This window comes from Prionailurus viverrinus, chromosome C1 (assembly GCF_022837055.1).
Source record: "Prionailurus viverrinus isolate Anna chromosome C1, UM_Priviv_1.0, whole genome shotgun sequence".
In the NCBI taxonomy this organism is placed as follows: domain Eukaryota; kingdom Metazoa; phylum Chordata; class Mammalia; order Carnivora; family Felidae; genus Prionailurus; species Prionailurus viverrinus.
Genome location: NC_062568.1, coordinates 141,381,475 through 141,446,648, shown reverse-complemented (window position 1 = coordinate 141,446,648; position 65,174 = coordinate 141,381,475). Strand labels below are relative to the sequence as shown.

Here is a 65,174-nt window from a genome sequence, read left to right as displayed (position 1 = left end):
GAAACACCATATGATCCAGTAATTCTACTACTGGGCATTTACCCAGAGAAAATGAAAACACTAATTCAAAAAGAAACATGCATCTCTATGTTTATTGTAGCATTCTTTGCAATTGCCAAGATATGGAAGCAGCCCAAATGTTCATCAATAGATGAAGGTACAAAGAAGGACACACACACACACACACACACACACACACAATGGAATATCACACAGCCATAAAAATAATGCAATCTTGCCATTGGTGACAATATGGATGGACTTAGAGAGTATTATCTTAATGAAATAAGTCAGATAAAGAAAGACAAATACCATATGATTTCACTTATGTGCAAAATCTAAAAAAACAAAACAAATAAACAAACAAAGGCAAAACAGAATAAACTTGTGGTTGCCTGAGAGGTAGTGGGTGGGGGATCAGTGAAATAGGTAAAGGGGATAAAATGGTTCAAATTTTCAGTTATAAAATAAATAAGCCACAGGGATTAAAAGTACAGCATAGTCAATAATATTATAATAATGTATGGTGACAGTTACAACGCTTAGGAACGTTGAGTAACTTATAGAACTGTCAAATAAATATGTTGTACACCTGAAACTGACATAATATTGTATGTGAGTTATACTTCAACAATAAAACAGGAAAACAAAAACAAAAAAATAAACAACACTCTGAAAATGATGAACTCCTAGGTGTCAAATATGAAGAAAAACATTCATAAGGAAATAAAATGTGGTCCTTTGGAAACAGAAGATTAATAATGCAGGGATACAATATGAAATTGGCATAGTTAGCACATTTGGTCTAGTATACATTTTAAGAAAAACTTCAGAAAGCTGAAGGATTAGTCCTGTTGTTTGCTTTTTTAAAAATAGTTTTCTTTTAGGCCCGTTTACTTTGGATGGGCTTTTGTCAGTAGGTCTTCTTCCCCTAGTTTATTGAAGTTCAGCATGATCCTTTTGTATGGAAGAGAAAATTGCTTGGTCAAAATTCTACCTAGAAGATGAAAATAATATTAATTTTTTATCAAAATATCATATAGTCCACATATTAAACCACTTATGTACATGTTTCCAAACACTGATTGGCACTTTTTAGAAAGATCAATGCTATTTTTTTAAGTGCCTTTATCAGTTGTAACAGTTTGGGTTGGAAGTAACAGAATACCTGACTAATGTTGGCTTAAAGAACCGGAGCGTTTGTTACCTCACACAATAAGATGCCTGGAGTTAGGCACTCTCCAGATTGGCACAGCTGTCACCAGTGTCATCAGAGACACAGGCTCTTTCTAAAACCTTTCAGCTCTACTACCCTTTACTTTTTGGTTGTCCTCTTCACCTTCCGCCTAAGGGCCACAGAGGCTCCCTCAGCTAAGTGCCTTCTTTGGAAAGAAAGGTGGGATTTTCCTAGACATTTTTCATTTATTTCAGGGAAGAAAATATTATCTATAAACGATCTCACCATCACCATCTCCTTCTCCTCCACCTCCCTCCTGCTAACAGACTAATCCTTAGATTACCGGCTTGAGTCAGGTCACAGAGTTGTGCCCCAATATGAGGGAGGCTTGGAAAAATGAGCCTCAGACATTTTTGACCTCCATCTTGGAAGACAGCTTCTGCCAGCAAGAAAGTGAAGGAGGCAAGCTATTGTCCAGGCAACTAATTGTGCCCATGAAGGTGCCACACACACCAGAGAAAGGCCATAAATTAATATAGTTTAATATTTATTTTCTTAAGTTTATCTGTTTTGAGAGAGAGAGAGAGCGAGAGAGAGAGCAGAGAAGGGGCAGAGAGAGAGAGGGAGAGAGAGAGACAGAGAGAGAGAGAGAGAATCCTAAGCAGGCTCTGCACTATCAGCACAGAGCCCCATGCAGGGCTCCATCCCATGAACCATAAGATCATGACCTAAGCCAAAATCAAGAGTAGAGGCTTAACCAAGTGAGCCATCCAGGTGCCCCTGTATTAATATTTATTAAACTTTTATTGTGACCTAAATACAGTTTTAATCACTACATGTACTCTTTTTTTTTAATGTTTATTTATTTTTGAGAGAGAGAGAAACAGAGCACGAGCGGGGTAGGGGCAGAGAGAGAGGGAGATACAATATCTGAAGCAGGCTCCAGACTCTCAGCTGTCAGCACAGAGCCTGACATGGGGCTCAAACTCGTGAACTGCAAGATCATAATCTGAGCTGAAATCAGACGCTTAACTGACTGAGCCACTCAGGCGCCCCACTCCATGTACTATTTAAATTTTACAACAATTGGGGCGCCTGGGTGGCGCAGTCGGTTAAGCGTCCGACTTCAGCCAGGTCACGATCTCGTGGTCCGTGAGTTCGAGCCCCGCGTCAGGCTCTGGGCTGATGTCTCAGAGCCTGGAGCCTGCTTCCGATTCTGTGTCTCCCTCTCTCTCTGCCCCTCCCCCATTCATGCTCTGTCTCTCTCTGTCCCAAAAATAAATAAACATTGGAAAAAAAAATTAAATTTTACAACAATTTTACAAATGTGGAAAGTGAGGCATGGCGATATTGAATAACTTACCTAAGGCCACACAGTCAGTAAAAGGCAGAGCTGGAATTTCAATCCAGTTAGTCTAATGTCAAAGCGAAACTCTTAACCATTTAATTGCTGTTTCCACATGATCATTACAAACAGGATTAAAGGTGAATGCCAATAAAAATTTATGAAATTGAAAACAGAAGTGGCAGACATTTTTAACATATTCTTAGACTCTGGAATTTTACTATTTTCCTTTATCCCCTGCTTAGTAAGTAATTTACAAAGTATGACTCATTGCTATTATCTATATTATAACTCATCCAAGTGGAGATAAAACATGTATATGATATAATGACATTTAGGATAAATTATGACACTAAAAAATTCATTCCTTTATTCTTCGTTGAAAAATACAAAATGCTTCCCAAAAAGTTTCTGTTAAAAATCTGTCACTTGCTCACAACCACTGGTTTTAAAATACCCTCGGGGAGAGGGAGGTAAGATGGCAGAGCAGCCTGGAGACCCTGAGCTTGTCTTGTCCGTGAAACACAGTCAGCACCAAACCATTTTGCACACCTAGAAAACTGATCTGAGGATAAACACAATAATCTGCATAATTTGAGCCACATAGCTGGGCAGTTAGGCAGTTACGTGCTGTGGAGACATGAACTGGGGGAAAGAAAAGCCACAGAGGGTAGGGAGCTGTTTTTGTGGATGGAGGACAGAGGAAGGGGAAGAATGCAACACATCGGGAGAGTGCAAGAAAAACACTCCCCTAAAAGTAGCTGGAGTGAAAACACGCAGGGGACTGAACGAGAAATCTGTTCCCCAAAACCACTGACGGGAAGAAAGGAGAGGGTTTCAATACTACCAGGATTCAATAAACAGTGGAGTGCAGAATCTGAAGTTCTGGAGCTCAGTACCTGGTGGTGCTCTGGTGAGGAAGTAGGATGAATCCCCAGAGCAGGCAGCAGGGTCCTTGTGCCACACGGAGAGAAGTGGTTCCCCTGCTTAGAGAGCGTTTGGTAGAGGTCATACGGCCTCCCCACAGGCAAAGGTCACAGTGGACCTGGAGAGTAGCCACGTTTGCTGGTGTTGGGACAAAGACACCAGAGTGTAGTGAAACCTGGCACTGGCTATGTTGTGATTTGCCATAATCTCTGACCCTCTGCCACTGTGCGATTGCACAAGCGTTTTCTGGGGCAAGCCAGCACCCAGACATTGCTCAGCGAGACCCTCCCCCAGAGACTGAAGGCTGGACCAAGCCACAGGGGTCCCTGAAATGCAAGATTTTGAAACATAACCCCATCTGAAATAAAACTCTGGAGGGAGGTGCTGCCTGGTAGGTGGGACGGCTTAGACATGAACAGGGCAGAGGCCAGGGGTGGACAGAGGGCTGAAACAAAGGAGAGGTGCTTGATTGTGGGTCGGTGAGAGCAGAAGCTCCTGTGCCAGAGGCTAGGGACCTAAGTGAAGCCATTTCCACCTCTCCCACGCATGTGCCTATGTGCCACCTTGATTCACCCCACTAAGCTAAGCAGCGCCCCATAGTGGAGAACGGAGCCATTACACCAAGCCCTACTCAACTGTGCCCTCCAAGCACATTCCACAAGACCAGCACAAGTCCCTCCACCTGCTTAGTATATGGACTATAGAGGGCTCCACAGTCTCAGTTCTAGGGGAAATGATGTAACTTCATTTGGTTTTTATTTGGTTTGCTGGTTCATTTATTAGTCTGGGGTTTTTTTGGTTTGTTTTTTGGCTTCTGCTTTTGTCTAAGTTGGTTTTTTTTTTTTTCCTTTCTTGGATACAGAAAGAAAATTTTTTGTTTTTTTATTTTAATTTTATTTTTATTAATTTTTTACTTTATTTTTAATTTTTAATTTTTTATTCTATTTAATTCTCTTTATTTCATTTTATTCTATTTTATTATATAATTTTTAAAATTTTTTAACATTTTCTTACCTTTTTTCTTTTCTTTCCCTTTTTTCTCTATCCTATCAAGCTTCTTGCAACGAGCAGACCAAAACACACCTAGAATCTAGCTTCCTTTATTTGAGTTTTTGTTTTGTTTTTAATTTTTTTCCTCCTAAATGACACACTGAAGCAATTCACCCCAAAAGAAAGAACAGGAAGAAAAGACAGCCAGGGGCTTAATCAATACAGATACAAGCAAGATGTCTGAACTAGAATGTAGAGCCATAATATTAAGAATACTAGCTGGGGTTGAAAAAAGCACAGAATCCTCTTCTGTGGAGATAAAAGTAAAAATCTAGCCAGGACAAAATTAAAAATGCTATAACCAAGATGCAGTTTCAAGTGGATGCCATGACAGCGAGGATGGATAAAGCAGAGCAGACAATTGGCAATATAGAAGATAAAATTATGGAGAATAATAAAGCAGGAAAAAAGAGGGAAACAAGGCAAAAGAGTGCGATACAAGACTTAGAGAACTCAGTGACTTATTAAAAAGGAATAACATCCAAATCATAGGAGTCCCAGAATATGAAGAAAGAGAAAAAGGTCAGAAGGTTTATGTGAGCAAATTATAGCAGAAAACTTTCCTAATCTGGGGAAGGACACAGACATCAAAATCCAAGAAGCAGAGAGAGTTCCCATTAGATTCAACAAAACCAACCATCACCAAGGCATATCATAGTCAAATTCACAAAATACACAGACGAGGAAAGAATTACGAAAGCAACCAGGGGAAAAAAAGGTCCTTAACCTATAAGGATTACATTCGCAGCAGACCTATCCACAGAAACTTTGCAGGCCAGAAAGGAATGGCCGTATATATTCAACGTGCTGAATCAGAAAAATATGCAGCAAGTATTCTTCATCCAGCAAGGCTGTCATTCAAAATAGAAAAAGAGGGCCACCTGCATGGCTCAGTTGATTAAGCGTCCAACTTAAGCTGAGGTCATGATCTTGTGGTTTGTGAGTTTGAGCCTCATATTGGGCTCTGCCCTGACAGTTCAGAGCTTGGAGGCTGCTTCGCATTCTGTATTTCTGTCTCTTTCTGCTCCTCCCCCACTCGTATTGTCTCTCTCTCTCTTTCTCTCTCTCTCTCAAATAAAAAAAAATTTTAAAAATCTAAAAAAATAGAAGGAGAGATAGAGTTTCCCAGACAAACAAAAACTAAAGGAGTTCATGACCACTAAACCAGCCCTACAAGAAATTCTAAGGGGGACTCTTTGAGTGGAGAAAAGATGAAATAAAACAAAAAAGACCAAAAGCAACAAAGACTAGAAAGGACAAGAGAATATCACCAGAAAAAACTCTACAGGCAACACAGTGGCACTAAATTCATATCTTTCAGTACTGACTCTAAATGTCAATGGACTAAACAGTGCAGTATCAGAATAGATTAGAAAACAAGACCCATCTATATGCTGCTTACAAGAGACCATTTTAGACTAAAGACACCTGCAGATTGAAAGTAAAAGGATGGAGGGGCATGTGGGTGGCTCAGTCGGTTGAGCATCCGACTTCAGCTCAGGTCATGATCTCGCGGTTTGTGAGTTCGAGCCCCGCGTCGGGCTCTGTGCTGACAGCTCAGAGCCTGGAGCCTGCTTCAGATTCTGTGTCTCCCTCTCTCTCTGCCCATCCCCTGCTTGTGCTCTGTCTCTCAAAAATAAATAAATAAATGTTAAAAAAAAAACTTAAAAATAAAAAATAAAAAGAAAGTAACGGAATGGAGAAAAATCTATCATGCTAATAGTCATCAAAAGAAAGCTGGAGTAGCTGTACTTATATCAGACAAACTATATTTTAAAATAAAGACTGTAACAAGAGATGAAGAGCATTATATCATAATTAAGTGTCTATCCACCAAGAAGCTCTAACAATTATAAATATTTATGCCCCAAACATGAGAGTATACAATTATATAAATAAGTTCATTACAAACATACAGAAACTCATTGATGATAACACCATAAGAGTAGTGGACTTCAACACTCCACTTACAGAAATGGACAGATCATCTAAGCAGAAAATCAACAAGGAAATAATGGCTTTGAATGACACACTGGACTAGATGGACTAATTATATATTCAGAACATTTCATCCTAAAGCACAATACACATTCTTCACAAGTGCACATGGAACATTCTCCAGAATAGATCACATGCTGGGACACAAATCATCCCTCAACAAGTACAAAAAGATTGAGATCATGCTTTGCATATCTTCACACCACAATGCTATGAAACTCAAAATCAACCACAAGAAAAAATTTGGAAACACCATGAATACTTGGAGATTAAAGAACACCCTATTAAAGAATGAATGGGTTAACCAAAAAATTAAAGAGGAAATTTAAAAGAACATGGAAATCAATGAAAATGAAAACATGACAACCCAAAACCTCTGGGATGAAGCAAAGGCAATCATAAGAGGGAAGTAAATAGCAGTCCAGGCTTTCCTAAAGAAGGAAGAAAGGTCTCAAATATACAACCTGATCTTACCCTAAAAGAGCTGGGGAAAATAAAACCTAAAACTAAAACTAAAACTAAAGCCAAAAACTAGCAGAAGAAGGTAAATAATAAGATTAGGACAGAAATCAATGATATTGAAATCAAACAGTAGAACAGATCAATGAAACCAGGAGCTGAGTCTTTGAAAGAATTAACAAAATTGATAAACCCCTAGCCAGATTGATCAAAAAGAAAAGGACCCAAATAAATAAAATCAAGAATGAAAGAGGAGAGATCACAACCAATACCGCAGAAATACAAACAATAATAAGAGAATATTATGAGCAATTATATGCCAACAAATTGTGCAATCTGGAATAAATGGTCAAATTCCAAGAAACACATAAACTACTAAAACTGAAACAGGAAGAAATATGAAATTTGAACAGACCCATAGCCAGTGAAGAAATTGAATCAGTAATCAAAAATCTCCCAACAGGAGTCCAGGGCCAGATGGCTCTCCAGGGGGAATTCTACCAAACATTTAAAGAAGAGTTAACACCTATTCTTTTGAAGATGATCCAAAAAATAGAAGTAGAAGGAAAACTTCCAAACTCATTTTGCAAGATTAGCATTATCTTGATTCCAAAACCAGGCAAAGACCCTACTAAAAAGGACAACTACAGACCAATTTCACTGATGAACATGGATGCAAAAATTCTTGACAAGATACTAGCAAACCGGACCCAACAATACATTAAAAGAATTATTCACCATGATCAAGTAGGATTTATTCCTGGGATGCTGGGCTGGTTCAATATCTGCAAATCAATCAATGTGATACATCACATTACTAAAAGAAAGGATAAGAACCACGTGATCCTCTCAGTAGATGCAGAGAAAGCACTTGACAAAACACAGCATCTTTTCTTGTTAAAAATCCTCAAGAAAGTAGGGATAGAAGGATCATACCTTAAGATCATAAAAGCCATCTTTCATAAAAGATATGATAGAGAAAAGATATGAAAGATCCACCGGTAATATCATCCTCAATGGGGAAAAATTGAGAGCTTTCCCCCTAAGGTCAGGAACATGACAAGTGTGTCCACTCTCACCACTGTTTTTCAACATAGTGTTGGAAGTCCTAGCCTCAGCAATCAGACAACACAAAGAAATAAAAGGCATCCAAATCAGCCAGGAGGAAGTCAAACTTTCACTCTTCACAGATGACATGATACTCTATGTGGAAAACCCAAAAGGCTCCACCAAAAAAGTGCTAGAATTGATCCATGAATTCAGCAAAGTCACAGGATATAAAATCAATATACAGAAATCAGTTGCATTTCTATACACCAGTACTGAAGCAGGAGAAAGAGAAATCAAGGAACTGATCCCATTTACAATTGCACCAAAACCCACAAAATACCTAGGAATAAACCTAACTAAAGAGATGAAAAATCTATATACTTGTAAACTATTGGAAGCTTATGAAAGAAACTGAAGAAGACACAAAGAAATGGAAAAATATTCCATGCTCATGGATTGGAAGAATAAATATTGTTAAAATGTCGACACTACCCAAAACAATCTACATATTCAATGCAATCCCTACCAAAATAACACCAGCAGTATTCACAGAGCTAGAACAAATAATCCTAAAATGTGTATGGAATCAAAAAGACCCTGAATAGTTAAAGCAATCCTGAAAAAGAAAACCAAAGCAGAAAGCATCACAATTCTGGACTTTAAGCTGTATTACAAAGCTGTAATCATCAAGACAGTATGGTACTGGCACAAAAACAGACACAGAGATCAGTGGAACAGCATAGAGAACCCAGAAATGGACCCACAAACATATGGCCAACCAATCTTTGACAAAGAAGGAAAGATTATCTAATGGAATAAAGACACTCTCTTCGTAAATGATGTTGAGAAAACTGGATAGCCACATGCAGAAGAATGAACTTAGACCACTTTCTTACACCATACATGAAAATAAACTCAAAATGGATGAAAGACCTAAGTGTAAGACAGGAAGCCATCAAAATCCTAGAAGAGAAAACAGGCAACAACTTCTTTGACTTTGGCCACAGCAACTTCTTTCTTGACATGTCTCCAGAGGCAAGGGAAACAAAAACAAAAATGAACTATTGGGACCTCATCAAGATAAAAAGCTTCTGCACTGCAGAGGAAACTATCAGCAAAACTAAAAGGCAACCGACGGAATGGGAAAAGATATTTGCAAATGACACATTAGATAAAGGGTTAGTATCCAAAATCTATACAGAATTTATCAAACTTAAGACCCATGAGACAAATAATCCAGTGAAGAAACGGGCAAAAGACACGAACAGACATTTTTCCAAAGAAGACATCCAGATGGCTAACAGACACATGACAAAATGCTCAAAATCACTCATCATCGGGGAAATGAAAATCAAAACCACACTGAGATATCTATCACTGCACACCGGTCAGAATGGCTAAAATTAACAACTCAGGCAACAACAGATGTTGGCGAGGACATGGAGAAAGAGGAACCCTTTTGCACCGCTGGTGGGAGTATAAACTGGTGCAGACACTCTTGAAAACAGTACGGAGTTTCCTCCAAAAATTAAAAACAGAACTACCCTATGACCCAGCAATTGCACTACTAGGTATTTGCCCAAGGGATACAGGTGTGCTGTTTCAAAAGGGCACATGCACCCCAATGTTTATAGCAGCACTATCAACAATTATTACTCAGCAATCAAGAAGAATGAAACCTTGCCATTTGCAACAATGTGGATGAAACTAGAGTGTATTATGCTAAGTGAAATAAGACAAATATATATGATTTCACTCAGATGTGGAATTTAATATACAAAACAGATGAATATAAGGGAAGGGAACCAAAATAATAAAAAACAGAGAGGGAGACAAACCATAAGAGACTCTTAAATACAGAGAACACCCTTACTGGAAGGGTATTGGGCTAAATGGGCAAGTGGCATTAAGGAGGACACTTATTAGGATGAGCACTGGGTGTTATATGTAAGTGATGAATCACTAAATTCTTTTCCTGAAATCGTTATTACACTATATTGTAACTAACTTGGATTTAAATTTAAAATAAAATAAAATACTCTTAATATTTTTATATTGTGAACATCTGATCTTAGAAGATCATCCATTGTACATTTTTAGTTTGTAAGATGACTCTATTTCTAGTAGCCAATTATATTAAATTTATGTTTAATTATATTAAGGAACTGATAGATTTTTCCTTTTTCCTAGTTACGTGCCTCTAAAGAGACCCTACTCAAAAAAATTCCTATTACTTTCTAATGGAGAAAAAAAATAAAAACAGCTGTGTAGTGAAAGACATACACTGTACTAACCATGTTTTTAAGTTTCTCCCTATTTTTTTTGTAGGAGAATAGAAAAAGGCAGAAGAGAAAATACTCATATGGGAGACACAAAAAGAATTGATGAGTAGTAACCAAAAAGAAAGGAAATCCAAGATGATCTCAGTTTAAGCAGAGCATTTATTGGAATTTTCAAGCAAGCCACAGTCAAATGTGGAGGTTATTCAAGAAAACTGGGATCAAAGTAAGGGGCTAGGTACTGCAGATAGGGGAAGAACTCAGAGACCATAGCTATGCCCAAACTAGCCAAATGGAAAATAGCAACTTTAGGGAATAGAAGTGACATATCACAAGAAAAAGAATGTTAGCAGAATAAATACCTTAACATCTAATTTAGAGGAGAAGAAATAGAAATGAGTTGAAGTGGCTTTTGAAGCCATTCAGGAAGATCAGTGACTAAGCCAGAAGAGTCTTTAAAAACCCTCCTTGGCCAGAATCCCTCCTGGGGAGCACACTTTATAACCTTCTGAGGTTGAAAGGGATCCCTTCTAGCCCTCCCAGGCTGCCTGGTTTCTAAGTGGTGCTAAGGACTCTGAGGGGCAGGGCATTGGCTCTGCATGAGACCAGGCAGGGGTTTTGTGGGTGGTGGTTAGTTAGTTGTTAGCTTTTGCTGTTGAAAGTAAGGAAAAGAGAGAAAGGAGGAGAGATTAGATCCCTCGGGATAGAAAGAGACGGAGGCGAATGGGGGGCCAAGGGCACTCCACATTTGTGGAAAATTACTTAAGGAATGCCGATGCCCTCAGTGATTGGGAAGTGTTTTATTTTATTTTTCTGTGACATAAATACCTCTCTAGGTCCACCTATAAACTAATAAAGTCTCAATTGTTCACAACCTATGTACATGTTTCTTTGGAAAACTCAAAACATTATATTTGGAACAAAATAGCAAAGCACAGGGACAGCTCCTGTGGCTCCAGGAAACAGGAATTTTAAGAAGTTGTGGAAATCTAGGAGGGGGACCTGTCTTCCTCAGGTATTGAATTGACATGGATAAAAACCAATTACCCATAAGTCTCTGAGGAAGAGGGGACCCCAGCTGACAACAGCAGATAATTAAATTAATAATAACTGTATCTACCACTTACCAAACACCTATGGACAAAGCATCAAGAACCACAGCTTTATGTTATAAACTTGGACTATACTTTTTATTTAATTCGACTACAGATAACCTCACATCATTTTCATGTCATTTCTCCTCATTTTATCTCTTCTGTTGTCAGTCAGCATTATGTGAGGCATTTCTGGGCAAAGTATTCTTTGATTCCTCTCTTAATAATCCTACAAACTGAACGACTTTTATTTCACCTTAACAGCAAAAAGTATTCCCTGTAGAAAAGAAAGGAAACTCCTAGAAAGCTGAAGGAAGGCTAAAGAACGACAAGCAAGACCATTGTCTGAGGTCCGTCCACTCCATTGCCTCACATGTGGTCAGCGATAAACCCCTCACTGGCCCCTGCTACCACCCTTGGCCTCCTCACAGAACGGAAATCTGGAAGGCAGATTGTGTCACTGGTCCACATCCATCACTGATGGCCCATTTCACAGGTAAACTCCAGTCTTTCCCATGAGCTGCCAGCCTATGTGGTATGTGCACTGGACCCGGCCTCCGTGTCACAGCCCCTCCAAGCTCAGGGCCCCGTTCATGGCCTCTTGTGCCTGGCTCCACTCCAGGCAGCTTCCGGCCTCAGGGGCTTCCCACTCGCCCTTCTCTTTGCCTGTGCCACTTCTCGCTCAGATATTTGCCTGTTTCCTTCCTCACTCCCGATAATCTTATCTGTGAGGCCTCCTGCTCCACCTGATACGAAACAGCAGATTTCAACTTCTACCCTCTCATTTTTTCCTCCCCTTACCTGATTCCTTATTTTCCATAACACTTTCACTAGATATCCCATCACATTTGTGTGTTGTCTCTCTCCCTTTTCCATTAGGACAGAACGTAAACTCTATTTCGTTCACACACATCCAGCAGTTAGAATGGTGCCTGGCACCTAAAACATGATTTTATGTTTTTAGCACCTTTATTGAGGTGTATTTGACACAATTTTGTTTTTGAATGAATAACTGACTGAGGGAGGAGAAATAACAGTGAAGGAAACAGTCCCCTGTTTAAATAAGGTACATCCTTGGCAATTACTTGTTTGAAACTACATTTTGGAGATCGTTGAAACAATCTTATCATGGCTCATATAATGATCAATAAGAAAATAGACTAAATTTGAGGCAGGGGCTCTTATCATAGAAAGGTGATTGTGACTTTCAAGAATCTAAATTCTGTGCTGTTGGTTTATATTTAAACTTTAACTCTGTACTCTATAGCTGTTTCTTTACAAAGAATATTTAAACAATGGTGTCACCATAAAAAAATGCATAATTAATGCAATGTTTTTCTCTTGAGGTCTGAAGAAAGCACAGGCTTTTCCCATAAGAAGGTAAAAAATATTTTTAATGACTACATAGACTGCCTCTTTGCCCTGTAAGAGCTACAGTCACAAAGCAAATCCTTGGATATCCCCCAAGAGCTTTTCTGAGGCCAGCTACTCCAGGTGTGGCCCAAGGACCAGCAGCCTCAGTATCATCTGGGAGGTGGCCTCACCTTGCAGAATGTTGGTCTCACCTTGACCTACAGAGTCGGAATTGAATTTGAACAGGTGATTGTTAGGTACATTAAAGTTTGAAAAGTACTACTCTGAATAGCTTTTGGTGTACTCTGGGAGGGAGGTCTGTGCAGGTCGATTCTGTTTGCTGCAAGTTTTGTCTGGAGATTCAGAGCCCCAGGTAGCTGCCCCCTGAGAACAGAAGGGGGAGCCCTACTCCCCCAATTGCCAGATCTTTCAGCTGGTTGGAACTGCTTCTGTTCTTTGCAGGGCTGGTGGGGTGAAGTGGAGTAATAGAAACAGCAAAAGGAGAGGAAGGAAAACGCAAGGACGTGCTGCCCCATGGTGGGATTGGGGGCAGCGGGGGAATCTGGCAGAGCCTTGGAGCTTCACAGATGGACAGAATCAGAGCAGAAAGAAAACAGGACCGGAGGCTCGGGAAGAACTATGTAGTGTTTGTGCTTCTCATTTCATTTATTGTTCTCTGAGTCTCCATGTTTATGTTTCATCTCTTTAAACACTTTCCTTTACATGTCTGCTTTCTCTTTGTGTTCTTCCCTGGAAAATAATGATAATAATGAAGATAATATCTTACATCCACATGATGCCATATGCAATCTGGTACATAATACACATGAGTGTTTTATACAAGGCGCTTTTATGCCTATTTTGCAAATGAGAAATATTCCATACCCTTTTCTCCATGTTTTTTTTAACTGAGTTATCAGTAAAAGTAGTTGCTGTTTCCCATTCATTTTGGCAAATTTTAGTGGTGGTTTTTTTTCATGCACAAACTCATCTGCAGAGTTCTTGTCACAGTGAGGGTGGGGAGGAGGCTTAATAGCAAAAGTCTGGCGGTGAAAGACCACATAGGGAGAATGAAAACAACGAGAAGTATAAGAGTCTCATGCTCTGACATGGTGGTAACTCAACAAAACACAAATGACTTCCCAGACCCTATCTGTACCATCCACTTCACTCCTTTACTTGAAAATGAGTCTAAGTTTGAAGAAAATGGGATAAGGGAGGTATGCAACGTGCCATCTGAGTCGCTAGCAAACTATGTTTTATTCAAAGTCTTACTTCTTTTTTGATTTATTGCACAAATGTTGCAAAACCAAAGTGGTCCATAAGCTTTGTAGCCCGGCCACATAGTGAACTTTCCTGCTTTAAATGCAATTGCTAAGGAGTTGAAACAAAAGCCTGAGAGGAAATAATCCAAAACTTCCTTGGACTCCTCACAATGCCAGATGTCCTGACTTCTCTGACACCATTTGCATGTTTTAGTCACTTTGACTGTGGGTCTCTACCTGCAGACTCCATGAAAATGGATAGAGAGGCCTTCCGGGGCCAGGATGAACTGCAAATTCAGACAACGAACAAAGATGTGCTTTAGATTCTTCAGTTACTGAAAGTGAATAACTCTTATTTTCTTGAAAGCAGATAAAAGCAGAGCAGGTTCTTAGAATTTATTTATAGCTTGAAATAAATGTCTGAACCTTGTATTCCCACTTTTCTTCACTTTAGGTATATTTCATTTTTCAGATATCATAAAATCTATAGACATGAGAAATGAATATTTCTTGAATGCAAGGATAAATTGTGGGGTTTTTTTTGTTGTTGTTGCTGACAAAGTCACACTTTATCAGAAGTGGACACTCCGCTCAGGAATGACATTTAAGTTTAAGTCATTTAGACGTTTAAGACGTTCAGAAGACAGTTTTTGAGAGCTTTTTACTTTTGTTTCCTGTGCGGTCAGCCTGGTCAGAGCAGAAGGCGGTAAGAAGAGACCTTTAGTTGGCCTTGCCCCAGGCCTAGTTGCTGATAGCAAAAGGGTGTCGAGAGTACGATGGAACAGAAGTGGGGGAAAGGCTTTCAAGAGTGAATGGGTCAATGACCGGGAGTCTTGTAGGGACAGATGATGAAAGTAGATGCCAGTCGAGTGGCCAGACCTGGTAATCAGGTCCCAAAAGCAATGGAGCAAAAAGCAGGTAGACAAGAATGGATGTCATATCTAGGTCCTCAAGCTGGGAAGAGCAAAGCCTGAGTGTCCTTGTTCAGGTGAACTGGACAAGACCGTTCACATACAGCTGTTCTTTATAAAGCTGCCCGCAGTCACTAGCCAGCATTCCACCTCACATGCTGTGGCAGCTATTGTAGCTGTTGTTAAGGACAGACAGAGAGAGAGCCCTCACTGGTCCCCTCAGCCAGAGAACAATTCACACAAGTGTGGACAGTGGCGAGAAGAAACTCTTACCCGATTGTTGGTGGAAAGCTACTCTTAGTATGGCTTACGATTTTAATTTTTGAGCATATTGGGTTTTTTGTTTTAGTTTTTTTGTGTGTGTTTGTTTATTTTTAAGAGTGAGAGAGACAGAGTGTGAGCAGGGGAGGGGCAGAGAGAGAGGGTGACACAGAATCCAAAGCAGGCTCCAGGCTCTGAGCTGTCAGCACAGACTCGGGGCTCGAACTCACAGACCGTGAGATCATGACCTGAGTCAAATTTGGATGGTTCACCGACTGAGCCGCCCAGGTTCCCCGAGCATATTGTTTTACTGATGCCAATAATCTCAGCACAAGAGATTGGCACAAGAAAATAAACTGCCAAGAAAAGTTGAAAATAAATTTCACTGTTGATCGATGAGTCACAGTTACAGGCAAATCCTTCAGAGTCACCACACCTCTGGGCTTCCACTCTGTAACACAGGGAGAGGTGTGGGGGAAAAATCCACAGCTGGGCATTAGCCTGGGAAGACAAGACAGCTAAGCTGACCTCTAGCTGTACAGTGAGCAACTCTGACAGCTGTGCGGTTACCAGAGACATTCCCTTCTCCTACATACCCTGGGGAGCACCAATACCCGAGCCCCTTCTGACAAGAGGGAGCAAGAGGAAAACTGCTTCAGAGAAGAGGTACCTTCTAGAAGAGATACTTATAGAAGAGATACTTCTAGAAGAGATAAAGTTGCAGGGGGGAGCATTTCCACACTATAATCCAGGGCTCTTTTGCAATCAAGCTTTTATTTTCTTCTCCTGACTCCATTTATTCCTTCATTCAACAAATATTTATTGAGGGTTTACTGAGGTAGGTGCTCAGGAGGTAGTGATAATAACAGGGCACGATACCTTCTCTCATATGCCTTTCATGGAAAGCAGACAACTATGCAAATTACACAAAATGAATGTGACACTGTAACTATAATCACACCTCAAAGGAGAGGCATTTGATGCTGTGAAAGCATGAAACAGGGGATTTGACTTAGGAAGCTCAGCTCAGGCTTCCAGGCCAGGACTGGAAACAAGAGTTTCCAAATAGAGAGATAGCAGGAGAAAAATTTCCTTTACTATCCCTCAATGTCACAGCTCTGGTCACTTTATTTCCAGTTCCTTGAGAATGCAAGAAAACATAATATAGTGAAAAACAATGGAATTTGGAGCCAGTCAGTCTCATTCTAGCACTATGACAATGCTTGTACAACCTTGAACAAATTAGATTTTCTGAGCTTTAGTTTTGTCACCCATAAAATAGACACGGTAGGGGCGCCTGAGTGGCTCAGTCAGTTAAGCGTCTGACTTCGGCTCGGGTCATGATCTCACGGTTCGTGGGTTCGAGCCCCACATTGGGCTCTGTGCTGACAGCTCGGAGCCTGGAGCCTGCTTCAGATTCCATGTCTCCCTCTCTCCCTGCCCCTCCCCTGCTTGCGCTTTATCTCTTTCTCTCTCTCTCAAAAATAAATAAACATTAAGAAATTTTTTTTTGAAAAAATAGGCATCGTAAAACCTATCACACAATAAAAGTTAGTTCCTTCCCCCATTGGCTAATTTTCAATCCTTCTGAGACTCAGTGTCTTCACCAAAAAAAAAAAAAAAAAAAAAGGAAAATAGAAATAAGAATCATGCTTGCATCAGGGAATAGATATTTAAATGGTTTCATTTGTAAACTCTAAAGCATTATTTGGTAGTTATCAGGTACTATTAATCACTCGCAAAATAGGTATGATGCTTACTATGTGCAGACCCTGTGATTGGTCCTGGAAAAATGGAAGGTTAGACTGAATCACAGCCTTGTCCTCAGGAGAGGGTTGCTGAAGGAAAAATTTATTCTCTTCCCTGGTCCAAAGAGAAAAGGCAGCAAGGGCGGAGGAAAAGGCCTCTGTGGCCCACACAGGCATCCGGGTTCCTGGCACTTGGCCCTCCCTGGGGGATATCTGATACCTTCCCCTCAGCCATCAGCTGAGAGATTGCCCAGACGACCTATTCCAAGGGCCCCAGGGACAGGGCTGCAGGATGAATTTCTAAATATTCAAAATAAGCAGACAAGGGAATCTTACAACAATCAAAAAATGACTTGAGTGCAAAAGAAAAGTTGTTGTGCTGATGGAAGGGATTGTCAAGGATGAGGAGAGAAAAGTCACTACGGATTTCTGTGTGTCTGCTGAAAGTGGACTGAACAATCCAATTCTCTGATTTTCAGCCCAACCAGGCCTCCCTCTTTCAAGCGCCTTTTGTCCTATTTCCCCTCTTTCTTCTGAGAAGATCTACAATGAATAAGGAGTAATTTCTTGCCCAACCATGATTCAAAAGGAAGTTCAGCCACAGAACAGGTAAGTGTGGCTTTGCCTAGAGAAAAAAGACATGCAGAGGCAGGTCTCAGGGAGATCCACCCAGGTTTTGCAAAAAAGGCACCTCCTTCATTGCAAGTTCTGGGACCTTCCAAGTTCAGGAAGAGACTATCCACTTCCCCACTGACAACCTGGTGCAATGAACCCAGGAAGACCAGTGTGAGTAAACTGGACACTTCTCTACAACATGACCCGTCGGGACAATGTGGGTCCTGTTTGCAGCCTGAAGTTTGTGACTCTCCTGGTGGCCCTAATTCCAGAGCTCCTATTCCTGGGAGCTGGAGTGCAGCTTCAAGACAATGGGTATGACGGATTACTCATTGCAATCAATCCTCAGGTATCTGAAGATCAGAACCTCATCCCAAACATTAAGGTGAGTGGCAAGCATGAAGTCAATACCATTATCCTATTAGAACAGGACTGTAGCCTTCTTTAAAAAGCTAACAACCTTCCCTGATTTGTATTTGAGTAGTAAAGAGACCAGCATTTCTTTTAAGTACCCAAAATTATAATTACGGCCAAACCAGTCTGTTCATCTAATTCTGCACAGTCTCGGCTCAGAGTGTTGATCTAGCCCTTCTTGATTTGTTCTTGTTGGTTACTACTAATTTTAGCCTTTTTGTTTTCCTAACATGACTGCTTTTGGGGTAGCAGCTTAAAAAATAACCCATTGTGGTAACAAAGACCAGATGTTTGACTGATGAATAAGCATGATTGTGCTTATTAAAATCAAATTGTTGGATTTCATCCTGAGACAGAGAATTCTCAGACAAAAAGGGAATCTGAGAGCAAAATTCTTTTCACCTGAATGTTCTGTAAAGTAATTGACTATTTTCACCTTAATGTGGTGCAGAAGGATCGTAGCTCCATGACTTTAGAGCTTCCGTTGGTATTGCTTAAGAGAAATTGGCATCATCATAAGGTGTGGTCTTGAACATGCCCATAGGAGTGACATGAAAGGGATTTGTCTGGTAAAAGCTTGAAAGCCTTTCACAAAACTGGGAAAAATTATTTAGGCAAGCCCAGACTCACTATTAGTGTCCTAAAAATCTCTTCCAGTTAACTATTTGAGGTTTATTTATTTTGCTCCCAAGGTTTCCCAAAGTCTAAAGGCTGTCTCTAAAAGAAATGGGCTCCTTTAAAATCTTTTCATTATGCTTTACTATTACTCACTCAAGTATAATCAGGAAACCAAAACATGAAAGATTTACCTGTGCCAAGGTAAGCTTTTCTTTTCTTTGGTTATAGGAAATGATAACTGAAGCTTCTTTTTATCTATTCAATGCTACCAAGAGAAGAGTGTTTTTCAGAAATATAAAGATTTTAATACCCACCACATGGAAAGCTAATAATTACAGCAAAGTAAAACAAGAATTATATGAAAAGGTAAGAATTCAGGATTTTCTTAAATGAACTTAACTTGGGAAAAAGCAACCAATATACATGGTGTTCAAATGTTAAAAGTGAGAACTTAAGCAAAAAACAAATAACTGATGTTAATATACAAGTAATATTATTAGGAAGATTGTTGTTCACAAAATACATGGAAATACAACAAATGAGTGCAAATTATGGAACAAAAAATAAGCAAAATACCATTGCCCAAGTAGCTTCTCAGAAGGTCTCTGCTTTGTAATTTACAGGTTGCTTTCTGAAATTTCTGCTTAAGGCCCAAAAGCAGGTTTTATCCTCCTGACTATGAGCTGTGCAGGGAACAGTTCCAGTTACGACTACCTTCTTTTCCCATCCTGTCTGGGGCAGTAGACGCGCATGTCCAGACAGAAACATAAGCCATAAAAATATGACTGACTTCTCCTGCCCTGGAGAAGGATTGATTGCAGCGAGTAATCCGTCACACCCATTGTCTTGAAGCTGCACTCCAGCTCCCAGGAATAGGAGCTCTGGAAATTCACAGAATTTCACATGAGCCCAAGTCCAGGACACTTTTTAGGAGTATGGTGATAAGGAGGAAGGAAGAAAGGGGGGAGGAGAGGAGTGGCTACCTTTTCTTTTGCAACCTAAAAGAACTTAACCTTTGAAGGACTCTCACAGGCTGTCGATCAGAGTCAGGCATCCATGATTATGTCTGCACGCTGTAAACAAATGTTAAACACATTTGGCAACTGGCCGAAGTTACTGTGAACAGCAGCCCTGGCAGCCACGAGAAGGGGCAGGAACAGAGACAGTGAGCACTTATTTAGCTGAGGTCTTCAGCAACGGAGTGGATTCCAGATCCACAACCACAGCGCAGACAGAAGGGCTGGGACATGTGGTGTAGCTTTGCCTTTTCCTCATGTGTGCCATTTGGCATGAAATTTCCTGAGATTATTTTAATTCTCCATTCTTCTTTGAAGTCACTCAGTAACCAAATGGACTAGCAATCTAGATAGCATGCTGGTGTCCTGAAGAAGTTAAAGAGGCTCTTCAGACACTCGATTTATGGCCAGATGAAAGCTTTTGACAATTTGCTTGGCCATGGAGCTAGGAGAAAGAGAGGAACTGGGATAAACTGGAAAGAAAGCTAGTGTTTTGAAGCTTCAACTAAGCACCAGGCATGCTATGTATATTGTTTTGTCCTCACACACCCTAAAATTAGTTGCTATCCCAAATTATTATCACAAGTTAGGAAACAGACGCTCAAATAAGGGAAGGATTTTATCCCAAGTCAAACATTAAATTACAAAGCCAGAATTTCGATCCACGTCTATTTGCTTCCCAAACCTGTGCTCTCTGCACCAAGCCATGCTGTCTCCAGCTATCTATACAGATGGCATTAATCAATTTGACTTTCCGTGAAACAAAGAAGCATTGGAGACAACTAACATCAAAACCAGATCATACTCCTGATCCTAATGGAGGGCTGAGAAATAAAGAATTAAAACAAAATGAGAATAATACTGGACCAAAACATTAAAGGAAAGAATAATCATTGAATGCTGTTCATATGTCTATTGGATGCCAATTCCTTTAGCCTCATCATGTCAATTAAGCAAACAGTGAATGATCATCATATACAGGACCATGCTACGCCCTATAGAGGACACAAGGACAAGCAAGGTAGTTCCTGTCCCTGTGAATCCATAGTCTAATATAGATGGGGGGGGGGGGGCGGTTAGAAAAAGGTAGGTAAGAACTGTATTACTATGGTCTATAGTAGAATGGACCCCCAAACAGCCTCTGAGTATTTCATCCCTAGTGGAGCACCCCTTCCTTTTAGCTTCAGGACAAATTTTGAGACACAGGAATGAGGTTTTGTCCATATGAAAACTATCCAAGGGCATAAGGGCATGACATCTGTGGCCCTTTTTGCAGGTTCTGTCTTACAAAGGCCCTGGCTTTAATTCTTATCTTTCTAAAAATAAATGTTGATTATTTTAAAATAATCATGCTCGTTGCAAAAAACCTCAAACACTGTAGAAATAATGCAAAATAAAATTGAAAATATTACCTTCTTCTACTCAGTGGCATGCACACACACACATAAAACATTACACATATGGTACACATAGTGACAGTGTGATTTATATTTATAGGATCATATTAGATCTATAGTTCTAAAATCAGCTTTAAAAAAAAGTTAACAACATACTTCTAAGGGAAAGTGTTGGGACAACATGTTATCTTTCTTCCTAAAAATAAAAGAAACAATTTTGTCTGTAAAATTATATTCTCTAGATGGTTATTTGAATAGATATTCACTTTAGTTTTGGACTTAACATACTGTGTTTTAGCAATAATAACTGAAATTGTCAGGGTACAAGATGAAATGCAACCTCATGACAGTGACTGTTTTGCTGATCTAATGGGAATGGGAATGAAAGGGAAAGGCTTAAAACAAACACATCTTATTGTCTCCTACTGATGAAGTAACCCACAGAAAGCTGTTCACAAAAGGCTATAACACTTTACAGTGCAATTATGAATGACATTTGTTGTTTCTAAACATTTGTGCAACTTTTTGTTACATTTTATAGTGTCTTATAATGTCAGAATTTTACAGTGTTGACTTTTCAGAAAATTTTAATCTGGAAAATGGGAAGGTCAAATGGAAATAATAAAGCTCCATGGGCATTTGCAAACCTTTGAAAATACGGATGTTTTTGAAAGTGCCAAGTAATTTTATTGACATTTAGTTGTGCGTGCATTTTAAACTCCATCTATAAGACATACAATTTTCTAAATCCGTTATCAAATTAGAACACAATTCATACAATAAAATGCACAGATCATAGGAGTGCAGTTCAAAGTGTTTTAACAAATGTATACGTTCATGTCACCAACATCACTGGTAGGATACAGAGTACTATAAAACATTTCTTTTAATATAGGCAAATGTCATCGTGACTGACTGGTATGGGGCACATGGAGATGACCCCTACACACTGCAATACAGAGGGTGTGGAAAAGAGGGAAAATACATTCATTTCACATCTAACTTTCTACTAAATGATGACTTAACAGCTGGCTATGGACCACGAGGTAAGTGCGACCTATCCAGCAATAGACATTGGGCAGTACTGTTTGCAATATTTTGTGCTTGATGCTGAAAAGCAACTCAGAGAACCTGAAACCTTCTAAGGTCTTACCATTTGGATGGGGAGATAGGCAACATACCCATGAAAAGATAAGAGACAAAGTGAGCCAGAAACACTTGGACACCAGATTCATAGCCCAGACAGTGAGTGCTATGAGAATTCAGTGAAAGGAGAGAATAGTTTGCACTAAGGGCCCTCAGGAAAGGCCTCACAATGGAGGGGATCTTCAAGGTTAATATCATGTTGATAAATGGAAAGATGGCAGAGAACAGTGCCAAGAGTATGAATAAAACAGTGGCATCAGAAGAATCTAGAGCATATTTAAGAGATGGGAGCAGTCATGGCCCTGATAGTGCAGAAACCATGGGGAGTGAAGTAGTGGAAGAAAATGCTGAAATGCACATGGGGATAGGTGACGTGGAGCCTCAAACGCCCAAATTAGCAAGTCACTGCTGAAGGTTTAAGAGCACAGGAGTGAAATCAGTAAAAAAGTGTTTGTATAAGATGAACCTGGCTGTATGGATGATCTGACTCCTTCAAATCAATGAGAGGGAAAGTGAGTATCAGGAGAATAACTAGAAGTCCAGGCAAAAAGCAATAAGACTTGAAAAGAGTGGGGGCTGTGAGATGAGGACACGAAAGGGTATTAAGAATGAAAAAAATATACAGATATATAATAAATGATAAATATGTGATATATATAATGGAATATTACTCAGCAATCAAAAAGAATGAAATCTTGCCATTTGCAACAGCGTGGAATGGAACTAGAATGTGTATCATGATAAGCAAAATAGAGAAAGATAAATATATTATTTCAATCATATAGAATTTAAGAAACACAACAGATGAACATAGGGAAAGTGAAGGAAAAATAGTAATAAAAACAGAGAGGGAGGCAAACCATAAGAGACTCTTAAATACAGAGAACAAACTGAGGGTTGCTGGAGGGGTGTTATGTAGCAGGGGGGCCACTAAATGGGTGTGGGCATTAAGGAAGGCACTTACTGGGATGAGAACTGGGTGTTATATGTAAGTGATGAATCACTAAATTCTACTCCAGAAACCATTATTACACTATATGTTAACTAACTTAGGTTAAAATAAAAAATTTAAAAAAAAAGAACAATGAGAATTTTCTATGTGCCAGGTGCTGTGCTGTTTGCTTCTCTTGTTATTTAATCCTAACAACTTTAAGTGATGGGAGATATTCCAGGGTGGGGGTGGGGGAGCGGAAAGAAATAGAGGTCTGACTGCTACAGAGTGAAAGGCCAGGGATGGGGTTGGGGGGGGGGGTGTATAGCAGCATTAAGGAACACACCAGGTTTATGACAGAAGTAGGAGGGACCTGTTTAAAGGGGAAATTCACAACTCTGGATCTAGGAAAGTTGATTGTGGGGAGCAGTGGACTGTTGTGATAGGCTCAACCTGTGGTGATTGTAGACGGCTGGAGTTTGGGAGAGAAGTCAGGGTCATAGGTTTGGAGACTGGCATTTAGTGGATGAGATCTAAGGGAGAAACCGTACAGAGAACAGATCAGCAAGTCAAGGGCTAACTATCCCATGCTTATTTTTTGTTTTTGATTTTAACATACAGTAGTGCCTTTCAAATTATGTTTTCACTTTACCCCCATTTAAATCTAAATAGATTTTATTATCCTCTGTAAAGCGAACAGGAGCTGGAGCGACACACTGTATAAAATACACTTTGTAAAACAATTTATAAAAATGTCTTTGGGGCACCTGGATGGCTTGATGGGTTAAGCGTCCGACTTCAGCTCAGGTCATGATCTCACGGTCCGTGAGTTCGAGCCCCGCATCGGGCTTTGTGCTGACAGCTCAGAGCCTGGAGCCTGTTTCAGATTCTGTGTCTCCCTCCCCTGTTCATGCTCTGTCTCTCTCTGTCTCAAAAATAAATAAACATTAAAACATTTTTTTTAAATAAATAAATAAATGTCTTTTCCCCAGTAACTATGAGGTGCTGATAATCTCTGCACAAATAGATGATGACTTCATCAACACTTCTAAATTCCATGACTAGGCACAAACTTTTCCCTAATACTTTCAGCTTAGATGGTTCCCCTCCCTTCCTTTGTCCCACAGTCCAGAAATTGCACAATATGCTGCAGCCTCAGTCAACTCTGTAAACAATTCCTGGGTTCCCAGAACTTAAAAGAATTCAGAATAAAAGAAAGGGCTTTGGGAGGGAGTTAATCTGGAAAGCTTTTATTGGGGAGTGGTTTTGATTGGGAACAATGAAGGAAATGCAAGATTTAGAGAAGTGGAGGTTAAGATATAAAGAATTTGATGCTGAGGATGGGGGTTTCCCTGGGCCAAGAGCTGGAGACAAATATAAACATGGAGGATCAGAGATAAAATAAAAGATAAAGGACCATCCAAGCTGGAGAGGACATTTAGGATCTTTTTTACTCCTTCATCCCTCCCTGGCCCCAGAGTTTCAATCACTGCTCTAGAGAGAATTACTTACAAGAAAAAAATAGGCATGCTTGGCTAACCCAGACTAAAGAATAGGAAATCTTTATTTGCTTGTTTGGTATCTTAGTCTGTTTGGGCTGCTCTAACAGAATACCAAAAACTGAGGGCCTTCTACACAACAGAGACTTATTTCTCACAGTTCTGGGGGCTGGGAAGTCCAGAATCAAGGCCCTGGAAAATTTAGCGTCTGGTACCCACTTCCTGGTACATAGACAACCATCTCCTCTCTGTGTCCTAACATGGAAGGCAGAGAAGGGAGCTCTCTGGGGTCTCTTTTATAAGGGCACTAATCCCATTCATGAGGGCTCCACCCTTGTAATCTAATCACCTCCCAAAGGCCCCACTTTCTAATACCATCACATGAGGCAGTAGTATTTCAACATATGAATTTTAGGGGGGACGTAAACATTCAGTCCACTGTACTTACATATGCTTCTTTCCCTTTCCCCTAAATCCTGAAACTGTAGGCCTGTATGAAGCTAAATATAAACATGTTAGGCAGCTTCACTTGGGGAAATGAGAGAATGTGGGACTCATCACAAGTATCAAATAGATGTGCACAAAGTAAATCACTGGTTTGCATCTACAAAGACTAAGCATAATTTCAGACTGCCTCTTTTATGGCAGGGGTAAAGGAGGAGATGGAAATAGGTGAGGAAGAGAAAAGCGGGAGGCAATTGCACTCCAACCTTTCGTAGTAAGTGTATATGGTCAAGTGATGTTACGTGTTCACTAGTTAGCAAAGCCCACTGCTGAGATTTTAGGAACTTAAAACAAAAGCTCTCTCTTCCACAGGTAGGGTGTTTGTCCACGAATGGGCCCATCTCCGTTGGGGTGTGTTTGATGAATACAACAATGAGAAACCTTTCTATATAAATGGGCAAAATCAAATTAAAGTAACAAGGTTGGTACTTTTTCTCATGTTTAAAATTCATTGTTTATTTTTTTTACTCTAAAATGAAGTTGATGATGGCAGCCAAAACCTAAATGACAAGAAAGAGATCCTCTTATTTTTAAATTTTATTTCATTTTTTAAAATTTGGTAAATATTTATGTGGTTCAGATATGAGAACAATATAAAAAGTTATACTCTAAGATATCTTGTTACCACCACTGTCTCCACCCTGCTCCCTCTCATCCCCTCCAGTAACCATTTTTATTAGTTTCTGGTTTATTTTTTAGTATTTCTTTAAGCAAATCCAAATAAATATGAATATATATTTCTCTTCATTAATTTTTTAATTAAAAATAAGTGCTTAATGTTCCATTGTATGGATATACTATATCTTTTCAACCAGTCTCCTATTGCTGGACAAGTGGGTTGCTCCCAATTTTTTGTTATTACCAACAGTACTGCAGGTCATAATGCCATATATATATATAATTTCCCATGTATGCAGGCAGAGCTATATGTCTGTTGAGTAGCTTCCAAGAATTACTGGGTCAAAATGTACCCTCTTCTGTAATTTTGCTGGATATTGACCAATTATCATTTGATCATCAATTGGAAGATATTTCTCTTTTGAAGGTTGTGCTGTTTTTCATTCCCTTTGGTAGAATTTGAGATTGCTCATTTAGGAAAGAATCCTTTTAAAATATCCTCATTCCATGTTCATTCTCTTCTGCCCTCTTGTCCAATGGCAATGAGCTCAAAGACACTGTGATTCAGGATACTATTGGTCATGCTGTCTCCTGGGCCTCTAAAAGTTCACGTCCATTTCCTGGTATCTTTTCCTTTGACCCTGTTTAGTTGGTTAAAGCCTTTGGTGATGCAGAATTTCTTATGCAGCTCAAATGCTTTAAAACAAAGTGGAGTGTATTTCTAAATTAATGACCTTTCTTAACAGAATAGTTTTTAAAATGTTTTATGTGTAGCTTGTTGCAAGCTACAAGCTTTGCAACAAATTATTATATGAACCAAATGAAGAAGAAACAGAAGTATTTCTAAAATAGACCAATTTCTCTTTCTATTTTAAGGTGTTCATCAGACATCACAGGCATTTTTGTGTGTGAAAAAGGCCCTTGCCCCCAAGAAAACTGTATTATTAGTAAACTTTTTAAAGAAGGATGTATGTTTATATACAATAGCACCCAAAATGCAACTGCATCGATAATGTTCATGCAAAGTTTATCTTCTGTAAGTATGGCCTTGGAATGAAAATCTCCTACAGCATTCATCTCTTCCCAAGATGGCCTGAAATGTTTAAAGTGTTTAAACAAAAAGACATTAAGATTCACTATGTTTTAGAGCTTGAGGGCCTTAGAGTTCATCTAGTTTTTGTTTCACAGATAAAACAAAAAACACTGAGGCCCCAAAGATGATCTTCAAAAAATATATTCCTTTAGAAAAGTGATTATTTGCTTTCTGGGGAAGGTGATTTAACAAGGGTACTCTGGAAACCTCAAAATAAACTGCTCATATGGTGGTGCTTTCACAGGAAGGTGTATGAGTAATAGTAATAAAACACACAATTATATTTCTCTCACTTGAAGTAGCAAACGACTCTTATTTTGTTTCCTAGTTCTTTCCCTTGTTTTGCATAGTACAGAAATTAAAAAAGGACTCTTTCACCCTCTCTCTCTGCCCCTCCTCCACTCATGTGCACTCTCTCTTTCAAAATAAGTACATAAACATCTAAAAAAAAAAAAGAAATTAAAAAGGAAAACCAGGTATTACCAAGAGAAGTCAACTAACCCTTAGTTTTGCAGGTTCAGAAACTTACCTTGTCAGTATTCCGCACTGATAAGAACCTAGTGTATGAATCCAGAACACTATTTTTAAATAATAATTTATTATTAATAATTTATTATTGATAATTTATTATTATTATTAAATAATTTATTGTTTAAAAATAGTACTCTGTCATGGGGATCCAATACTTGCATCCTCTAGCCAATTCATTCTCTCTCTAGAGGAAGCAGCATGAAACAGCCAAATTGTCCCCAGAAGCCTCTCTGAGAGAATGGAATCAGAAAGGAGGAAGACTGGTGGTACAGAGGTTTAATGGCATCAGCCTTCATGACTGGATATATCCATCCATCTTCACAAAGACCTGAAACTCACGTCTGTGTGTCATCTCCCTTCCATGGTACTGGGAGCACATGGGCACATGCCCCTGTGAAGTTTTCTGTTTCCACGGCTGACCAGTGTCCCTTAGATGGACACATTCTTTTCTTTAGAAAACTTTTTTTTTTCTTCAGTCTGGTTTTAGTCAAGGCTAGGAGTCCTTCTGTAACTTTAAGGTGATTTTTCACTTTTCTTGTCTGATCCATTATATTTTTAATTTATAGCCTTAATATCTGAACCCAACTTGATTCCATGTATTCATCCACATTGTTTGTGACTAGGCATTATCTTTGTGAACCTTTGAAAGACCTAATCATTACTATCCAATCCAAGAAGTTTCATAGTCATGAAATAAACAGAAAGGAGTTAAAAACAAAGAAATTATGACAGCAAAAATGCGTTCTACTCCTGTCTCCCCATGCTACTGAGAATATCTCTTTAAGCAATTATTAACCTTCTGAAGCTTCAGCTTCCTCTTCTATGAAAATAGAGATAGAACGGGAAAGTCTATTAGGCATTTTCTAGTTCTAAGCTCCCATGTTTCTGTTAGCACGAAGTAGCTACTCTACAGGAATATAGCCACTGGGAGTAGGTGGTAACACATCATTTTGCAATGTGAAACATACCTTTAAAAGGGGTGACATATGTTCAGTATTATTAAATAGACCATATCTATATTTAAAAATGGGGAGAAAGACCAGGAAGTAAGTTTAAGTTGTTTTTTTTCCTCATCCTATTGTTACCGAGATCAATATTTGAACTAGATCGATTTATGTTGACTGATCAATAAATAAAGGTGCAGGTGGGTCATAAAATACAATTTCAAGGAATAGGCTGACCAAGACAATATCTTCTGGGGTGTTTTCTTTAACACGTTATCATACTAAAAAAAGGCGGGAGATTGTTTTGTTTTCCTAAGACTGAGATATATATACATGGTCTGCTCTCTGTTATCCAAGTGCAAATAGATGATAATAGAGACTGATTGCAAGTACCACGAGGTGCCAGTATTTCAAGCAAAGGATGCCAAGGTTTATTTGTAAACTCAAAGTCATTCTTGAAGTAATAAAGGACGGCTATGGCACTTCTAATTTCTCATCTTTCAGCTCACCTTTCCTTTTACCTTTAGTTGCTTGAGAATGAGAAGTATGTCTAATATGGGAAGAGTCCCTTCATTTTCTGATAGGCATTGTTCTATTTCTAGGTGGTTGAATTCTGCAATGCACGTACCCACAATCAAGAAGCTCCAAACCTACAGAACCAAATGTGCAGCCTCAGAAGTGCATGGGATGTAATCACAGACTCTGCTGACTTCAATCATAGCTTTCCCATGAATGGGACTGGGCTTCCACCTCCTCCTGTATTCTCCCTTATTCAGGCTGGTGACAAAGTGGTCTGTTTAGTGCTGGATGTGTCCAGTAAAATGGAAGAGGTAACATTTTGGTAATTAATGGCTGTAAACCATTCACCATTTTTTCTATCAGTTTTTAATTCTTTTTATTTCCAGAGGGTAAGGGCAGAGGAGGGGAGGCCAAAGGTTTGGAATCTTCATGCATTTCGTCTTTCCTTAGGGACTAGAAGAACAAATTCACACTGTAGGCCAGAAATTGAGATAAAGCAGATAAATGAAAGCCACAGGTAATTCCTAGCCCTGAGTTTTGCTACTAATTGCAACTTTTTTCCAACCAAGACCTTTTTCTAAAACTCTGACATGTAACAAAATCTCCTTTGGCCACATTTCACTCACTGGTACATATCCCTAGCGGAGGCAAGAGACTACGGGTTTGCAGAGAGTGTGCATAGCCATTGTGTTTATGTTTCCCATGTCACCATGGATGGTAAACCATACCTCAGTCATGCAGTAATCGAGGAGCCTTGCAGAAATCCTCTTTTGAAAATCTCATAGCTCTCAGATAGTGGTTAAAATCTTAATCTCTGGAACCAGGCAGATGTGCTTTAATTCCTGGCTTCTTCACTTACTGTCTCTATAGTCAAGACCAAAATAACTTTCTTGAGCTATTTTATCATCTGTAAAATAGGGATTATAATAGCTACTTTTAGTGTGGTGACAGGAGCAGCTGATACTGGTTTCTTAAAGTCAATAGTTAAATTTTTAGGAAATTTGCAAGCAGTAGTTAAATACAGCCATTAATAAAAATTAAACCATGTAGATTTATAATTAAATAAGATTGTTAACATATAATAAATGCTCAAAAGTCATCACTTCCTAAATATTCTTCTACTATTTTTTACTATTATCTATGCCCAGAGTCAGTAAACAACAGCTCATGGGCCAAATTTGGCTCACTACCTGTTTTTGCATAGCCCACAAGCTAAAAATGGATTTTACGATTTAAATGGTTTAGAAAAAAGTCAAGAGAGTAATATTTCATGATATGTGAAAATTACATGAAATTCAAATTTCAGTCTCCATAAAGTTTATTGGAACACAGCAACACTCATTTATTTATATCTTGTCTATGGCCACTTTAGTGCTAAAACAGCAGAATCGAGTGCTTGCAACAGAGAATATATGGCCCATCAAGCCTGAAATAACTTAACTTCTAGCCCTTTTCTGAAAATGTCTGCTGACCCCCAATCTGTGCTCTTAAGATTATTTCTGGTCACCTGTATCTGGTCAACATCTCTTCCCAACTCTGCTTTTAGTGACATCACATTGACAACTTGAAATCAACCATGGTGGGAGTAGTTAATCCCACAGAGATTTTCAATTGCAACAGATCAGGGTGTCTCTCCCTCTTTTGCCAGAAAGCCAGTTTTTGAAAAACATTTACCAGCCCACCACCATCTATTGCATAAAGTTGTTGAGGGGGAATAAGTGAAAAAATGAATATGAAGCTTTTGGTTCAAAAGTGGCAGTATTATTTAATCATAGAACTTGTCCTAAGGAAGAGTTTATCCTCTTATGTTCTCTGGATCAGTAGTCCTGGAAAATTTGCCTTTTTCAATTTGTCTCTGAAATATTAGGAACACCACGAATACATTCAGCATCTGGATAATTTTGTAATCTTGCCCACCTACAGTTGACTAGGCCATGATCTTCTAAAGGTGGTCTCAGGGTAATTTATATTGGCTAGCTACCTCTATTGAGCAAGAATAGGTAGAATGAAAGGGATAGTTGTACTTGAGAGAAGATGTGAAGTTAGTAGAAGGGAAATAAACTTAGAGTAACACACTCACAGCAAAGCAAACTCCCTTCCCTTTTCTTGCCAATATTGTCCTTGAACCATCATAGCCATTCTTCCATTAGGTGCCTGGACTGTGCTTGCTTGGTGGACACAGAGATGACAGAACATAGTCTCTACTTCACAATGCTCACAATCTAATGATGCTGGGGGAGCAGCAAGCTGATCTTCAATGACCCCCTGTTCAGTGATGACTGTGGTCTCTTTCTCCAACTCAGACACCTCCCTTGATATCTGGACCTACATTTCGCATTGCTTCGGAAGCATCATTTCCCATTTGGAAAGGGAGCCAATGAACTCAAAGTGTGTAGAGTTTGAGATACCTGTGGGACATTAAATTTGCGATGCTTCTGAAGCAATGTGAAATGTAGATCCAGATATTAAGGGAGATGTCTAAGTTGGAGAAAGAGAACACAGTCCTCACTGAACGGGGGGTCATTGAAGCTCAGCTTGCTGCTCCCACAGCCTAGTGAACCTAGTGAACATCAGTAACATCACATGCCCAAACCTGGTCACTAATACTACTTTTCAACTGGTTAACACTCAGGTTTATCTCTACTGTCACGTATGTATCTCATACAATCCTATTTTAATAAGTAGGAAAAATATTATGTTTCCTCTTACCCAGACTGGATTTTAAAAGAAGCAGTTACAAATCTAGTTTAAACTGCTTTCATAGATCTCGAATTCTGAGTTGGAGAGAAATAGTGGGAATATGTGTTCTTAGAGAGCGGTAAATATGAACAGCTTGTTGGAGGTAGGGTTCTCAACCCCTCTGTCCTCCTTGAAAAACATTTATTTTTGAGCCTGCAACTAATAAAACAAGATTCCAGCATAGTGTCACTCTATAAAGCTCAAAAAGTTACAATGTGACATTGCTAAATGATTGGCAGAGATATTTGCCAGGTTGCTGAGTCATATTTTTGTCTACCAACCAAAGGTTGTTATTTTTATTTTTTCCTTTTTGGGACACAGGCTGACAGACTCCTTCGACTGCAACAGGCAGCAGAGTTTTACTTGATGCAGATTGTTGAAATTCATACCTTTGTGGGCATTGTCAGTTTCAACAGCAAAGGGGAGATCAGAGCCCAGCTACACCAAATTAACAGTGATGATGACCGAAAGCTGTTGGTTTCACATCTGCCTTCGACTGTGTCAGCAGAAGCACAAACCAGCGTCTGCTCAGGGCTTAAGAAGGGATTTGAGGTACAGTTGGGTACGCGATGCCCAAATCACCATCACTTTCCTTTCCTTCATTTTATAGCTAAGGTTCCTTCTGATATGGAGCAATCTGTTACAGTGTGGTCATGACACTGATAGGAAAGTAACGATGGGTTATTTTTAAGGTCAGGAACCATGTCTTGTTTACCATTAAACCCCATGTGCCTAGCAAAGTACCTGGCACATATTAGCTGTTCGATAAATGCTAGTTGAAGGAATGAGTAAATAAATAAATACACTGGCCAAGGCTGGGGAACTTCAGCATCATCTGGACAATTTCTAACACTGACCCTCTGCATTCGGTGATTGGCCCAACTGTAGCCATTTTTATGCTTGGGTTTTCCAGTCAAAATCAGTAATGTCTGGCTTTTGCCTATAGTAATTCTAGACCCATCTAACTCTAATGTGTAGCCAAGGTTGAGAACCACTTCTCTAAGGCCTCTTATTGGTCATTCACCAGATGTCAGAGGCAGAGATAACATACAAGAATGTGCCCCATATTCTCTATCATGGACCCTCTTCTAAATTAGGGGCATATTGTGATGATTCAAACAGAAAGAGTCTCTCTGTACAAGCAATCCAGCAATGGCATGTACAGTGACAAGTCCTTTGATGAGGTGAGTTGAGGATGGAATGGGGATGGGCCTGGAGTGCAGCAAGCCACAGAGGATCTCAAAGAGGCATATATATGCCTTACTGATGGGAATTTGGAATGAGTGAATTCTTCCATTCAATGGCAACTTGAATTACATTTCCTTCCAAATGACTGATACTCTACGTTCAGGTGGTTGAAAAACTGAATGGAAAAGCCCATGGCTCTGTGATGATATTAGTGACCAGTGGAGGTGATGAGCACATTGGCAATTGCTTACTTACTGTGCTCAGCAGTGGTTCAACCATTCATTCCATTGCCCTGGGCTCATCTGTGGTCGAAAACCTGGAGGAATTATCACATCATACAGGTAAATATATTTGTAAACACTTATGTTTTAGAGCATTTCCTTTTAAATTGAATATTCAAAGCCTTTTAACTTGAATACTCCCAACCATGAAGCTCATATTATGACAATAGAATGTGTGGCTTAATTGGAAAAAGACAAATAGAAACAGCTATCTTAAGGAAAACAACACAAAAATCATTGCTAAAATCTGCCAACATTTTGTTGACCTTTAAAGATTTTCCTTAGAAGGTGTCAATCATATACATCCAATGGAAATATAATTTTTATAATTTTTTTGTTAAACTAATCTGAGCATGTATAATCACAGAGCTAAAAATATATTTAAGATTAAACGCACTAACTTTCATGATAAGGACACATACCAAATTGTAAGATCCATATCTTTTTTCGTTCTAAATGAGGCATGGAATAATTTTATCTTATATTCCTTATAGCCAATAAAAATGAGTATTGCTGACTTACAAATTAAAAGTTAGGTTTTTATTGAATTATTTTTGAAAACAATGTTTTCAGAATGTAAGCGTAAGTGTCAACATATAGCACTGCAGATAGCAATGAACCTAGAGTGTCTAGGAATCACCTTCATTACAAGACTATTCAAACAATATTCATTGAGTTTCTATCAAGCACCAGACAGAGGTGTAGACCTTGACATTACAGCCGTGAACAGAACACACAAAACTACTCACCTCTGCTGTTCACCATGTGGCTGGCAGGATGCCATGCACTGCCAGCCAAGTGCTACACCTCCTTCCCCAAAACTAAGCCTCTTACATGGGGAAGGTTGTTGGAAAAGACCTCACATATTATTTTTTGTTTTATTTTATACATTTTAATGGTTAACATCCCAATCATGTATTTCAGGAGGTGTAAAGTTCTTTGTTCCAGATAAATCAAACTCCAATAGCATGATTGATGCTTTCAGTAGAATCCCCTCTGGAACCGGAGACATTTTTCAACAACGTATTCAGGTCAGAATTTCCTCAATGGGGCTGGGGGGGCAGGGAGAAGGAAGCAAGGAAAACAAATGAACTGTTTAACTCACTCATTAACCTTACTAGAATATGTAACAATTCTTGCACAGAAGGCTTTTAAAAGAGCTTCTTGGTGTCACCAGAGCCAGGATTCATTGTTACCTGATGCCTGTTTTTCTCATCCCTAGTAGTAATTTCCTGAAATTGCTACCTCGGCCTTTTAAAATCTGTAAGCAGAACTTGCTCCTTCCTAGTGGCTCAAAATGGGGATGGGGTGGGGTTGGGGGTGGTGTAGAGGTAAGACCAAGATGACAAATAAGAAACTGTTTCTTAGGTTTAGTTCTATAATAACTTTCCATCAATCAAAATCCATTTTACTTTTTTTTTTTTGCTTTTTTAAAAACTTCTTTGAAGCTCCTCCCTTGTGTTAAAAACATCAACTATTTCATTAAATTCTAAACAAATTTAAAGATTTCTTCGACTACTGCAATTTACTTGACTTTGCTCACAAAGGCTTCCTCTAATCAAGCCATTTAAAAGGGCCAAGTTTTTTCTAAGTGCTTTAAAGATATTTTGAACATAACTGAGGGTTTGAACAAAATTTCATCTGCTGTTTCCTCACAGATGGTAAGTTAACCTGCCAAGTTAATGACTTGATGTGAGCAATGAAGTCAGTTAAATTATTCTTAGAAAATATTTAACATGAAGATTATATGTACACAGCAAAGACAATAACCACAATTTTATCATTAGAAGTGAAAAAAAGGGGAATCATAAATGAGAACATGTATTTATAAATTAGATTACATTTGGCTCTTCTGAATAATCTTCCTACCCTGTGATTTCTTCAATGCTATGAAATAAAAACAAGCGTTTAAAAATGTTTTCAAAAATTTAACAAAATATTATTCATATGGCTCAAATTTGCCTTATGTTCTCAAACGTGGCCACCTCTTCCCAGCGTATGTCATTAGCCCCACTAGACTATGGACAGAAACTATATCCCCTTCAGCAGCTCAGGCCCAGGGCACAGAATGTGCCCCAGTAGTCAGCAGTCTACAAATATTTATAAAATGGATTTGAACAAATAATCCACAGTGTCTTTGCTGTCATCCACCAGGAATTTTTTATGCTTTCTGAGTTTGAGCAATATTGCAGCGCATTACTTAGCGTATTTATTTAATAAATAAAAATGTCCAAAGTTATTTTTACGCTTGTGTGTGTTGTGGATACACAGTGATTCAACGTAGGGTCTCTTGGTGTCAGCTGGCCTGGGCTCTATTCCCGTGTCACCTCCTTGTATGTGACACTGCACATGTTACTTCTCTAAGGCTCTGTCTCCTCATCTCTGAAATGTGGCCAACAGCAGTACTCACCTTAAAGGGTTTTCAAAAGGATTAAGTGAGGTAATATATGTAAAGCATTTAGCTCAGTGCCATCACTTGTATGTACTCTGTAAGTGTTGCATGCGTGCACCTACATATGCGCGCGCGCGCACACACACACACACGTGTTCATGTGGCTTATTGCAGATGGCTAAATAATTCTTCTAATGTACCCAAGCTCCCTGAAACTCAGCGTTTTATTTCTTATTAAAATATATAAAAGTATCTGGAGAGATAATATATAAATTAAACCACTGAAGCACATTCACAAACAAAAAATTTTTAAAGCCTGTTAATTGCTGATCTGAAGCTAATGTTGATTTGGATAACAGACAGTCTGAGAACAGCTAAAATCAATTGGTAAAAAATAATGAAGAGACATTTGTATTAACTATGACAATATTTTATATCTTCCGTACTTCTATAATATGCAATATTTTGCACTGGTGAGGTATTTTGTGAAAAGCGATTTATATAAATACAGTACCTGTCAGAATCTAGTAATTTTTATTTTTGCCAATGTATTTTTGTTTGTCCTAGAAGTAAAGAAAAAGATGGGATGTTTACGCCTACCACTAGAAACTTTCATGTATATTTGTATTCTCTTGAACAGCTTGAAAGTACGGGTGAAAATGTTAAACCTCACCATCAACTGAAAAACACCGTGACTGTGGATAACAGTGTGGGCAATGACACTACCTTTCTTGTCACATGGCAGACCAGTGGTCCCCCTGAAATTGCATTAGTTGATCCTAATGGAAGAAAATACTACACAAGTGATTTTATCACTAACCCAGCTCTGCGGACTGCTCGCCTCTGCATTCCTGGAACTGCTGAGGTAGATGCTGTGAGCTTTGTTCATAATGACAACATTTGGTCAAGTGCATGACTTTCAACTGAATCACATAATTAATTAAATGCATTATGTAAAGAAATGCTATTCTGATACATCACAATTTTACTTTATACAAAGGCATTTTGGGAATGTTAAAAATTTAAGAGAAAAAGGGGTGCCTGGGTGGCTCAGTCGGTTAAGCGTCCAACTTCAGCTCAGGTCATGATCTTATGGTTCGTGAGTTTGAGCCCCGCATCGGGCTCTGTGCTGACAGCTCAGAGCCTGGAGCCTATTCTGTGTCTCCCTCTCTCTGCCCTTCCCCTTCTTGCACTCTGTCTCTGTCTCTCTCTCAAAAATAAACAAAAAAATTTTTTTTTAATTTAAGAGAAAAAAACAAGGTTTGTTCAAAACTTTAAATAACGGAGGGGCGCCTGGGTGGCTCAGTCAATTAAGCGTCCAACTTTGGCTGAGGTCCCTGAGTTCACAGACTCAGGTTTGGCTCAGGTTTGATCTCACTGTCTGTGAGTTTAAGCCCTGCATCGGGCTCAGTGCTGACAGCTCAGAGCCTGGAGCCTGCTTCAGATTCTGTGTCTCCCTCTTTCTCTGCCCCTCCCCCACTCGTGCTCACCCTCTCTCTCTGTCTCTCTCTCTCTCTCTCCCTTTTTCTCTCTCTCAAAGATGAATAAACATTAAAATTTTTTAAAAATTTAAATAATGGATATCAAAGTCTTCTCTCTTCAACAGTAGATATTAATATGTATGCAGTATAAATAATTTCTTTTTGCTTACTTTCTTCTTTATAAAGTTCACATAGACATAGTTATCTATAGGCTTGGGGAAAAATCTAGCTAGAATTTATAATATGAATATATGCAATACATACATTTTTGAATATCTGCTGTGTGATGGATCTTGTTCTAGGTGCTTTACAATAAAACACCATGATAGGAATAAGAACAGGGTACTCAGAGCATCCAGGAGCGATGCACAGACTTCTGGGGAAGGTAACGGCCTCCTGGAAGTAAAAACATCAAAATGGAAATATGGAGACTAAAGGGGCCAGCAGTGTCAACGACATTCTGGGCAGAGGGAAGAGCACATAGAAAGGCTCAGAAAAAATAGAATATAACTCTTCATAGAAGAGTAGGTCAACATGGATGAACTACACAGCAGCATGTAGGGTGGAGATTTAGGGGCAGGAAAGAGAGGAAGTGATGAGGCTAAACACATAAACAGAAGCTATGTCAGCAAGGGCTCTGTATGCCAGGAAAGGCAAGAAGAGCCTGAACCCTAAAGGTAAAGGGAACCACTAAAGGTTCCAAGTAGGGTGGGGGATTGCTCAGGCCCACTCTTGCACTGCCTGAGTGCAGTCCTTAGAGTCCTTGGCCTTTCCTGCTCCCAGGTCACCGTGGAAACCTGTGCTGTGGCTTCCCTGCCTCTGGGTTTCACCTCTACCCCGGTGGTTGTTCTGAAGCATAAATCTGACCAAACCTTGGCTCCTGTTCAAAACTCATTGGTGGTCTCAGGATAAAATCCATGTGGTTACTATTACATATCAGGCCATTGACGTTCTGACTGTTGCCCAAGCTTATTTCTTAACCCTCTTGCCAAACATCCTCGGCTCTGCTCCTCCTTGCTTTTCTCCCGACTCATCGCGTTCTTTTTACATCATATTCTTTGTACAAGGGCCAAGAACACTTTACCTACTTTTTGCTCCCTTTGCCTGACCTCTTAGTCTGGACCAGGGGCCCTGTAGCAAAACACATATTACACCCAAAGAGAAGTTTTTGATACAGAGATCTGTGCTAAATGTCTATTACTAATGTTATGATTACAAAAAAAAAAATTATTGCGAATCATGACTTCACAAGAAAATGGCCACGCACATGAATTCCAGTGAAGAAGGCTGGGTAGGGTGTGGTGATATCTTAACTTTCCACACTGAGTCACAAGTTAACCCCTTGCTTTCTCTCTTTTCCCTCAGGCTCTACTTCATTACTCCTGTTATGTCCAGGGTTTAATAAGATGTAACAGCAAGAATGAGGAAAAAGAAAACATTCATGTATAATCTCACCCAAAGAATAAATTTCTTAGCAATGGTATTTAGAGTGGTATTTAGAATTTCTTAGAATGGTATTTAGCAATATTTCTATAAATTAACACAGACATTGTAGGATCCTGACTTATTAAAAATATTGCTCTTTTTCTTGGTCTCTAATAGTGTATGTGGGTTTTGTTGCTTAAGATTTCTGTATATTGGGGGTGGGGGTTGAGGGACATGGAGGAAAGAAAGGATGCTATCGCTTTTTAAATCCAGGTATTCACATAAATCATAATTGTTTACTTAATTAGCTGTAATTTTCTCAATTGTAGAAAAGGAATAAAAACATTGAAATTTCTTTTGGGTGAAGGGGCTCAAATTAATATTTGCAAAATACTTCAGGCTGGACACTCATCATTATCTTCTAAAAGTATGAATCAAAATGTGTCCTCCCAACAAATAAGTTCATGGTAAAATTCCCTGAAGAGTTACCTAACGATAAAAGTGGGTTGTGCTGTGAAAGCCATGTAAATGGTGAATTGTTATACCCTCACCGATATCATTTTTCCTACATTTGTTTGTAATTCCTTTAAAAAATGCAACATCAACAAAACAAGGAGTAAAACCCTAGAAGCTTAGGCTCATGCTTTAAAACTGAGGGATGCTTTTTTTTTTTTTTTTTTCTTCACACTTGACAAAACAAAAAAGCTTTGTTTTGCAGCCTGGGCTCTGGACCTACACACTGAACAATACCCACCATTCTCTTCAAGCCTTGAAGGTGACGGTGACCTCTCGCGCCTCCAGCTCAGCCATGCCCCCTGCCACTGTGGAAGTCTTTGTGGAAAGAGACAGCCCCCGGTTTCCCCACCCTGTGATGATTTACGCAAATGTAAGAAAGGGGATTTATCCCATTCTTAATGCCACTGTAACGGCTACAATTGAGCCAGAGACTGCAGATCCTGTTGTGCTGAAACTTTTTGACGATGGAGCAGGTAACGGGCAATGTCTTGTCATTTTTCATGTTCTCAAGAGGTGTTGTGCCAGGGTGCTTCAGTATCGATCTTAAGCTTATCTGTAAAATTCCTTCAATTATTTTTCCCATCCAATCTTTTAAATTTTTTTAATGTTTATTTACTTTTGAGAGAGAGAGAGGGAGAGAGACAAAGTGTGAGAGAGGGTGAGGGGCAGAGAGAAAGAGACACAGAATCTGAAGCAGGCTGACAGCACAGAGCCCGACATGGGGCTCGAACCCACAAACCACGAGATCATGACCTGAGCCAAAGTTGGACGCTTAACTGACTGAGCCAGCCAGGCGTCCCTCATCCAATCTTCTGAGGGTCTCAAGTCCTCAGAGAATCACTGACATACTGAGTAGCTGCAGGTCACATCTGCACAAGGAAAGAGAATGTGAACTTGGGAAGAGTCCCCTTGAGGGTCCTTGGTGTGGCTGTGGGGTGAGCAAAAGGGTGGGAGGAAGTAGCTTGACACCTAGGTCTTGGCTTTTGGTTGGCCAGTGACACTGGTAACACAATGAGGTCACACAGAACAGGCTTATATGTCCTTGTGGCAATTCCTGTATTCCTCTAAGATTCACCAGCTGTATTAGTCACTGAAATAATAGGATCAGAAAATTAAAATAACAAACGAAAACCCAAGAAGTGAGATGCAGTAGTAGTCTCCTCGGACCCAGCTATAAAGAGAAAATTGGAAATTGGAACTTGTGACCCAGGAGATAACCCTAGACTATTCTTTAGCCAAGTAGCAGGGTTGATAAGAGGGCAGAGCCAGTGTGTTTGCATGTGCGATTTGCTCACGAGACCACCAGGCCAGCAAGCGTAGTGGAATCACACCAGAGATTCTCCTACCAACCACTGGGAAAACAAAGTAAAAGAAAACAAAACCCGACTTCAAGCACTCATTCTGCACGTGGCGTTCAGAGCCTCATCATCATGCATCACAGACAGCACAGGATCAGGCCAGGAAAGAGCAGCACCTGGACTCTTTTTGACTTTTAAAAACAAACTCCTTTGTTGTTTTATCTTTCCTGTTCTGTTCTTTCCCTAAAGAATAAGAATTTTCCCCAGAATGAGAATTTACCTCGAAGTCTATGTTGACAGACCCAAGTGTTTGATCTACTAATAAAACCATACTCCTGCTCTCCGGTGTTTCAAAGATACATTCTTTTTCAAGAATCTTAGGTTTGGCAACACATTAGCATCCTGCCATGGCAATCTTGTATGACGTTTATGAAACAAAAGTTCCTTTAAAAGATTTCAATTCAAGTCTATCTCAGAGGGACACCAGAGAAGTCCTCTCATTTTGCCTGTTGGAATGGATCCAAATGAGCTTCTCATGCTCTGATTGCTTATCCATGGCCACACCTTTTAGCTTTTGTATATAGTCCAAAAATGCACTTTGCAGAACACTTCTCCTTTGCTCCAGTCTGTGGGTTGGCCTGGAGAATAGTTCCTGTACTCTTTGGAAAGATCACCTGCGTCAGCTCAACAACTTTTGTATTTATTCCCTGGAACCATTTCATTTATTTGTTGTCTACATTTACGCTCTAATGAAAGAAACAATGGAGAGTACTGCTTAGGCATCAAAGTGTAAATTTAGGGTTTTTTTTTAAACCCAATACTTATAACACACGTACATAGCTAACATTTATTTTTATAATGGAAGCAGTATTTACCTGCTTCCAAATTAATGAACAATAATAAAAATGTATACTTATGAAATGCTTTACAATTTAAAATGTACTTTCTCATGAATACTCTGCAATATTCAACACAACAGCCCTGTTTTACAGAGGAGAAAATTGAGGCTCAGAGAGGTTGTTTCACAGCTACTGAGTGGCAGATCCAGACCTCAAAATCAAGTCCCATGACACCTGAGCTAGTGTTCTTTCCCATTTCTTTCTGACTCGGGATTAAGGGAGGTGGGGGTGGTAACTGTGGCAGAAAGATTTTCCTTTATCATTTCTTAACAAAGGTAGACCTGATTCCTCAGTAAACCACTAAATACCAAGATTTCATTTCTTTCCAATAGACAAAAAAAAATTTCCAGGATGCCTGAGTGGCTCAGTTAGTTGAATGTCCAACTCCTGATTTTGGCTCAGGTCATGATACCAGGGTCGTTGGATCAAGCCCCACATAGGGCTCCACGCTACACATGGAGACTGCTTTAAGATTCTCTCTCTCTCTCTCTCTCTCTCTCTCCATCTGCCCCTCTGCTCCACTTGTGCTCCCTCTCCCTCTCTCTCTAAAATAAAAAGAAAATTTTCTAAACCTACTATGATAATAAGTTGCTGAGCACTTTGTATTTTAATTAAATATACTCCTACTTTTCTCATGCTAAGGAGCAGCCCTGCCTCCACAGTGGGGATTCAGCAACACTGCAGTGGTGATACAGGGCTAGGGTCCAAAGTGGAGTATGTGGTATGAACTGACTCTAGGATAGGACAAGCCATTTGCCCAGGGTGGTCATCTGCACGTGAATAGTGAATGTGTTTTGCACTTGGGCTGAGCTCTGCCGTCCACTGCTATCCTGGAGTCTAACTCTCCCAGGCCTGCTGCCTCCCCCATTCAGTCATGGACTTGGTTTGGACATGAACTGTTCTCTAAGGATCAGCGTAAAAGGAAAGAAGCCTAGCACTGGCCAAGCTTTCAGAATGCCTCCTAAAGCAAAGCACAGTGGACAGAAACAAAGCCCGTCAACCTCCAAGTCAGCAAGCCCCTTAGAATCTAGAACAACAGTTCCATGTACCTGCTAATGAGAAAATTAAATAATTTCACACGACTTAATCAACTACCAGATTTTTTTTCCCCAATGAGGGCTGCAGGACATTCATAAACCCCTTGCAATTTTATGAAATGTGTTTATGTGCATCTCTATTTATTTCCTAGGAACAGAATAGCTTTTATCTCAAAAGGGTCTCATAAACAAAAAGAATATGCTTGGTTTCCATGAAAAACTAGTATCATTTATAACGATAAGGAGAGCTCTAAAGTTGATAATTAAATGTTTTATTAGCACTGAAATAAAGTCCATTCACCTTTAGAGAATAATTTTTCAGAGGTTTAGGAATCACAGGGAGAAATTAAGGAGCCACTGGATTTTAATATTAAAAGTAACTAGAACCACGACAGTATAAGCTAAAATGGGAAGAACCAGGGGAGTAAAGCCTATTTTTTATTTTAAAGCATATTTATTTTAATTAAATATTAGTAATCAACTATGATGACAGTGTTGACATTGAGCTTTTTTTATATATATTCAGGTGCTGATATTATAAAAAATGATGGAATTTACTCGAGGTACTTTTTCTCCTTTGCTGTAAATGGTAGCTACAGTTTGAAAGTGCATGTCAGTTACTCCTCCAGCATAAGTGGCCTAGCCCACTCTGTTCCCGGGAATCGTGCTATATACGTACCAGGTTACATAGCGAATGGTAAGAATCATCAGCACTGGTGTTTGAATAAACCTCGTTTAATGTATACATCTCTGGTGTGTGTGTGTGTGTGTGTGTGTGTGTGTGTGTATTAGAGAGCGAGAGGGGAGTGACAGAAAGAGAGAGTTGGAATTTCAAAACTCTTTATGCTTACATCAATGCATAATTTGTTGACCATCTCTTCACTTCTCAGTGATTCATGATAGTGGATAACAGGAAGGCAATAGATAATTCTTACAGATATTTTTATGTCTTCATTGCAGCCATTAGTTTGGCCTCTTTCTTGTGGCTGTTTCACCAGAATTACTAACAGATAGAGATTTATTGTGTTTTATCTCAGTTATAGCTCCTGTATCTCCTTTATAGAGGTTTCAGGCAAAAAAAAAAAGGCAAAAGTTATCAGCAGTTGAAAGAAAAAAACAAATGGCCCAGACGATCCACACCAAAATTGAGTTCCTGAATAAATATGGATTTGGATGTTACAGACAACTGAGTTATTCCTGAAAATGTCCTGTCTTCCTTCAAGATAAAAGCACCAAATAAGTAAAAGATACACATCCTTTCTTAACACCATTATTATAGTTCCTGAAGGGAAGCAGTGGTTAAAGTATACCAGACAAACAAAAATACGCTATAATCATCTTAAACAATCTCAAAAAACATTTTTAAACATTCTTATTTCCAAAACTGCAGAATCTTTTTGCTTAATTTTAATGTATTTTATCAGCGATAATTAATCATTTGGACACATGATTCTATATTTTTGTTCTTTAAGTAGAAAATAATCAAGGTGCTCCAGTGAATTTGCATCTCCTGATAATTTTAGTGATGTCTAAAATATAATTTACTCTCTCATATATTTATTTTGGGTTACTTTGAAACCAATGTAAATCAGATTGCAAGGTAACATGGTTTTACTTCATAGATATGATTTCATATGTAGCTATAATACCTTACTTGTAAATAAATATTCCCTCTTTCATTTATACATTAAACATTTTTGAAGACTTACTAGGTGACAGGAACTAGGAACTTGGGAGAACAGGTAGAATAAGGCCGCATTCCTACTGAAGAGCTTGAAGGCTACTTTCTGGTCTGCTATCTTTCTGAAACCTATGAGTTTAAAGGATACACACACATATTAGCATCTAGTGTATAGAGATTAGAAAAGTAATATACAACTGTGCTTTTATCTGTGTATCTTGGAGATGCCCTTAGCAGCATAGAAAGAAAAAGGTAGGTTTCCCTAAGCATTCCTACTAAACGTAACATTTATCACCTCACTTTTAGATGATCACCTGGAACACACACCTCATTAAAAAATGGGAGCTGCTCACGCCGCCTGGGTGGCTCAGTTGGTTAAACATCTGACTCTTAATTTCTGCTCAGGTCATGATCTCACGGTTCGTGAGTTCGAGCCCTGCATTGGGCTCAGTGTTGATGCCATGTGGAACCTGCTTCTAATTCCCTCTCTCTCCCTCTCTCTCTCTGCCCCTTCAGCCCCCTCTGTCCCTCAAAATAAATAAATAAACTTAAAAAAAAGGAGCTGCTCTATTTTCACACCACTAAATCTCCAGACACAGTAATGTCTGCATCCTTCTTCTCCTCTCCAAAGACCAGTGTCTCTGCTGGCTTCTGCTCTGGATCCCATCTAGCCTGCCCATCCAGAGGCCTTGTGAGCTCACTTTTGCACGGTCCCACTCTTCTGGCCCCTCTGAACCACATTCAAGCATGATTTATTACATCTCCTATTTTAACTGGTCTCCCTTCAGATTCTGTCTACCTCCCTGTCATCTACATCCTTGACATTAGTCTAATCCTGCCATCTGCACTTTCTCACCTTTAATTTACCACTTTCTATTCATTGCAGTCTAACTTCCACCCAAATCACTCCACTGGAAGTGCTCTGACCCTAGCCACCAACGGCCGCACTGCTGTTAAATCCAACGAACGCATTTCAGTCCTCGTTTTATCTGATCTTAGCAGTGTCTGCCACAGCTGATTGATTTCTCCTTCATCATATACTGGTTTCTATGATCACCTCTTATTCTCTGGAATTTTTTTGTTGGGCTCCTTTCCCAGTTCCTCCTTTTCTACCAAGTCTCTAACTGTTGGCAATTTTCAGAGCTCAGGCCTAACCTTTTTACCCTATCACCTGTAGCCACACTGCCTGGGTTTGGACCCTCGCTCCTCCATTTACTAGCTTTGTGATTTGGGGCAAGTTACTTAGTTTCTGTGTACTTCAGTTTCATCATCTTGAAAAAGAGGGGTAATAATTGTACCCTCCTTGTAGTGGTGATAGGAAAATTCAATAGTCGATCCACACAAGGTACTTAAATAAGTACTTGGCACATAGTGAGCCAGGCAGTCAATAAATGCTATTTAACACTATAGTTGACATTTTTATTAGGTAACTTCATTAATCCATATGGCTTTAATAATATCTATATGCCTATATCTTCCAAATTCACAAGTTAAAAATTATTAAATCTAGATAAAACCTCTTTTTTGAGCTTAAAATACATATCTAACTGGCTCCTTGTCATCTTTAATTAGATGTTTTAGAGGAATCACAAACCCTGTAACTTACATGTTTAGTCTCCTTCTCTTTAGCCTGCTTTTCCTCCGAAGTTGCATATTTTAGAAACCTGGGAGCTGTTTCTTTTTCTTTTTCTTTTTTCCACCAACTTTCTTTCCTGTACGACTCCATATTCAAATCCAACACCAGCTTTTTTGATTTATCTCCAAATTACATCTCAAACTGCCTACTTCTGCCCTCCTCCCCACTGCTGTCACCCACCCCAACCTGCCATCCTCCCCGTCTGGACTATTGTAGTGGCTATCTTAAGGGCCCGCTGATTGTTGCATTAGAACCCATTCTCCAGGGGCGCCTGGGTGGCGCAGTCGGTTAAGCGTCCGACTTCAGCCAGGTCACGATCTCGCGGTCCGTGAGTTCGAGCCCCGCGTCAGGCTCTGGGCTGATGGCTCAGAGCCTGGACCCTGTTTCCGATTCTGTGTCTCCCTCTCTCTCTGCCCCTCCCCCGTTCATGCTTTGTCTCTCTCTGTCCCAAAAATAAATAAACGTTGAAATGTTAAAAAAAAAAAATACTCAAGAAAACTCACACCCCCAACACACGCAAATGCAGAAGTTCACAAACACGGATATCGTGTCAGGTCAATAAGTGACAGAAACTTGCTTTAAAAAAAAAAAAAAAAAAAAAAAAAAAGAACCCATTCTCCAATGAAGGCAGCTAGAGTAACCTGTTAGAGAGTAAATGTGACCATGTCACTGCCTTGCTTCCCCATAGTTAAACTCTAAAATCATTACAGTGGCCTGCCTACGTGAGCTTCTCTCTCCTGTCTTATCTCAAACTATTCTCCTCCTTGCTTTAATTTTTTCTTATTTGCAAAGCTCTTTAGTACCTCAGAGTTTTTACACAACCTGTTCCCTTTGCCTAAGATATTATTACCTCCGCTCTTTGCCTGACTGACTCCTACTCACCCTTTATGATACTTTTAAATGTTACTTCCTTGATAACACTATAACTTATGTACCTGTGTTATTTTTCTTCACAGCACCCTGCCTTTTTTCCTTCCTACATTTATCATAAGTTATAAATATGGTTGTATTAGTATGAATATAAATTCTGTTTTATAGTTTTGAGATACTGTTTTGTCTGTGATTACTGGCAGAGCATATACCCTCAATATACTTATTTAATGAATGGAAGGATGGATGGATGGATGGATGGATTAATGAATTATAGAATAAATAAACTCAGTTATTCTAAAGATGTATTAAAGAAAAAAAGGTTTTAAAATGTCTCTCAATAATCTCTCAAAACCAAGCTATTCAGGAGATTCTAATTTGTTGTTTTGGCCATTCTTTTCATGGTCACAGGTAACATTCAGATGAATGCCCCAAGAAAATCAGTGGGCAGGCATGAGGAGGAGCAAAAGTGGGGCTTTAGCCGAGTAAGTTCAGGGGGCTCCTTTTCCGTGCTAGGAGTTCCGGCTGGCCCCCATCCTGACGTGTTTCCACCATGCAAAATTATTGACCTGGAAGCTGTAAAAGTGGAAGAGGAGGTGACTTTATCATGGACGGCACCCGGAGAAGACTATGATCAGGGCCAGGGTAGGCTTCTTGGTTTCACTATCTGTTTCTCTACGAGGCAGAATTTCTAATAACTATGCCAGGGGTTAGTTGGGTAAAAATGCTTTGGGGGCTTAGAGCTGACAGAACTGCAGAGAGTTGTTATGAAAAGCTCTGAGTTGTTCATAAGGCATTACATGGAACGAGAGTCTAGGGTAAGAGCTTGTCAGCAACCCCAGAACTGAGAAGGCTCTGGTAAACTAACTGACACTCATCATCTAGAACTCTTGATTGGAAACATAAATACTATATGCAAGAGTAGTCTAGTCAACAGAAATGGCTCCTGCCATTTGGAAGAGCATGGACTTCCAAATACTGGAGTTATTTAGTTTTCTGAAGATTAGATAGTGAATAATGAATTTGAAGATTTACAAGTCAAGGTTAGGGGAATAATTCCCATAAGTTATGCAAAACTTGATGCATTTTCTGCCCCCATTTCTGAACCTCACTTTCATCAGGGAAACTAGAACCAGGTCCCTTATTTGGCCTTTCCTAGCCTTGTTTGGATGGACATTGATGAACTTCTTTCTTAACTTTCCTTTTTCTAAGGCCTACACCAGCCTTCAGGCTTCCATCATCATTCCTTGACCCTCATAGCAACTCAACATAATAACTTTTCTGCAAGAATCACCTTTGTAAACATCTTTGCCATCACCAAAACATGGTTATCATTGATAATACATTAAATGGTTTATTTCCTGTTGCCTCTGATTGAGATTCCTATAGGAACCAACCTTCTCTATTGAAAGGTTTTTGTCATTATCAGTCAATAACAGTAAACACCTTGGGCCTTTGCCAGTCTTGCTTCCAACTTGGGCCATTGTTTTTTGGCTTAAAATTTTCTGTCCATTTACTACATTCACCAGAAAGCATCTCAATTACAAATAATTCTGTGCTACTGAGGAACATCAATATTGTAGCTTTGTCTTCTAATTCTATTATCAAACTCTGTCTCTTCTTGCCAGAGGAGAAGGAAGTAAAATATATTCTGAATTAAGAATTCATGTAATTTAAAGATTGGAGATATGAAATGATTGAAACTCTGGGATGGATATGTCCCTTGTATAAAGGAAAAAGCTGTAACTCACATCTCAGGAAAAAAATTCTTCCCTCTGTGGCTTTAAGTCTAGCTGTTTGATCTTTGGCAAGTTGCTTAACCTCTATTGGCCTCAGTTTCCTTATATGGAAAATAGGACTACAAATATTTATTTCATTAAGTTATCATAAAGAATAAATGAAGTGACACATAAAAATCAGATAGGGAAGAGAAAGTATGCCAAGTTTCTTGGGCTCCTCATTTGCATTGCTGTTGTCTTCTCTAGCCATAAACACTCCCATCTGTATTTAAAGGTAAGAGTGGTGCCTGCCACCTAGTGTTCTCACTCTTTCCTCACTGCCTCAGAAATGCAGTGTGCTACATGAGACAAAAGCTCAAATTCCCATCCCTACTGGGAACTGTTCTTTCGGTGCCCCAGGAGTTTCAGCTACACCACTAAATTAAAAGAGTAGAGAGAGGGGTGCCTGGGTGGCTCAGTCAGTTGAGCATCCCACTTTGGCTCAGGTCATGGTCTTGCAGTTCATGAGTTCAAGCCTTGCATTGAGCTCTGTGATATCTCAGAGCCTGAAGCCTGCTTCAGATTCTGTGTGTATCTCTCTCTGCCTGTCCCCTACTTGTGCTCTGTCTGTCTCTCTCTCAAAAATAAATTCTAAAAAACATTTAAATTTTTTTTTAAAGAATGGAAAGAAAGTGTGTGGTATTGGTGGTTATTAATGGCTTGGAAAGAAGAAATACAACCATCTGGGATGTTAGAATTGGTATCACAAAGGGCATTAATCAAGGGAATAGAGAGATCTCCACATAACCTCACTGATGAGAGGGATGACTGAAGCAGATCTGGCTTATTATGATGTCAAAACCATAAACCACAAAAGATATGTTGGGAGATGGCTGGATGTGTATTAAGTTGCTGAAGTCACTCAGTCATAACGGATTCGACGGCTCAGCAATGGCAAAATTGACCAATTAGTACTGAATAGACCAACTAGCAAGTAGATTCCTATTTAATTCATAAACATGTGTTTTTATTGACTCCCCCCCCCCAAATTATTGTCTGGAAAGGCGTTGTCTTCACGTCTATGACCAGAGTTAGAAATAATGGGGGTATGTCTCTGGTTAACAATGATAAAAAAATGTGACTATTCTTAAAAACGTTGTTAGCAGTAAAGGAATATCTAATATATGCACAAGCATATCAGTGTATATCCAGGTGCCCGTTCTTCACCATACACAATGTCCTAAAAAAGATGACCAATTACATGTTATGATTAAAACATTAGCAGATCACCATTATGTCTGGGAACGTATACAGGCTAGGCATTATGGAAACGGACTACTTCCTTGGGTTCTCATTATAAGTCTGGGGTAAAATACTTGTTAAAATTCGGCACCAAGCATGTGAGGTATCTTTGCTATAGAGTTAATTTCTTTTGTATATCTTTCCAGAAATTGAAGTGAAAATATATTTACTAAGTAACTATTAATACTCAGCACAGTGCTAAACATTATATAAACATAATTTAAGATGGTCATTGCACTCCCAAGAACTTATAATCCTATATTAAGGGGGAAAAATAGTCAAAAACACAGTTTAACACCATGCCATCTGTACGGTTTGGAGAGGCCAGGTTCTTATCCCAGGAGCCTGGGCAGAGCCTTTGGACAACAAAAAAAGCACCAATCTTGTGCCTACTTCCCTGCACTATATTCCCTACATGCCTAACAGCCTGACCTGCACACTCTTCCTCGGACATCTTTTCATCATGTTCTTGTATAACCATTGTTGAACACATTGTCTTTAAAAATTGTTAAAAATGTGCTGTTTCTGAGGAAGCTGCAGTGACAGCAACTGTTCTTCCCATTATCCCCTCCCCTAACCCTCAGTTATGCTTCTGAGCTGGAAGAACACTTAGTAGAAGAAACCTAAAACAATCCTTAGGGGATAGCTTGGATGTCAAATGAAGAGAGGTAGTAGGAATTGTTCTCACTAGTAAAGAGAGAGCTCCCTAAAGATGGGACCAAGTCTTCAACTTCCTCTCTCTGTCCTCAGTCTAAGCCCAGAGCTTTCCATACTAGGAATTTATTGGTAAAGGTGCTAATGAAGATGTAAGCCTTGGTAACTGGAAAAGAACAATTACTGGGAAATAAGAAATAGGAAGGAGTGTAGTCTAGTGGGAGGCTGCGTAGCATAGTGTTAAGGTACTGGGTTCTAGAATCAGACACAGCATGTTTTACCTGTGTAACCTGAGACAAGTTACTTAAGTTCTCTCACTTTCTGATTTTTAATCTGCAAAAGTAGATAGTAAGAATAGCTACCTCAGAGCATTGCTGAGAATTGAATGAGGTAAAACACAAAGAGGGATTAAAATAGTGCCTTGTCCATATTAATTGCTTAGGAAATACCAGCATTTGTAACATTTTGGAGACAGAAGGGACCTTAAAGACAAGCTAATCTGACCTTCTTGTTTGAAACGTAAGGGAATGAACGTGAGAGTTTAAGTGTCTTGCCCAAGGCCATAGAACTACTTTCATTGGCTAAAATATACTGTTAAAGCAGAGTTAGAGATGAAACCCAGAGAGATACATACCTAAGAGGTCAAAGATGCAGAAGTGGCCTGATTTCTCTTTCTCACAGCGACAGGGCAACACAACTACTGTAAACAGAAGGAGCCTCTCCATGAATGTATGTGCTGAGTTTGTTTTCAGTCTTTGCAGTTTCACAGCTGTCCTGCATAAAGTTTAGTAGGTGCTCATGGTAGAAAGTGCATGGGACTTGGAGTAAGAAGAAAGAATTTGGTTCCAGCGGTACAACTTTCTAACTGTTGACCATGTCACCACATTTAACCTCCTGACTCCCCATCTTTTTATTTTAAATTTCACAGACGGGGGCTGTACATGTGGACAATCTTTGTAAATGCTAAGGCTTATGAAATATTACTTGTTTCATTATCTCCCAGGAGAAGACTCTGGGAGAACCTCATGGAGAGCTTTCTCCATAGAGAACCACAGACATAGGAACAATGGATATGTTCCACTGTGAGTGTGGAGTAGATGGTCAGCCTCGCTTCTTATCCATGTCTGTCCACCTGTATTTGAACTGCAGCAGGGAGCAACTCAGCTCCAGTGCTCCAACTCAGCACCCAGAGGGAACTGGCTGATTGATAAATTTGAATATAAAGGCTATTTTCTTTTTACAACCTTCTCTAAGGGTGCTTTCCTTTAATTACTATCCAGGAAATAGAAATAGTCTCATTATTAAAAAGTAGTATAGATTTGGAAACTGTTCAAAACACAGCCATCAGAAAATTTTCATTTTTTAATTAAAACTTGGAATGTCCAATGGTTTTCATTCCTTAGAACAAAATCTTTGTTTGGAGCTGCTTTGTCCATTGTTAAATCTATTTTTAGCCATTTCAGATAAGAATTATGATCTTATTAGAGTGTTAGTACTATAGGTGGTTTCCTTTTTTGCATCTAGTGATTCTTTGTTATTAATTTTATTTTTGAATTGGTAATACATTCACATGGGTTGAAAATCAAAACAGCACAGCAATGTGAATGTAACACGTAAAAATGTACTGATCTGTACACATAAAAAATGGTTAAGATGATAAATTTTATGTTATGTGTATCTTACTCCAATTTGAAAACTCAAAATAATATAAGGAACATCAAAACAATTAAATTTCTGCCCTCAGCTACTCCAAATTTGGCTGTTCTATAACATGCAGTTTCCTTAACTTAGCACAGTTTGCCTTGAATTAATGTTTACCATTTCACATATGATGTGAGAATCTTTCAAAACTATAATTCCGTGTACCCTTCTGTCATCTTTTGCGGTCTTGCTGGCATTTATCGTATGTCTACATTTTTATAAAGCCCACAATGCATTGCCATGGTTTTTGTTTTAAACAATCACTTGTACTTTTAAGAAATTTTAAAGAGAGAAATTGACCCTTTTTAGTCACCCAGATTGTCAGCATTTCTAGTCTTCTTCCTTGCTGTAGGTCTGAATTTTTATCTAGCATCATTTCCCTTGTTGCTCAGGTCTTTGAGTGAAATTCTCTCAGGACTCATTTATATGAAAATGTGTTTATTTCACCTTAATTTTTTAAAGTACATTTTCACTAGATATAGGATTCTTGGGCAATAGATTTTTCTTTCAGTACTTAAATAGGTCATTTCATTGTCTTGTTTTCAATTTTTTTCTTATGAGAAGGTAACTATCATTCTTACTATTATGTTCCCAAGTGTAAAGTGTCTTTTTTCCCTTTGACTGTTTTAAATTATTTTTATCTTTGGTGTTCAATAGACTGACCATGATGTGTCTCAGTGTGTTTTTCCCATATATATTCTTTTTGGGGATTGCTGAGTTTCTCGGATCTGTAGAATATTCTTTCTGAGCAGATTTAGAATATTTCCAGCTATTATATCTTCAAAAAAATTTTGTTCTATTCTTTTTCTTCTTTCTTTCTTGGATAATATTAACATAACATAACATAACATAACATAACATAACATAAACAATACCGACACTAAATGGATAGGACAGTGGGTCACAAAGATCATTGAGATTATGTTTGGTTTTTCTCTTTTTTTCCTGAGTGCTACAGTTTGATTTCTATGCACTTGTCTTCAAGCTTACTGATTATTTTCTGTTGCGTCCAATCCACTCTTAATCTCCTATTTTTTTAAATGATTATTTCTGAGAGAAATAGACAGAGGGTGAGTGGAGAAGGAGGCAGAGAGAGGGAGACACAGAATCTGAAACAGGATCCAGGCTCTGAGCTGTCAGCACAGAGCCCAATGCGGGGCTTGAACTTGGGAATGGCAAACTCGTGATATAGGCCAGTGGGATGCTTAAAACTGAGCCACAGGCACCCCCCCCCCACACACACACACACAATCTCTATTCTTTTTTTTTTTTTATGAAATTTATTGACAAATTGGTTTCCATACAACACCCAGTGCTCATCCCAAAAGGTGCCCTCCTCAATACCCATCACCCACCCTCTCCTCCCTCCCACCCCCCTTCAACCCTCAGTTTGTTCTCAGTTTTTAACAGTCTCTTATGCTTTGGCTCTCTCCCATTCTAACCTCTTTTTTTTTTCCTTCCCCTCCCCCATGGGTTCCTGTTAAGTTTCTCAGGATCCACATAAGAGTGAAACCATATGGTATCTGTCTTTCTCTGTATGGCTTATTTCACTTAGCATCACACTCTCCAGTTCCATCCACGTTGCTACAAAAGGCCATATTTCATTTTTTCTCATTGCCACGTAATATTCCATTGTGTATATAAACCACAATTTCTTTATCCATTCATCAGTTGATGGACATTTAGGCTCTTTCCATAATTTGGCGATTGTTGAGAGTGCTGCTATGAACATTGGGGTACAAGTGGCCCTATGCATCAGTGCTCCTGTATCCCTTGGATAAATTCCTAGCAGTGCTATTGCTGGGTCATAGGGTAGGTCTATTTTTAATTTTCTGAGGAACCTCCACACTGCTTTCCAGAGCGGCTGCACCAATTTGCATTCCCACCAACAGTGCAAGAGGGTTCCCGTTTCTCCACATCCTCTCCAGCATCTATAGTCTCCTGATTTGTTCATTTTGGCCACTCTGACTGGCGTGAGGTGATACCTGAGTGTGGTTTTGATTTGTATTTCCCTGATAAGGAGCGACGCTGAACATCTTTTCATGTGCCTGTTGGCCATCCGGATGTCTTCTTTAGAGAAGTGTCTATTCATGTTTTCTGCCCATTTCTTCACTGGGTTATTTGTTTTTCGGGTGTGGAGTTTGGTGAGCTCTTCATAGATTTTGGATACTAGCCCTTTGTCCGATATGTCATTTGCGAATATCTTTTCCCATTCCGTTGGTTGCCTTTTAGTTTTGTTGGTTGTTTCCTTTGCTGTGCAGAAGCTTTTTATCTTCATAAGGTCCCAGTAATTCACTTTTGCTTTTAATTCCCTTGCCTTTGGGGATGTGTCGAGTAAGAGATTGCTACGGCTGAGGTCAGAGAGGTCTTTTCCTGCTTTCTCCTCTAAGGTTTTGATGGTTTCCTGTCTCACATTTAGGTCCTTTATCCATTTTGAGTTTATTTTTGTGAATGGTGTGAGAAAGTGGTCTAGTTTCAACCTTCTGCATGTTGCTGTCCAGTTCTCCCAGCACCATTTGTGAAAGAGGCTGTCTTTTTTCCATTGGATGTTCTTTCCTGCTTTGTCAAAGATGAGTTGGCCATACGTTTGTGGGTCTAGTTCTGGGGTTTCTATTCTATTCCATTGGTCTATGTGTCTGTTTTTGTGCCACACAATCTCTATTCTTAAAGCATGGCTCTTCCAGTGTTTAATGGATATTTAAGGGTTAATAAGCTCCTCTAACTTGGCAACACTCACACTCCAAAATCTATATCTATACCTATATATATAAAACTCTGCTCAGTTTTTCAGCCTTCTAGCTATTATTCATCTCTTGAGTCCTTAATGTTTCACCCATACATGAATAATTGGACGTCTCCCGATGACTTGAAAAAAGTATATAGAGTTGGGGCTGGTCCTTCTCCAGCTCCTTCAATTTTTAGCCCCTCTGGCAATCTCTTCCTCTGTCCTCTGATTTCCAGATCCAGAAGGTAGCTTTCAGTTGCAGCTATCTGTACAGGAGAGGGAAGTGCCGTCAGAGGAAAAGCTGCATAAACATGGATCATTCCTACTCTGGTTTCCTTTTTTTTTCTTTTTTATGGATTATAACTCCTCTTGTTTCTGCCTATTTTTATCTGAATCCAGTGCTTCAATGGCTTTGTGTCGTTGTTCTGTTTTTTGCTTTCTTCAGAGTTCATACCCACTATCTGCTGGAGAGTTAGTCTAATAGAAGCCACTTAACCATTACCAGAACTCAGAATTAAACTTTTACCGTTGACTTAAGTAACATATACTTTTGTCACTTAACATTTATGCTTATATTTTTCTTAAGAGGATATTCCCCATGTAGAAGTTTTTCATTTTATGTATTCAAATTTATCAATTTCTTGTTTATGGATACTGAATTTTGAGTTTTAATTAGAAAGGCCTTTCCTACTTCAAGACCATACTGGAATTTACCTATTGTTTCCTACTAAATACTTAATATTTTTATTTTTTACTCCCAACTTTTTGATAATTATGGAGTTTATCCTGAAAAAAAAAAGTTTGTGATATGGATCCAATTTTATTTTTTTACAAAATTGTACCCAACTGTCACAACACCATTTATCAAGAAATTTGTATTCCCCACCCCCACCCCCCATTAATTTGAATTCTATGTCTATCATATGCTAAATTCCTGGCTGTATTTTGGCCTACTTTTAGATATTAGTTTATTCATGTACCGGAACTGTAGGCTTTAGTTATAGAAATATTATAGTGTTTTTATATCATATAGGTTTAGTCCTTCCACATTGCTATTTTTTAGACTTTATGTGGCCAACCCAGATTATTTATTTTCTGTTCAAGTTTTACAATAAGCTTGTTAAAATGGAAACTAGAAGCACTTTCAATAGAATCATGTAAAATTTACAAAATAACTTAGGGAAAAATAACATCTTTATTATGTTGAATCTTCCTATTCAAAAAACATAATAAGCTTTTCCTCTTGTTTAGGTTTCAATATGAGTTCTTATATAGTGCTTTAAAGTTTTGTTCATATGCAATTTTTGTTATGTTTACTTCTAGGTATTTTGACTTTTTGTTGCTATTCTCGTTAGTCATTTATAATAAGCTAGATAACTTACCCAAGTGACTTAACCTTTCTATTTATATTTTTTAATTCCAGCTAACAGCTATGAAATAAGAATGAGTCAAAGCTTACAGAAAATTCAAGATGACTTTAACAATGCCATTCTAGTGAATATATCAAAGCTACTAAGTCCTCAGCAAGCTGGCACCAAGGAGATATTTACATTCTCACCAAAGCTTTTCACAAATGGACCTGACCATCAACCTGATGGAGAGACACAAGAAAGCCACAGAATTTATGTGGCAATACGAGCAATAGATAAGAACTCCTTAAAGTCTGCTGTGTCTAACATTGCCCAGGTATCTCTGTTTATTCCCCCAAATTCTGCTCCTGTACTTGCCAGAGACCATCTTATATTGAAAGGAGTTTTAACAGCAGTGAGTTCAATAGGAATCATTTGCCTCACTATAGCTGTAACACATTATACATTAAACAGGAAAAAGAAAGCAGACAAGAAAGAGAATGGAACAAAATTAATATAAACAAATGTATAGAGTGCCTTCCTTCTTAGATACAAGATCCATGGCCTTTGCACTTTATGAAAACATACCAATAAAGTCAAATTGACATCAGAACTATTAAAAATGCTTTGAGTTTTTGTATAATACAGGTCAGATTTTTATATGCTAAACAGACACCAAAAAATATTTTATAACAGTCATTTTTGAAGGAAATTAGGAAACCCTTAAGCTTTGGCTATGGACAAAATAATAAAAATTAGTCGCCAAGGTAATGTCTTTAAAAGCAAAGGCAAGGGCAAAGTTGAATTAAAGAATCAAGAAAAGCTTGTTTTATTGTAGAGGAAAAATAGCCCCAAGTAGAGAAAAGGAGTTTGGTATAACTGTCTATATGAAGCAATTGTTCAGTTACTTTGATTAATTTTTCATTCCTTATCTTTTCAGAACAGGTTGCTTATTTATGGCTAAAGATCAAGCTGCATTTTATATATGGAGCCCCTGTTGTAAAGTTCTTCACTTCTTGCCATTTGGTTAACTATACTAAGATCAAATCCCACTGCTAATGCTCAGATATATCTTTGTTCACTGTAAGAGTTAACATTAACATGTGGGTATTATCCTTGTCCCCTGACACAGATTTGATAACAGAGGTCTATTGAATTTATTGCGTATAAGTTTCTATTCTCATCAAAGCAGCTTTCCAAGTTATTGCCTTGGGTGTTATTTAAAAAAAATGGTTATAGCTCTCATAAGGCTTTAAGTAAAGAAGGAGACATAGTTCTGAGCTTATTTTAACACATACATGGTCTACACAGTTTTATCTGAGTTCAACCAAAGAAGAGGCCATGGGGGGGGGGGGGTACAAACTGACCTTTAGAAATGATTAACTGATTCTATCTTTTGTTTAAAGAAGACTCTATGGGGGCACCTGGGTAGCTCACTTGTTTAAGCACCTGACTACAGCTCAAGCCATAATCTCACGGTTTGTGAGTTCGAGCCCCACATCAGCCTCTACACTGAGAGTACAGCCTGCTTCAGATTCTCTCTCTCCTTCTCTCTCTGCCCCTCTCTCACTCTCTCTCTTTCTCTCAAAATAAATAAACATTTAAAAATAAATAAATAAAGAAGACTCTAGGAATCCTTTCTCCATCAAAGGTTATTTACCTATGGGGGTCAGGGGTGAATAGAGAGAAACACAGGTCACAAGGAAATAAAAATCTTCTTTCATCTAATTTTAATATCCTTATGGTTTTAAGATTATTGAGCAGTAGAATCATTTGCTTTGTATATTAAAGAACTTTAAAAATTAATGAATAAATACAAACAATAAAGTGGAATAGATCTATTTTATAACCAGGTCCAATTAAGAATGAAAATTAGATTAAGTTCTGGAGAAGGGGGGAGAAAACTGGGTAACTGGGACAAGAGGAAAGAGAAAGAACACATAAAGCCTGAGTCGGAGACTCAAAGCAGTGCTGAGGGGTAAAATGGCCAGAAAATCTCTCACCCAGGCTGCCTCCTTGCAGTTCACACTACATCCCACGTGTGACCTGTTAACGTTCTAAATCTCATAGTGCCTAAAGTTTTCCAGATGCAGACTTCAAGTCCCCACTTGGCAGTCAGTCCCTTCTTCCTCTATTGCCATCATGCTTGCTAGTCTGGGATTTTCTTCTCCGTAGCTTCCATGAGCTGGCAATATAGAATGCTGAGATAGGGCATGGTGGGTTTTAAGTCTTGAAGTGTTTTCCTCATTTTACAGATAGGAAAATAAAGGGTTAAGAGAGCACTGTGCAGATTAGCAGCAGAGGTATATAGGAGGAGAGCCCCATTCTCATACTACTCCTTTACTCTGTATTTAAGAAGGTGTGGGAAGATCGTGAGGATTATGCCTAGAAATATTTAACTCTTTTGAGAGCAGTTAACAAGAGAACGAGTCTAGTTCTGAGGAACCGGATTTGTTTATTTTTCCATCTTGTGTGTACAGGAGTCAATAAATGGACTTAAATCCCAAAATTAGTGAATTGAAAGAGGCAAAACAAAATAGATTAAAGATGTTAACATGAGAAGCTGAAATACATAGTAGCAGGGTAGAAAGGGTGATCTCACAAAGCAGATAAAGCAAAAATGTTCAGTAGTTATGAGGGAATGAAGCATTAGACAACAAGAAAGATATAATAAATGTGGTAAAATATTGATTTAGAGATCTCAGCAATCATCGATAGAATAGAACCACTGAAACGGATGTGACATTGATCTTGACCAAATGGTGGAAAATAAAACAGACAAGAGTTGAGCCAAGGAGTATGAGGAATTGTGGTCACTGGTGAACTACCACATGAATAGTGACATCATTGAAGATTTGATCTGAGATCGTAAGAGGAGGAAAAATGTGAGCCAGTCAGTTATCTGGGAGAGGGAAGAGAAGACTAGATAGATATTATTATTATCTTCCAATGCCAGTATGGTTGTTGTTATTCAATAAATAGAAATTTGTTTTGGAAACTGAGAATATCCCCTCTATTTTTTTCTCTACTCTTAAAAGAAGGATAGCAAAAGAAGATTAAATCTGAATGGAAGTAAGAGAGAAGTAGGAGGTAGAAAATCTCTAGGGGATGAGTTAATAGAGTCTATGCCCTGAGCAGATTGCTATTTATGTATGCACTGTTGACTGCCCCTCAAATATAATTTACACATGCATGTTAGTATCAGAAAGCCTTCCAAAAAAAAAGTTATTTTATTTGCTTTAGGATTTGCCCACTTAAAACTTAATGTGACAAATCCAATTGCACTAATGGCAGGGTTGTTCATATGAAATGAATCCTCCTGCTAACAGGTATAATTCTCTCTCTCTCTCTCTCTCTCTCTCTCTATATATATATATATATATATATATATATATATATATCACAACTTGTTGAAGGTATGAGACACCAAAAAAGAAAAAAAAGTAGGTAGAAACTGGTAGAAACCCTTGAAAAAATGGAAGCATTCTAGGTGAGACCCATATTTAACTAGCTTTTCCCTCTGAAGGCATTCCCAGTTTGCTCACAGCATCTGGATAGAGCCCAAGCAGAAAGCGGCAGTCTTACTGGATTGACAAGCTGAGGTAAGAGTTCTGGGTTGCCAAAGCAGTTGGAAATTGAGGGAGAAACTCCCCAAAAGGAAGCAATTACAAGGGGAAGCCCTCAAATCTGTATCCTCACAATCCTTAGGTGAGTCCTAAGCTGCAAAGGAATCTAATAGAAAAAAAGAGCTTGGAGGCTAAAAGAGCTAAACATAGATTTCAGTAACTGCCCAGTACTAGGGAGAAAAAAGTTTACTCAAGTTACAGAGGGTTGGTAAGAACCTTGTGTTTTCATTGAAACTCCAGGAGGACCACATTAGGGATAAGGACCACGTCCCCAGACTAAGAGTTATGCTGTAGAACAAGAGCAAAACTGAAATAGATCTGCTCTCACAAAGCCTCAAACCAAGTCTCCACAGAATCAAGATGATTCACCAATAATTAAACTACTGCTAGAAGAAAACATATACTGATTCTCTACATCATACAGTATATAATAAAAAATTAACAGACATGCCAACAAGCAGGGAATGTGTCCCGTAACTAATAAGAATCAAAATCTGTTAAGAGAAGATCCAAAATTTATCCAGATTAGAAATTAGCATCCAATGAGTTTACAATAACTATTATAAATATGGTACGTTATAGGTAAAAATAGGAAAAAGTAATGAAAAGAGAAGAAACTTCAGGAAAGATGCCAAAACTCTAAAAAGAAGTAAATGAGAACACTAAAATAGAAAAATACAATGTATGAAAGATTTTTGTAATGGATTAACAACAGACTGGTACTACAGAAGAAATGATCAGATAATTTGAAGACAGAAAAATGGAAATCATGCAAACTGAAGGAAGCATTTCATTTTTTAAAAATGGAAAAGCCAAAATGATAGGTGGAACATTATCAAAAAGTTTAACACACATAACAATTAGTCCCAGAAGTAGAAGAAGAAAAAAGGGAGCATAAAAATATTCAAAGAAATATTGGTTGAAATTTTTCCAAATTTGACTTAAACTATCAGCCTATAGATCTAAGATCCTCAGTAAACCTAACATAGGATTTATGCAAAAAAAAAAAATATATCACCTCAGTATATAATAGAAATAATGACTGATTACTCATCAGAGCCAGTTGAGGCCAGAAGACAACAAAATGACATCTTTAAGTGCTAGAAGAAAAATCTGTCAATGCAGAACTCTATATTGAGCAAAAATACCTTTCAAAATAAAGGCACATAGATAAAAGCTGCAATCATGTTCATCAGCAAGAAATACCAAAGTAATTTCTTTAAGCTGAAGGAAAATGTCTGGTGAAAATACAGATCTACAACATTGAATGAAGATCACTGGAAATGATAAATAGGTAAATGTGATATATTGTTGGTTTTCTTTTTTTACTTTCAATTCCTTTAAAAGGCAATTGACTGTTTAAAGTAAAAATAAAAACAATGTGTTATTAATAACAGAAAGAAGTAAGATGTATGACAGTAAGGGCAGACCAGACTTACACTGTTGAAAGTTGTATATTCAAGTAGACTGGGATCAATTAAGAAGGCATATTATAATCCCCTTGCCACCCATTAATAATAGAGAAAGGTATATCTAAAAATCTAATAAATGTGATAAAACAGAACACTAAAACTAACCAATTAACACAAAAGAAAACAGGTAAGGTACAATAAAGGAACAAAAAACAGAAGGAAATAACAGAAAGCAAATAGCAAGAAGGTAGGCTGAAAGCCAGCTAAATTAATAATTATATTAAATATAAATAGACTACTAAAAAGCAGAGATTTTTCTACTTGATTAAACAAAAAGCAAGATTCAACTATATGGAATTTATAACAGATACATTTTAACTTTAAAGACATAGAAGTCAAAAGTGAGAAGAGGAAATGGTATATCATGCAAACACTAAGCATAAGATAGTTGGTGTCAGTATATTACCATAATACAAAATAAGCTTTGAGAAAGGAGAAAAAAGGGGGTCATTTTATAATGCTAAAAAATAAATTTACTGATAACATATAGCAATCCTAAATTTGCGTTTACCTATAAACAAAACTTCAAAATACATCAACAAAAATTTCCAGAACTAAAGGGAGAAATAGACAAACCAATAATCAAACTTGGAGGCATAAATATCCCACTGTCAAAAACTGTGGCAACTAGATAGGAAAACTCAATATTATGGAAGAGTATTCAACAATGGAACAAGAATTTGAACAACATTATCAACCAATTATGACATTTATAAAACACTACAACCAACTAGTGCAGAGTACAAATTCTTTTTAAGTGTCTAATAATAGTCACCAAGTTAGATCATGTGCTATACCATAAAACATATCCCAGAATATAGAGTCCAGAAATAGACCTGCACACATATGGTCAACAGGTTTTCTACAAAGGCATGGGCAAATCAATGGGGGAAGGCAACGCAATGGATAAAGGAGATTTCTTTTCAATAAATGATGATGGAACAAGTAAACATATGTTTGGGAAAGTGATTTTACTCCTACCTTATAAAAATATGAAATCACAATGAATCATAGGTATAAAAATGAATTAAGACATATATTTGTAGAAAAAATATAATATCTTCATAAGTATAGTGTAGAAAGATTTCTTATAACAGAGATAACACTAAGCATAAAAGGAAAAAAATAAGCTGGACTGCACCAACACTAAATATTCGTGCTCATCAAAGGGCACTGTTAATAATGAAAAGGCAAGCCACACAGTGGAAGAAGTACTCACAACACATATGTCTGACAAAGAAGTCAGATCTAGAATATGTAAAAATGTTACAAATCAGTGACAAAAGATAAAGAACCCAATAAAAATGGGGAAAAGATTTTTTTTTAATTTTTTAATGTTTATTTATTTTTGAGAGAGAGAGAGAGTAAGTGAGGGAGGGGCAGAGAGAGAGGGAGACACAGAATTCAAAGCAGGCTCCAGGCTCTGAGCCGTCAGCACAGAGCCCGACGTGGGGCTCAAACTCACAAACTGTGAGATCATGACCTGAGCTGAAGTCGGACACTCAACCAACTGAGCCACCCAGGTGCCTCAAAAAATGGGCAAAAGATTTAAGCAGACACTTGACAAAGAGGATATATAAATGGCCAATAAGCACATACACACCAAGGCTATCAACACCATTAGCCCCCAACAAATTAAAATGATAAATATCACAAGATAGTTCTTCATTCCCACCAGCAAAAGTATAAAGATTGACAAGAAAATGTCAACAAGGATGTGGAACAATGGGAAGTTTCCGAAATTGGTGAGTGTGCACGCACTTTGGAATACTGCTTGGCAGTTTCTTAAAAGTTATGCATATATCTAACCTTTTACCCAGCAGTTCCACCTCAAGAGAGATGAAACGATGTCCACCAAAAGACTTCCTCAAGAATTTTATAGCCACTTTATTCATAATAACCCCAAACTGGAAACAACCAAGTTTTTATTAACAGAATGGATAAAACAAATGTTTCTATTTGTATGACTTCACAAGAGAATACCATTCAGCAACAAAAAGAAACAAACAACTGACACATGCAACAATGTGCATGAATCTAAAAAGCGTTATCTTGGGGCGCCTGGGTGGCGCAGTCGGTTAAGCGTCCGACTTCAGCCAGGTCACGATCTCGCGGTCCGTGAGTTCGAGCCCCGCGTCGGGCTCTGGGCTGATGGCTCAGAGCCTGGAGCCTGTTTCCGATTCTGTGTCTCCCTCTCTCTCTGCCCCTCCCCCGTTCATGCTCTGTCTCTCTCTGTCCCAAAAATAAATAAACGTTGAAAAAAAAATTAAAAAAAAAAAAACAAACATACAGAAACTCATTGATAATAATACAGTAGTAATAGGGGACTTTAACCCCTCTTCCCCCTTACATCAATGGACAGATACCCTAAGCAGAAAATCAACAAGGAAACAATGGCTTTGAATGACAGACTGAACGAGATGGACTCAACTGATATATTCAGAACATTTCATCCTTAAGCTGCAGAATACACATTCTTCTCGCATGCTCATGGAAATTCTCCAGAACACATCACAGGTCACAAATCAACCCTCCACAAGTACAAAGAGATCAAGATCATACCATGCATATTTTCAGATTACAACACTATGAAACTTGAAGTCAACAATAGGAAAAATATTGGAAAGCTCTCAAATACATGGAGGTTAAAGAATATCCTACTGAAGAATGAATGGTTAACCAAGAAATTAGAGAGAAAAGAATTTTACATACATGGAAACAAATGAAAATGAAAACACAATAGTCCAAAACATTTGTGATGCAGCAGTCCTAAGAGGGAAGTATATTGCAATTCAAACTTATCTCAAGAAACAATAAAAGTCCCAAATATACAACCTAACCTTACACCTAAAGGAGCTAAAAAAAGGAAAAGCAAATAAAGCCTAAAGCCAGCAGAAGAAGGGAAATAATAAAGATTAGAGCAGAAATAAAGGATATAGAAAGAACAACAAAAACAGACCAATGAAACTAAAAGCTGGTTCTTTGAAAGCATTAACAAAATTGATAACCCCAAGTCAAACTTTACAAAAAGAAAAAAGAAAGGACCTAAGTAGATAAAATCATGAATGAAAGAGGAGAGATCACAACCAGCATCATGGAAATACAAACAGTTATAAGAGAATACTATGAAAAATTATACAGGAACAATCTAGGCAATCTGGAAGAAATGGACAAATTCCTAGAAACTCACAAACTACCAACACTGAAACAGGAAGAAATAGAAAATTTGAACAGGCCCATAATCAGCAAAGAAATTGAATCAATAATCAAAAATCTCCCAACAAACAAGAGTCCTGGGTAAGATGGCTTCCCAGGGGAATCCTACCAGACATTTAAAGAATAGTTAATACTTATTATTCTCAAATTATTTCAAAAATAGAAACAGAATAAAAATTTCCAAACTCATTCTATAAAGCCAGCATTACCTTGATTCCAAAACCAGACAAAGACTCCACTAAAAAGGAGAATTCGAGCCAATATCCTGGTTACATAGATGTGAAAACTCCCAAGAAGATATTAGCAAATTGAATTCAACAGCACATTAAAAAACTTATTCACCACAATCAAGTGGGATTTATTCCTGGGCTGCAAGGCTGGTTCAATATTCGCCCATCAATCAACATGATATATACCACATCAATAAAAGAAAGGATAATAACCATATGTGATCTTATCAACAGATGCAGAAAAAGTATTTGACAAAATACAGCATCCATTCTTGATTTAAAAAACCCTCAACAAAGTAGGAACAGATGGAACATACCTCAACAACATAAAGGCCATATATCAAAAAGACACAGCTAACATCATCCTCAATGGGGAAGAAAGGAGAGCCTTTCCTCTACAGTCAGGAAGAAGACAAGAATGCCCACTCTCACCATTACTATTTAACATAATACTAGAAGGCTTAACCTCAGCAATCAGACAACAAAAAGAAATAAAATGTATACAAACTGGCAAGGAAGAAGTCAAACACTAGTTGCAGATGACCCAAATAGAAAACCCAAAAGATTCCACAAATACATGAATACAGCAAAGTCACAGGATGTGAAATCAACTTGAAGAAATCTGTTTAAAAATTTGTTTAACGTTTATTTATTTTTGAGAGACAAAGAGAGACAAAGTGTGAGCGGGGGAGGGGCAGAAAGAAAGGGAGACACAGAATCTGAAGAAAGCTCCAGACTTTGAGCTGTCAGCACAGAGCCCGATGCAGGGCTTGAACCCATGAATGGTGAGATCGTGACCTGAGCCAAAGTCACATGCTCAACCAACTGAGCCACACAGGCACCCCAAAATCTGTTGCATTTCTATACACCAAGAACAAAGCAGCAGAAAAAGAAATCAAGGAATCGATCCCACCTGCAATTGCACCACAAACAAAATATACCTAGGAATAAACCTAACTAAAGAGGTAAAAGATCT

The 65,174-nt window shown here is 38.6% G+C and overlaps 1 protein-coding gene across 3 annotated transcripts; it reads left to right on the top strand.

Moving 5' to 3' along the window:
* The first annotated feature begins 17,555 nt into the window (after window positions 1-17,555).
* Window positions 17,556-56,277, top strand: LOC125173133 (calcium-activated chloride channel regulator 2). 3 transcript variants are annotated; one of them, XM_047872005.1, is made up of 14 exons: window positions 17,556-17,917; window positions 18,793-18,930; window positions 21,873-22,023; window positions 25,370-25,478; window positions 26,552-26,711; window positions 28,846-29,073; window positions 31,823-32,053; window positions 32,853-33,030; window positions 33,895-34,001; window positions 36,003-36,227; window positions 38,987-39,257; window positions 42,545-42,715; window positions 46,722-46,850; window positions 55,729-56,277. In XM_047872005.1, exons 1-14 carry the CDS (start codon window positions 17,732-17,734, stop codon window positions 56,172-56,174), a joined length of 2,730 nt encoding a protein of 909 aa, XP_047727961.1. In that variant the 5' UTR covers window positions 17,556-17,731; the 3' UTR covers window positions 56,175-56,277. The 3 variants fall into 3 exon arrangements, with proteins under 3 accessions (XP_047727961.1, XP_047727962.1, XP_047727960.1); XM_047872004.1 differs by having other exon boundaries at window positions 17,563-17,917; window positions 46,617-46,850; XM_047872006.1 differs by lacking the exon at window positions 42,545-42,715 and having other exon boundaries at window positions 17,557-17,917; window positions 46,617-46,850.
* Window positions 56,278-65,174: the final 8,897 nt, after the last annotated feature.

Coding starts and splice junctions, on each gene's coding strand:
- LOC125173133 (XM_047872004.1), top strand. CDS start 17,732: ATGACCCGTCGGGACAATGTGGGTCCTGTTTGCAGCCTGAAGTTTGTG. Junction 34,002..36,002: donor TTTTTCAACAACGTATTCAG/GTCAGAATTTCC, acceptor TCTCTTGAACAG/CTTGAAAGTACGGGTGAAAA. Junction 39,258..42,544: donor ACTTTTTGACGATGGAGCAG/GTAACGGGCAAT, acceptor ATATATATTCAG/GTGCTGATATTATAAAAAAT.